The 72089-nt window shown below is 44.9% G+C and overlaps 3 protein-coding genes across 3 annotated transcripts; 1 reads left to right on the top strand and 2 right to left on the bottom strand.

Annotated features, from left to right (window-relative positions):
* Window positions 1-18934: 18934 nt before the first annotated feature.
* Window positions 18935-33917, top strand: LOC142765725 (uncharacterized). Its single transcript, XM_075867226.1, has 6 exons — window positions 18935-19340; window positions 20931-21034; window positions 23939-24032; window positions 28644-28808; window positions 30286-30414; window positions 33724-33917. The coding sequence occupies exons 1-6, from the start codon at window positions 19272-19274 to the stop codon at window positions 33850-33852; spliced, it is 690 nt and encodes a 229-aa protein (XP_075723341.1). The 5' UTR covers window positions 18935-19271; the 3' UTR covers window positions 33853-33917.
* A 5555-nt stretch (window positions 33918-39472) lies between these two features.
* Window positions 39473-49111, bottom strand: LOC119167026 (uncharacterized). Its single transcript, XM_075867223.1, has 5 exons — window positions 48899-49111; window positions 48659-48823; window positions 48443-48556; window positions 46983-47158; window positions 39473-39614 (listed from the first exon to the last, which is right to left on the bottom strand). The coding sequence occupies exons 1-4, from the start codon at window positions 48922-48924 to the stop codon at window positions 47023-47025; spliced, it is 441 nt and encodes a 146-aa protein (XP_075723338.1). The 5' UTR covers window positions 48925-49111; the 3' UTR covers window positions 39473-39614; window positions 46983-47022.
* Window positions 49112-57141: 8030 nt separating this feature from the next.
* LOC142765724 (uncharacterized) lies at window positions 57142-65348 on the bottom strand. Its single transcript, XM_075867222.1, has 5 exons — window positions 65167-65348; window positions 64927-65091; window positions 64711-64824; window positions 57663-57838; window positions 57142-57280 (listed from the first exon to the last, which is right to left on the bottom strand). The coding sequence occupies exons 1-4, from the start codon at window positions 65190-65192 to the stop codon at window positions 57703-57705; spliced, it is 441 nt and encodes a 146-aa protein (XP_075723337.1). The 5' UTR covers window positions 65193-65348; the 3' UTR covers window positions 57142-57280; window positions 57663-57702.
* Window positions 65349-72089: the final 6741 nt, after the last annotated feature.

The raw sequence follows: 72089 nt of genomic DNA, 5'->3' as shown, positions 1-72089 counted from the left end.
ACGCGTTGGCGCGACGCTCTGGCTAGCTCAAAACTTGGAAGACCAAGTGTGGCAGCTTGGGCTAGTTAGTATGGCATGACGATAGTTATAGCGCGAGACCAAAACGACGACACAGAGACAAGAAGGACACGAAAACTCGTGTCTTTCGTGTCCTTCTTGTCTCTGTGTCGTCGTTTTTGGTCTCGCGCTATAACTTGGAAGACCAAGTTTGGGCCGTCCAGCATGCCCGAGAATCGGCGGAAACGCTAAACCTTGCGGCGGCCACTAATCTGCAAGTTTTGTCTATCCGTCCATCCTTTCGGACCAGAGGCAGCAGGCACGGCGATGCAGGGTGAGGACTCTGAGGAGCCATGGCGTAAATCTTGGAAGGGGGCGGGTGGGGGGTCAGGGTAGGCTGGGGGGTACATCCCTTGAAATATACCTCAATGGCTTCAACTTCTTTAATGTCTGGTATTTTTTTTTGTACCGGTGTTCAATACCTTTGAGCCGTGTGAGACTACAGAAATTGCAACTACTTCCTGACCGGTTTCAGAGAAGACGCAATAGAACAATTCAGTCACGCGACTAGGGAATCCATGTCGCAAGAACAGTTTACTATCGAGAATCCATGCTCGGTTTCCAATTTAATTGCAAAGTATGATTTAACACCTACATTGAATTGATAAAAACTAAACGGCCGCAATGGCTATATGTATGTTTCCCCTGATTATTTCCCTGGATTTGCGGCACTGGTGGCGAGGGGAGAGGTGCTCCTCCCTCACCCGCCGGGTCGTATACGTTTAAGAATATAGTGGCGTTTTGAGGTTACAAAACGAAATGATGAAAGCATTACCTTTTAACATCAAATCGATCGTAATTTATTTCTTTTCTTGCGTGAATGTTCCCTTCCTTCTTTATCACTCTTCAGGACTCATGGAGGGGTTGCCCCTATTCACGAGTGGAACAGGTGAGCAGCTCAGTCCGACAGTGGCTTGCCCTTTGAACTTTGAACTTTGAACTTTGAACTTTATTTATTTCAACATTCGGGATGCTGAGGGCGTGGTCAAAAAGCCTCTAAAGGGCTTGACTGGGACCACGACCCCTTACAAATGGGCAGCATAGGCAACACTTTTATTGCAGTGACAATGAAGAATTTGAGCAAGCATAAAGCATAAAGTATAATAATCATAAGCATAATAAAGCATAAGCATAATAAAGCATGAAGATTGAAAAGTAATAAACTCAAAGAAATGACCGTAATTATTTCCTTACACATACGATATCAATAAGGGAGTGTAACGATGCAAGAAAATATGGGGCATGTGCCCATACGCTTACTACACTTACAATCAGAACAGTCACTCAAATGGAAGACGATATGGCATTCAAGTGAAACGGCAGGAGGAAGCGCAGCATTTTTTTGCCGTAGTTAGTGCGCGTGCGCGGGATAAGCCATGTGTGATTTAAACGCGTGTTATAAAGAACTTTGCGGTGGTTTAGGTTGGCAATGGTTCCTAAAAGGTTGTCGCCTTTTAATCCTGCCTGGTAGCGTTTCACAAGCATTGCGCGGTAGTATTCAGGTAGAGGTAGCAGCTTCATGTTGTGAAATATGGGAGTGGTGTGACTGCGATATGGAGCATTTGCAACGGCACGAACAGCCCTTTTCTGTATGACGTGCAGTTTGCGGATATTTGTTAGAGTTGTCGTACCCCAAACCAGATGACAGTAGTTGACGTGAGATAAAAACAGGGATTTATAGATGAGAAGTTTAACTGCCTTAGGTAGCGAGAAACGCACCCGGGATAATATGCCCGAAATCCTTGATATAGTGCCACATAGTTTTTCAGTGTGTGCGTTCCAAGACATGTGTTGATCGAAAATTATTCCCAGACACTTAATACGCTGTACTATCCCAAGTTCTGAACTGCCAAGTTTTAATGGGACATGACAAGGGGTTTGTTTATTTTTCGGCCTGAAATATACAGCTTTTGTTTTGATGTGTTAAGTTTTAAACAGTTAACGCATGTCCACGTGGCCAACTTCGCCAGTACCTCATTTGCGTCATGAATTAAGTTTGTATAATTTTCAGCAGTAAGAAGCAAGGTTGTATCATCAGCGTATATAATACATTTTACAGACGTGTCAATTTTTACAATATCATTTATGTATATACAAAAAAGCAGAGGCCCTAATATGCTACTTTGTGGTACACCCGCTGAAATTTTTAGTAAATTGGAGGTACAATTGCCGACGACAACTTCCTGCTGCCGATACATTAGGTATGATTCAATGAGTTGTAAGAAAACACCTCGAAATCCATAGTGTGCACATTTCTTTAGCAGCGTAATGTGATTTATTGTGTCGAACGCCTTTGAATAGTCTACGAAGATGCCTAAAGTGTGTAATCTTTGTAATCTTTGTCTGCCTGTTTAGAGTACGAAATGGTCCTGAACTGAAACAAGACTGCTAGCCGGCCTAGCTGAAACGAATTTAATCTTTAGCATGTCTTTCTGCCTTTTTTCTGTTTTTCTTCGCTTCGTTTCTCCTTTTTTAACTTTATCTTTCTTTCACTCTCTCCCTTTCTCTACTTATTCTATCCTCCTCTCTTCTCTCGTCCTAATCGTAACTTCCTTTCCAACCCCCTTCTACACGAGGGTCACAAGGCCATGCTGCACCTGGATAGCCGAGCGCTGGCCTATTGATCGTGGGGACGCGGGCTCGAACACAATCTCGCCCAGAATTTCTCTTTTCCGCTTTCTCTTTTATCTCTCCACACTCGTTCTCTGAGCCATCAAAGTTATTACATCCCACACCGGACAAATCGGTGCACTCATTTTGAGAGCGAAGCAGAAGAAGGCGAGAATGGAGTGCGCATCAGTTCACGACGACGACGACGACGACGACGACGACGACGACGACGACGACGACGACGACGATGATGATGATGATGATGATGATATTAATAATAATAATCTTATACCTGCGATACATGTACGGCAAATCTCGACTATATAACAGTTCTGCAGTAACACTTTGTCTGTACTTGTTATTAGACGAGGCTTCAGCACACGTGTGTGCATGGGGGAAAATAGAGGGGGGCGGGCACCCTTTCTTTCTACTCATCTAAGAGGGGGGCCGGCAATTAAGTGTCTTGATCGCTGCAATGATAATTACGCCTACTTTTGCCTTTGTATTGTCACTCACATTCGTTACGAGCCAACGTGATGTTTTCTATCTATATGGGCCGATCGGGCTGCCCGTTCTGCCCACACTGAAAGCGATCAAATATCGATTCCGCTCTCCAGAACTGACGCTGCACGGAAACTCCGCATGCTTGCTCGCGAGCGCACCACGTCGCAACGGAACGAGCCACATTTCACCTATGTACCATTATGTGCCGTAGACCTAACTCTCAGTCTTCGAATTCCTCCGGAACTTCGCCAACAAGATGATACTGTTCTGTGCAGATGCAGATGGTTGGGTGTCGCATTTACCAATGCGTATGCGCGTTCCGCATAGGAATGGCCGATACTAATGCATGCGACCATTGCGGCAGTGACGAAACAACTTGGCACACTCTGTGTGAATGCCCACAGTACTGCTCGCAGAGACAGTCACTCTGCAATGCACTAGACGAACTGGACAACCAGACTCTTTCGGAAGAAAGAATCCTGCGCTACCGACAGGACTTTATCTCGCAGAAGAAGGCTGTGAAGGCGCTCCTGCGCTTCTTGCGTTCAACCGGCCTGTCCAAACGACTGTGACTGAAACTCCCTGAATGTGTGCGCATGTGTTTTTTTTCTAATTTATTTTATATCTCTCTATCTCTATTCTCTTCCCGGCCCTTATTTCCCCACCCCTGTACAGGTTAGCAAACCAGTTCTAACCTCCTTGTCTCTTCCTCTTATGTTTTTCTTTCTCTCTCTTGTACCTGTAATCAATTAGCTAAAATGTATTAACTTTTGGCCCTCCCCTCTTCGATGTACGTTTGTACCCTGAGAGTATTTGAAATAAAAAGCAATAAATAAATAAGTAAGTAAGCAAATAAATAACTAAATAAAAAGTCAGCCCCACACATAGATATTATGCGGAGGGGGGTGCTGTAACTTGGGAGGGGGGTGTTAAGTCAGCCCCGTACATTGACATAATAAGAAGGTGGGGGTGGGGGGATGCAACAAACTGCAGCGAACCTTCGCCCTCCCTCCTGAAAGCGAATCCTGCGCGCGCGTATGAGCATCAGGGTATATTACGTCTTTATCGATAAGCGTCCCCTAACGCGGCATTTTTGAAACACGTGATTGATTCGTTGTGCTTGCTTGTTTGTTTATTTGTTTCACGACGACGTGTATTGCCCATATCTTTTTTTTTTTTTTCATATCTTACAACTCCCCGTACTATGTATGTGACGTGTTTGTTTTTTTTTTCTTCCACTTGCATTCTTAGTGTATTCTTAGTGTTCTCATGTGCTGGCGTATGCTATTATTGTTTTTTTTTTTGTCTAGCAGACTTGGTCTGTTGTTTTATTCTCTGATGTATAGTTTTATCGTCCTCTCGTAGTGAAAGTCTGCGATAGACACCATTCCGCTATCATATTAAGGAACCTTTTTCTCCTTTCTTTTTTCTTTTGCAGTTTAAATTCTTGACAATTGACTTACTAGTGAAAGCTTTCTGACCTGTTACGATCACCTCAGTAACATTTCCCTTTTTTACTTTCTTCGTACAGACGACTCATCTGTTGAAATAACCGGTGAGCTCCCATATTACTGTCTGTCAGAGGTATTGGAATAGTTAAGCATCCTTAATTATTCGAAACAGGTGTGAACATACGCGTGTGCACTTAAGGGGGAGGGCAGGGGGAACTGAGACAAAATTTCGCCCCCCCCCCCCACCTCTGCTGAAGCGGAACCCTGCGCAGTGCCTATGGGTGTGAATGCTCGAACAATTCGAAATTCGAATATTGAGTGAATACGGGACATTTCATGCCTTCCTCATATTATTTGTTTGTATAAAATATATAAAATAGTTGTAGTACGTGTAGAGTCGTTTATTCGAACAGCTTGTAAAATATCAACCCGGCACAGTTACGTTTTGACTAATCGCCCAATTGGCGGGAGTTTGAAGCTCACATTTCGCAGCATATATGCATCAATTCGGTTTTTCATGACGTACAAAGTCTAATCACAGTGACGACGTGTAGTATTACGGCTGTAACTCCTTCAACTTTATCTGCCTGCCTGCCTGTCCCAGGTTCAAGTAGGTCATCTACCGATCAGCACATTATACGTAAGTAACATGCCTTCGTTATATTAGTTCATCGGAGTACAATCTGACCGATTCACAGCCCCCCCCCCCCCCCACCCGCTCAAGCCGCGCATTTTAGAAGCTCAACATTCTGATATAGTGATGTCAATGGCGAGTGATGATAGTTCCTATAATGTTCTATGCGGCCCACTCGTAATCACAACACTGGCTCTCCCAAAGGCGCACGGGTGAGACCATGTCTGTAAGAAAAAACGTTCTTCTGATGAAAATCCAACCTCTTTGGACATTTCAGGCTGCCCGATGTTCGATACATGAAACATTCCAACTATCTTTGTCCGGTGTAGTCGGTAAATTTTCCCATGAATCGATCTTAAGGCATCGTCGTATTAGGAAACAGTTTGATATAAAGAATAGTTGAACTTATACGAGTTCGAAATAGTTGCGTGTGACTGTAATTCAACTCACATAAACACCTAAATTTCGATCGCAACTTTGGCGGGTTTCCTTTGTGTATGTTTCTCAACGCATATAGTCTGGCTTCCAAACTTTCCGTTGCTCTTTGGAGCCTGCGTGATTCTTTCGCAAAAAAAAAAGGTAGTACACGTGCGCATAGCTTTGCGCAGAGTTGATATTCGGAGGGGGGCGGAGAGGGGGGGGGACAAATGTTTTTTGAAGCGCCCCTTTCCCCTTTCTTAGGTGACTAGCCCCCACCCCCACCCCCGTGCCCACGCCCATGCACATGCGACTTCGTGGTAATCATGTCACCCTCAACATGTCTACGCTAGGAGATAAGTTGAGAAGCGTCAGTCCATTGCGAGATTCCGCAGCGAAGTTCGGCACACTTCGCTTCAAGCCGACACCGCAATGATGCCGCCACTTGAATTAATCGATCATCTATTTTATTACTTAATGCGCGTCTTCCGGTATTTCAGTTATCTACGCCGCAGTGCGTCTCCACGCTGTCGGAGAGCTAGATTATGCATTTGTGCTGTAAACCCCAGTTAAAGTAAACTTAATTTAAGCGTCTACTGGTGTCGCCGTAACTTCGCACCTATTTCTAAACTAATCAAAACGTGGCTTCAGTCTTTTGTATCCCGGCTGTGACGGCTACATTTCCGATGGAGGCGGAAACGTTGTAGGCCCGTGTGCTCAGATTTGGGTGCACGTTGAAGAACCCCAGGTGGTCGAAATTTCCTGAGCCCTCCACTACGGCGTCTCTCATAATCATATGGTGGTTTTGGGACGTTAGACCCCGTATATCAATCGATCAATCAATAAATCACAAGGTAACGACGGCATAGCGCATTTTGCTAGCGGGAATCGACTCTGGGCCCTCAATTTGTACACAATTTACATGATATGAAGAATGAACCCCGGAGGAGACTGAGACTTCGAATGAAGAAACAGCGCTGGAGAAGAACGGAGACGCGATGACACACACACACACAAAAAAACGGCGCTATCCTGTTCCAAGGCTGTCTCTTCGTTCAAAATCAGTGTGTGCCAACCAGCGCAATTCAGTATGATGTAGAGGATGAAATGCTCTTCGGCATTGGCTTTCCATGATGCGGGCGAAGATTCACTGCATTCAGTATGTGTTTACTATTTCTATGTGTTTGTGTATGTCCCATATGAGTGTGAGCTCTTCTATATATGCACTTCATTCTAACGCTGTAAGTTATGTAATTTTTATGAATATTGATACTTGTTGTACATATTTTCTAACATCTTCACCAAGTCTTGTAAATTCTGTACATATATCATCATGTACATTGTCCATATTGTGATTAGTGTATTTATGTAGTGTATGTATAGTTATTAGTACAATGGACTATGGACATCCTACGGACTTGACACTTTTGTTTAAATGTGTAATGTATGTTGTGCTTTGTCTTTTGTCTGTTATTGTGCCTGTTGTACAGACGCTTGTCCCTTAGGTTTGTTGCGTTCCATGAGAGAATAAACTTTTTCTAAACACACAACACGTTCGAAAATTCTTGATGATGATGATGGCGATCATGTCGTTTTTTATTGGCGCAATGACCGACCCTGACAAATCCTCCCCGTTCTCTCGAAATTTTGCGGCAATCAGTACATAGCCTGGGTAAGTACACATTAACGTTTTTACGCTTCTAAATATGTACAGCCAGTGGAATTGAGTAACTCGTGGCTGAGCGCGATAGAAACAGTGCTCTGTGTCGATTTTTCTCTTTATCTTTTACAGAAACGGCTAGCAGTGTTTCAGGTGAGGGCGTTCTCCATATGCACTGCACACGCTGTGACGCTTGAGCTATTCGATCATTCCAGCGACTATAGGCGGCGCAGCGGGAGGTCGAAATGGCGGACGATACGGTGATTTCGTGGGCGTTTACGTCAGCGTCGCAAAGCGTGAAGACGCGTTCATCGGTTTACAACTACCGAGAGACCAAAACTGCGTCGCAGTTTTATCACCGTGTGAAAAGCTTCGGAGCACGGCTACGTGGCGCCGCCTGCGTCGCTGGAATGACCGAACAGCCTCGACCAATCGTGTGCGGCAGAAACGCTACCACCCCAAATTGCGATACACGTCTAATACTCTCCTCCCTAATTTCTCTTATCATCGCCATCTGGTGCAGATGGGCTAACGTAAGTAACAGATTGGCTACAAGGTGGCTACTTAAGCTGGTTTGTGCAACATACTTGTCCAAAAAGATATTTTTTAGGGACAGAATGGTCGAAGAAAGCAGACGATAGGCGAGAACGTATGACAGGACAGAGTTCATATATGTATTGACGAGACAGCGCTATACAGACATACCTTCGCGGAAATTCCGGCATTGGTGTCGTAGGCTGTCGGCTTAACTAACTTCACATTAATGCGGTTAAATAATTGATAAAAATTAAGGCAGCTTCACACTAGAGGTGCCAGGCCTGAAATATTTGCGGAGCTGCGCAGGCTTTTTTTTTTCTCTACGACTCCATTTTTCCTTCCTCCGCTCTTTATTCGCTTTGCATTTTCCAGTTATTTCCTCCTTTTTGCTTTATATCCATTTTTTTCAGTTTCGCTTCCTTTATCGCTCTTTCTTTCAATTTTTCGCTCGCTGCCTCTTTTCTCCAACTTTCATGCGGGCCATAGTTATAGCACAAAATCAGAACGACGACAAAGAGACAAGAAGTACACGAAAGACACACGAAGTCCTTCTTGTCTCTTTGTCGTCGTTCTGTTCTCGCACTATTACTACCTTCATGTCATACCATCCAGCCCAAACTGCCACACTTTTATGCGGGGCTTTGTATAAAGTGTACCGCACTCAATATCATCGTGAATTTGTTCGAAGAGGAAGAAGACTTTCTCTTTGGCGCGAGCGCGCGCAACAGCACGCGACAGCTTGTCCTCCTCAAAGTTCTCCGCGCTTAAAATATTTTCGGTTCGAGTGGTAATCGCACCCTGCACTTCTGCGTGGCAGGCGGGTGTCACACAAGTGGCTGTTTATTAGACGAGAGGAACTGTCACGGATACATGCCCGGGCTTGAAACCATTTGTAGGCCGAGTGGCGTATACCTCTCTTCTTCCATTCATGAAATTCCGGGACCAAAGGGATCCCCAAACCGTCCCACTTGCCACGAGCTTTTCGGGGGTTCGAGGCCTTGTCGAAAGGGCCCAAAAGGATGCGCTAATCCCCTTGGCGGAGGAAGGTTGAAAGGGGTAGAGAAATTATTGACTTCCGTAGGTACGGCCGCACAAAGACGTTTGTCGGCGGGGCCCTCGGCAGGAGAAAAGACGGGGGGGGGGGGGGGGAACTGGACATCCGCTACGCCACAAAGACGCAGTGTGTCAGTTCCCTCCCATTATTGGTGCCAGCGAGGCAATAAGCCGTATACTAGGAAAGGCCTAAAGTCGACGTCTACCGCCGCAGGTAGAAGGATCGTGCACGTGCAGAAAGTACGAGCGGCCCTCTGCCCAACGGCATACGTCGGAAAGCCAAGAAATTTCTGGAAGGAATCCGGCAGCACAGCACCGATCTCCGCCAACAAAACAGTGGACGGAAAGCGGTGGTAGAGCGCCGAGACCAATTTCACTACAGCATTATAGTCTTTACGGCGCGGTGACTTCAGAGAGAGAAAGAAATAACCTTCGCCATTGGCTTTTCCTGGAACGTCGGCACGCGGAACGGACAACGGGAAACATAAACCTTACTACGGGGGACAATGCGCTCCCTCTAGTGGAAGGTTTACGAGTCTGGCCGCAAGCTCGGTGGGTAGCGGTTTCGGAGACACACACGCACGGCCCACACATAAACGCTGTGCCTATCGGGTCTTCTCAACCCAAGAAGAAGCTTTGGAACATCGGGTATTTTGAAACGTTATAATAGTCGGGAGTTTTATCCTTTTCTAACGCGGGTGATATTGCACGGCAGACCCGTAGAATCTCACAAGGCCTCAAAACGTGTGAATTGCGCAACCAGTTGTTCAAAGGCCCTTCAATTACAAGATGCACTGGCATAAGCAAACATCTTCGTCGGTAACGTAATCAATAAAAGTGTTCAGCCTCGCAACTATGCGTGTTGCCTTACATACGCGTTGTGGGTACTTCGCCATCTGGCGAAAGGGAGAATTCTCGCAATAGGCACTTTTAGGATAGTTTGAAACAGTCAATTTTACGCCCGCGGATACTCCTTTTCTGGCTGCACAATTTAGAGTTCTCGTCAAGAAGCTATTCAGAAAGAAAAAAATGCGAAAGGGCCCCGATTACGCCAATGTACAATAAATACGCCGTTCTATTTTTTTATGCTAAATCGTCCTCCATGTTTTTGCCGCCTTCAAGGCGGCAAAAACAATTTCAATTTGGTTGTAAGCGTTCGCTTTGTTCTGTCTTGACCTCTTTATTCTTCTGACATTCTGCGTAATAAAAAAGAGGCTTTTTTCTTGTTACGGACATAATGGCTTTCTTTTTGCTGATTCTTCATTCCCATATGTTCTTATGACATGGCAGGAACATTAAACAAATTTGCCGAATATTTTATTGACGACTGAATACTGTGATCACTTCAGCAGCTATGAACTCCCCCCCAACCCCCCTCTTTTTACCTTTATTTCATAATGTTGACCCTCTTGTCATTTTTCTATCCAATGGAAAAAAAATTGAGTTTTTCAATGAGGAAGTTTTAAGCAATAATCTAAAGTTTGCAGGCGCTGGGAATTCGACTATGTATTGATTGTGGCAAAATCTCGTAGTGTTGCGTTAACGCCAAACTCGTGGGACCGTTTTCTCTCTCTCTTTAACAACTTACAACAACGTTGCACAGAGGGACTGGCGTAAAGCTTCTACGTAAGAAGATGTAAACTTTAGGAGCGCATTCTTAACTTTTTATTAATTTGATTTAATTTCCTGATAAGGTCATTGGGGCCGAATTCGGGACGATTTTCGTTTGCAAGCGCTGAATAGTACTGGCTCCACCAGCAGGATCTACCAGCATCAGGGTTTGCAGAATTTCTTTCTTAAGAAGGATTCCAACCCAAGAGGATCTTTAACGCTGAAACTTTAAGGGTGTAAAGAATTCGCAAGATTTGCGTATCACCTGCATAATTCCTTCAAAGAACATAGTACAGTGGCACTTGGTAGCTACTTCACAAGAGAAGATCGAATATTCGAGCACTTCGAATAAATGAACGACTTTTGCAGTATTCTGATTCGCTTGGACAAGAATTTAAATTATTCGAAGTTTCGAAGTATCGGGGGGAAACGAATCGATGCACGTTTAACTATACTCGTAGCCCTTTGAAAAGCTGGTTTCATTGCATTACTAACTGCTATGCTGTGAAGCCACTTGTTCAAAAAAGTCTGCATTACCGTGAAGTGACACCACAAAGTTAGAATGTACATATTACCTGCAGCACCTCGATGGATTTTTTTTAAGTTTGAAAGGCTGCTGCATGGGCTCGTATGTACCAAGTATAAAAATTTTAAAACGATGTATGTTGCCGCTTATAACTGGCACTAGATTACTATTCGAATCGCGTCACTATTCGAATTCACTTCTCGAGATCTCGGACCTAAAAAGTGACGGATCACGCACGCCCAGTTCTACTTTTTAAATTATTCAAAAGATAGTTAGGTAACAATAAAAATACGGTCAAACCCGACTTTATCCGATGTCGGTAAATCACATTATGTTTTGATATATAACTATTTTCAGACACGACAACGCTCTAAAGTACACGCGCGATGAAATTTACGGCTACATCGAACAAAAATAGCCGCAACGCTTGATATATTGAACATCGTGCACAATAAAGATGCCCCGAAATGTTGGCTTGCTGCCGCAAATAACTGGCTTTTTCTCACAGAAGACTTGCGCACCGATAATGTAAAAATTTCATTGGAATTTGCATATCGAATCAACCCAAACTAATTCCCGTTTTTTTTTTTTTTCGCGACTGCGATATATTCGAGTTCGAGTGTACTCACTTTTCTTTATAACATTTCATGTTATGCCATTCGAACCATTCGTTTCGAAACTATTCGACGAAGTCACTGTCCGCCTGGAATTCACCTGGAACCTGCTCGAGTTTCCTATTTTCACCCATGTTCCTACTCAAGCACGTTTAGTTTGGTGACCGACAAGGACGTCAGTTCACTCTTTTAACAGGAAGGAACGACTAAAGCAAAAATAAGCCTATAATGTCTGCAACAGTCGAAGATTAGCAAACAGTGGTGGCTTCGTAAACATGGTTTATCCTTCAATTCAATAAACTGATACTTTTGATCGCTGTTTAGAACAAACGGGCCGACCTATCCTTAGCCACCTTTACATTAATTAAAGAGGCCCTGCAACAATAAAAAAAATTTTAAGTAGCCATGGAATGGATTCAGTAAAGGAACTTATGGTGAATTCCACTCATCGAGTGGGAGCAAGTTTTCTTGCTCCAAGGCTGGCAATCCGCGTTTCGCTGGTAGATTCGGAGCGAGTTCGCATTTTTCCACTCGTAGATTCGGCGCAATCCATATATCCATATCAACTATATGCTTTGAGCTCTCTACCTCTCTCTTTGTCTCGCTTTGTCTCTCTCTTTGGCACGCACGGACAGGTCGCGGCCTCCCTCGACTGACTCAGTAACTTCCGAGCGCGCCATGTTCAAATCAACCGAGGGCGTGATAAGGGCCTGTCACGCAAAGATTTTGTGTATGTAGCATGATTTGTCCAGAGAAGAGAAAGCAATCTTTAGCTGATTGAGAACTTATTGCGAATTCCAGGCCGCATGCTGCGGTATAATATTTGGCTAACGTGGTTGCTTGGGCGAGTTGGTACGACATGATTCACTTAAAAAACAGCGCCAATAACGAGGGACAAGAGAAAGAAGGAGACAGACAGCGGCACTGACTTACAACAAGATTTATTTGCCAGAACCGCAGAATATATACTTGGGCAGTATCTAACAAAAAAGAGAAAAATACAAAACAAACAAAACAGAATCCACCTAACAACCACGTAGTCATCTCAAATAAATCTTGTTGTAAGTCAGTGCCGCTGTCTGTCTCCTTCTTTCTCTTGTCCCTCGTTATTGGCGCTGTTTTTTAAGTGAATAATATTTGGCTCACGTGTTCTCGAGTGCCTCGACAACTGATCGGCACCGTTTCCTCACCACGCCCGAAAAGCTACCTGCGTAAATCAAACAAATTGAAAAAAAAAAGGAACAGAAGCGTCTCATGGGTCCATGCACCATGAACGACGCCTAGCATCCGCTAAAGAACTGCAAGGTGTAGTGAAAAGAAACTCGGAGTAATTAAAAGTAATCAAAAAGCAATGAAAAGCAAGTGAGTAGGTGAGAGTAATAAACAGGCAAGTGAAAGCAGTTCATAGTAATTCAACGTAATCCATTGCAACTCGTAGTTACTGAGGGCACTCCGTACTGATTGAGAGCAACTTAATACGACGTCAAAATAGTGCAGACGTAACGGCTCGGTTCGCCGTCAAGTAATCTCAGTATGCGAGAAAAGACGCCATGACTTTTGCGCCAGGGGCAGGCCGTGGATTACCCAGGGGCTTGATTCGTAATCATCGGCACCGAGCTATAGTCTTGAAACATTCGTTAATTGAGCAACGGAGTGTGGCAGTTTGGGCTAGTTGGTATGGCATGACGACAGTTATAGCGCGAGAACAAAACGACGACACAGAGACAAGAAGGGCGTGTCTTTCGTGTCCTTCTTGTCTCTGTGTCGTCGTTTTGTTCTCGCGCTATGACTATCGTCATGAGCAACGGAGCTGCGCAGGCATAGGCTCCGTTAGGTGATTCATTTGTATACTCTGACCATTTATGTACTGTGACCAATGGCGTAGTAAGGAAATTTTTGAATTCCGTGAGGGTTCAAGTATTTTTTTTATGTGCTCGTGCGCGCGTATGCAACGCATTTGCAAAAAAAAATGGTCAAGGGACGGGAGGGGGGGGGGGGGGGGTACGATCACTGCCTTACGTTGGCTTCTATGATTGTTACTGTAGCCTTCTCTTTTTTAAAAGCGTTTCCAGCTACATCCCGACGCTCGGCAACCTGGTGTTCGTCTGCCTGGTTCCTTTCCTCATACTGAGCGCCGCTGCGGCGCTGGTATTTTACAGCAAAGGTATGCGCACGCTCGTGCATCTCTCTATACGTGGCCATCTATCTATAAGTGCATGTGCGCGCGTCAATCCATTGCTCCACAAGTACGCCACGGTGTTCGGCTGCGAACCCAATCGTTGCTGGTTTGAACCCGGTCGCTTTTCGGTGGGGGCGACAGGGTGGAAGCCCGTCGGTGCACGTTACAAATCACCGGACGGTCGAAATTTCCGGAGCTTTCCACTGCAGCGTCCCTCGTAACCGTAGGGTGAATTTGGGGCGTAATAATAAATATCTGGAATTCTACGCCCTCAAAGCGCGATATGATTACAACAGACGCCGTAGTGGGTGGGCTCCGGAAATTTCGACGAGCTCGTGATTTTGAACGCGAATTGTCATCGCGCGCATCGCTGGCCTCTACCATATTTTGCCTCCATCGAAATGAGACTGCAACGGCTGGGAATCGAACCCGCGACTACCGTGCCAAGCTATACGTATGTATGTATACTTGCACACGAATTTATACGGTAGTACACAAAACAGAAAAAAAAAAGAAAGAATGTCTATACTTTCTAAATGTAAGGTCGTTTCACTCGCGTTTGTGTGTGCGACTTTTTCAACCACTTACCAACCTTTTTTTTTCCCTTTTCCCACCCTCTTTCTCTTTCTTCGATGTTCGCCTCAACGAAGCCAAACCTCAGCAGGGCCACCAAGGTGAGATTCGTGTGTATATACACACACGGCGAGTCATTGTACCGGAAATGAAGTTTCCGTAAACGTTCCAACAATCGAAGTACGACAACTAAACAACGCGTCTCACATAGAACGTTACAAAGAGGGCATCCATGAACTACAGAGGAAAACCTATCCAAAATGTGCTAGCCCCCAATCTCGCCCCTTTCATAGCTCTACCTGATCAGCCTTAATCAGCTGCTACATTTTGTTCTAAATATGTATTCTGGCACCGAAACAAACATAGCGTAAAAAAAAAACTTGTGTAATTTGACAGCAACCAGTTATTTGCGTGCCACACTCAATGCATTTGCTTGACTTCTCCTATTCCCAGTAAGGGCGAACGGGTAGCCTAAGTCGTGCACATGGGCGTTACAACGCAAGCGCAATCAACGCACATGCATTGCAAGAATAATCACGCACGCACACGTGCACACACACGCGCACACGAGCATGTTTTGACCGCTCACCGCTAATAAAAGCTGGTGCATATAAAATTCTATTTAATTTCTAACGTACAATATAGTCATAGTCACGCAGCTGACAGCTCAATAAAAAGTCAGTTTCTCCACATGGGCGAAGCGATAGACTGTGATAGCAATTATTCAAAACACCATAGGAAGTAAGGCATTGAACTTCATCAGGATCCCATCCGGCAGAACTCTAGAAAACACTGGCATACTAGAATACGGCTGCTCCATAGAGCGTAGCGGTTTTCGTGTTGCGAGGGCACACCAGATACAAAGGTATGAGCCATTCACTGATATCGATCGAGGCAGCACCACGTGTGATCGCGCCCTTTTGATCAAAGTTCACATTCGTCGTACGAATAGCGCAGTCTATCCCCCTCCCTCCATACTATCTCTTGCGTCTTAGCCCAACGTAGCCAGCAGGCGCCTTCTAAATGTGCTTCAACCACTCCCGTCGGCAGCTTTCGCTCGCGCATAGAACGTAAGACGTGCGGGCCGATGTTAGCGACTTGAATTTTAAACGGAACATGACGGCAACGGCGACGGCTGATGTGCGCCTTGAATGTCCATATGAATGCTATCGCAATAAATAGAATACGCTGACAAAATATGCTCCAGATCCTTGCTTTTTCCCACACAGACCTGCGCAAACGAGCATCGTTGCATTAATGGCAATAACGGTCTCGACTCTGACGTCGGCGAATTTCGCGCGATATCGCAATATAAAGTACTTTCTTCCGCTTACATATTTATTTCGTTACTTTCCCAGCCGCTCATGTCGTGTCTCCAGTTACTCAGAGAGGTAAGATATATTTCTAGATTATTTTATTATCCTCTTGTGTATGCACGTGTAACGTATAGCGTGAAGACGTATGCAATAAGTGCGCATATTCGTCACCGCCCCTGCAGCAACTACCCCACCTTCATCGCCAGAACGTAAGCGCCCTTTTTTTATTAGTTTTCGACAGTCGCTGCATGTTCTGTAGGAGGTCACTGTTTTCCATATATGGCAGTGCTGTAAATATTGAGAAACATACATGATCAAAAATGAATCTATAAATGGTATGACAATTTCTATTTATCTCGACTGAAACGAGCATACACATGGTCTTTCAGTAAACTGGCACTTAGTATAAAAGCTAACAAGCATACACTTTTCGCGTCACGAATTAGCGCGGTATCGTTTTGAACCATATAAAAGACGCCGTGATGTCTTTTTTGTAGTTTTTTTTAATTTGCCAAGGTCAATAAACAACAAAAATTCCTTAACCAACTTTTTACACAAAAACGCTAGTGAAAAAAATATCTCAAGACAGAGTTTGTAGCTCTTATTCAGAAGCATTAAATGTTTTCATCTAATAAGGAGACACTGTCAAGTTTACCTTGTTTATAGGTGGTTTGTAGCCTAGAATATTCCGCTTCTGTGTCTAGTAGCCAAATAGCGCATTTGTGAGACCCGATTCCTACTTTACTGTTACAACGAATACCATATATAACAAACTAAGCTATGATTCTGGTGCTGCTTTATTATAGCTGGGTTCCACTATATAAGAAGTGATCATACCAGCGAAACATTGAATCATATGTACAGGCCGTCGTTCATAATCGTGTATTAAAACCTATAATAATAAATAAGCTATGCCCGCAGTCCTCGCTGTCACTTCCAAATGTAATTTGCATAGACCTTACATCCAGCCACGCATGCTCATCTTCGTGACGTCAAGCCCATTTCGGGCAACCCAGACGATTGATGCCAAGTTCGCTCTCTTTTATCCTCGTTCTCTCTGCCGGCTACGGCGACGTTCAACGCGGGAACGGGGGCCTAAGAACTACGCTTGAAAGTATACTTATGGCTCCAGCAAACCAGCTTGTACGACTTCCTTGTAGCTAGGTGATCGACAAGCACATTTCGGGCGACACAGATGGTTGGTGCCGAGTTCGCTCTCTTTCTTTCGTCCTCGTTCGCTCTGCCAGTTACGCCGACGCCGACGACGCTCAACGCAGGAACGGGAACCCATAAGAATTGCGCTTGAAAGTAGACTTATGGCTCCAGTAAACCAGCTTGTACGACTCTCTTGTAGGTGATAGACAAGCGCATTTCGGGCGACCTAGATGGTTGGTGCCGAGTTCGCTCTCTTTCTTTCGTCCTCGTTCGCTCTGCCAGTTACGACGACGCCGACGACGCTCAACGCAAAACGGGGGCCTATAAGAACTGTGCTTGAAAGTACACTTATGGCTCCAGTAAACCAGCTTGTAAGACACTCTTGTAGGTGATCGACAAGCGCGCCTATAGGTTTCACGGGTGGTGCTCGTATTTATTTTTATGTTGTAACCGACTGTCAGGATAACCGCTGGTAATTAAGGGTAACTGACTGGATTCCAAGCGAAGGCAAACGCGTAAGAGGGAGACAGAAAATTAGGTGGGCAGATATGAGAATAAGAAGTTTGCAGGTATAGAGTGGAAGCAGAAAGCGCAGGAACGGGTCGATTGACGGAACATGGGAGATGCTTTTATCCTGCAGTGGACGTAGTTATGATGATGGGGATGATGATGATGGGGGTGATGATGATGATGATGATGGGGATAATGATGATGATGATGATGTAACCGGCTGTAGCTCATTAATTTCACCCGTTCAATGCAGAGTACGTGCCGGTGCCGGGTCGAGCGGTGTGGTGCGTGTACGAGCTCGAATCGCTGTCCACGCGAGACTACAGCCCGAACGACATGCCCAGCTATCTGTGCAGCGCCTTCGTGTATGCCTACGTGATGCTCGTGAGACGGGGACGGCTGGCGCCCAGGGACACCTACCAGAGTACGGCTTTCAAAATGTCATACAGTCCCCTATGTATGCATTCGATTAGATGACTCGATGGCGAAAACCACCTTCTTCTTCTGCTCCTTTAGGTCAACTGTATTGATCCATACCCTCTTTTTCGAATACTTTCTGCACCTATAGTGTGCTTTTGCAGCATGACCTCCGAGATCGCCCCACGACTGACCAAGCGAATATTCCGCGTGATGTCACGTTGTTTGAGGCCAAGGTGATGTCACAATGTTCAGTCATACTTTGTGTATGTTCGTGGGTATTTTTATGAGTGCGCATATATATGCACGTGCGAAATCGCCCCACTCCCCCCGGGCTATCTCAATGATACTGATTTCCAGGAGAGAGGACGGAAATCCGGACACCAACTCTCAAATATCAAGTTCTAGTTATACGGTTATGTTTCAACACACGGTGATTGCATCACCATTAGCAGCAGCAGCAGCAGCAGCAGCAGCCTCACTATATGCCCACTGCAGGGCAGTATGGCTAACACGTACCGTTGCATGGCTGACGAAAAAAAATGCTTGGGACCATTCCCGTGTGTGTTGCCACGCGTTTCATTTTGATGTATACGGGTTTCATCCGCAAAGACTGTTTTAAACGCTCGTCGAAGACCGCGCTGCAATGTTCCAGAAGCTTCACGGTTGTTTAATATCATTCCGTTAAGACTACGCGCAGGACGCGAACAGAGATAATTCGAGAGCTCATGCGGCCACCAGTGACAACTGTGTTATCTTCGATAGCACATGCATAAAAGCCGAAGTGCTTTACCACTAGTCAAATTTATTGACTGCCGACGCTCTGTTCGTCGACGATTACGATATTGCCTAAAGTGTGAATGCTGAGCGCATATGTTGAGCTTGAGCCGCTTGAGCTTCGGCGGCCCGTGCACTATGGTCTGTAATTTGAATTTCCCGGACACAGGTTAACCCAAGGGAAGATTTTCTCCTTGAACACGCCGGCTGGTATCTTCGTCAACGTGACGACCACATGACGACAAATGGAACGTGGGCCCGCCACTCGAGACGAGATTGATGCTAACGTCAACCAGTCAGCGTTCAGCGGCCGCGTCATTAAAATAGGGCGTTTTTTTTTCTCGCCCCGGCGTCTACTTTGTGCACTCTTAGCAGTCTTGTGCTGCAGCACCTGTTCTATATCTGGCTCACATAGTCGCGCTAGACAGCCGCCTTCAGGGAGGAAAAATGGCCTTCAGTTTGCAAATAAAAGCTCCTTATCTCTCTGGTAGACTCAGTCAAGAAATTGCAGTCGGTAGCTCAAGACCCACGTCGCGACGTATACCTGGCCCTGGCGGGTCCCGGCACACCGTCCGGCGTGGCGTCAGAGACAGCATCGTCCACCCGCTACCGGACGCAGCTGTGCGAGGGCTTAGAGGACGTCTTGGAAGACTTGGACCTCCAGGGCGCCATGTTCCACTGGCCGTCGCCATACTCCGACACGATAGGGGACGCTAAAGTCGCGCGGCAATTCTTCAGTGTAAGTCCGCGCCTCTTTACGACGTGTACATAAGCATGGCCAATATTGGCAAGATAGCTAGCGCAAACAAAGCGAGGATTCTAGAAGAGTGGACACACCATGCACGAGAGCGGGTGCATCGCGAACCCTCTCAGAAAATGATTCCTTTGCGCCACCGAGAGAAATTGACGCATAAAATTTGGGCAGCACACAGAATGCAGGTCGACACTAGGCAGCCATCAAGAGACCTTCAGGATAAAAAAAAAATCTTTTTTTATAATCAACTCGTTGAAAGCCGAGCGTTCATATCGATTGCCTTGTCGATGAACATCGAACCAAGAGTGATAGTGCGGCGTTTTCAGTCTCGTGTACGAGCATGCGCAGATAATCGTATTTCGATACAGCGCTCGTGTCCACTCTTCCTTACCATCTGTTTCGTTTGCTCTTCACCTGCTGACCAACAGGTCATGGGATCGAATCCTGGCCGTGGCGGACGCATTTTTGGTGGATGCAGAAATGGTCGGGGTCCGTTTACTTAGATTTAGGTGCACGTTAAAGAACCCCACGAGGTCGTAGTTTCCGGAGCCCTCCACGGTGTCTCTCACAATTATGTGGTGATCTCGGGTCGTTAAACCCCATAAAATAAATTATTTAAAATGCTGTGTGTAGACAAGGCATATCACCGTATTGTTCAAAGCGGATGTGAAGACTTTAAAACATTTAAAATATTTAGCATTAGAAAGAAATGTGACACAGGCCTCGTGAAGCCATCATGTGTTTTTTTTTTTTGCCCATGTTTCTGTTAGAAAGAGAGAAAGAGAAAGGTTATGTGAGATGCAGGGAGGTTAACCAGAAAACAAGAACTTTCCGGATTCCTACCCTGCACTGGGAAGGATGTTACCAGTACCATGCATAGATGCGAAAATAATGTTCAAGTTCGAAAAGAAATGTTTAGAGCCGTTTCATTTGTGCCAACCGGGCTGCGTCTGCACTGTCTGGGGCAGCAGCCTCGCGACGTTTTTGCGCGGCCATTCACACTACCATGAGCCTTGGTTCTTTCACCTGCCGCTGTTCTTCCTCGCAAGCAACCCATCGCCCGTCGAGTCCATTAGACAACTGCTGACAACAGCCCTGGCACGATCTCTAAGTCAAGAGAACAAAGAGGCACCACGATTGGTGGGAAGTGCCACCGCCGAATATCGCGACACCAGCGAAAGAGGCTTGACACTCTGCTATCTTTGAACACACACAGGCTATTATAGATAGACTATTCTACCTAAGACTGGCAAACAACCCCATCTTGGGCTGTTAAGCCGATGATTTCTTGTTTTGTATACCGCAACTAACGCAAATTAATAAGGCCACGAAACACCGAATGCACCAACCCAGCCGTTTTCACGCGTTTGCGTCCACCATAACACTGTTAATTAGTTGTTAAAGATGGGAAACGCTTACAGTTTAACAGCCTAATATGGCGGAACTGAAGCGTGCACCCGTAAAAAGTGACAACACCGAGTATCACCGTATACTTGTGATAAAGGCTTTACGTTTCGTTTTGCGCGAATGCAGAATAAATACACGATGACTTGTACGCGCTTTCTGCCCGCGCAGGCCATGGAGACGTGTCTCGACGCCTTTTCGAAGAAGATGGCGCTGGTAGTCCCCAGTGATGAAGGCGACAGGAAACGCTTCTTTCCGTTTATCGACGGTGTAAGGTGAGCGTTCACACGTGTGACTCATGCATCTGTTTGCATCATCGCTGAACGTGTCTGCGCAAACACGCCATTCATGCACCATGGCTGTTGCGTGTGTGTGAGTGACTATTAAAATAAACGTACAGGAAATGAAACGAGAAGTGCACCTCGCAACTGTCTCACTCAGGGGAGGACACCTAAATACAGAAGGGAATTAAGAGATAAGGCAGGATTAACAGAAATAGATACGAAACTAAGGATACGGTTAGATGACATCACGGACGGAACTCCAATCGGCATCCAAAGAACGCCATTTTCAAGCTGAATCGGCATGGTGTCTTTTTTTTTTCTCTTAATTGCCTTCTTGACTACATGTCAACATTGTCAAACAATCACACATCACACCCGTTTCATGTGCGTTAATGAATCAAACAAAGCTATCACATCTTCAGCGGATTCGGTGTGTATTGTCTTACACACATCACGGACTTTGACAGCTTCACGAAACACTCATGAACAGGTGGAACTGTCGCCTTCTTTCCCGCGTTCGTCAGCCTCTATAACTGTATACAATGGCCCCAACGAAATTACCATTACGTGATCCTGAAAAAAAAAAAACCCTGTTTAGGAGCTCAAGTATTCTTGAAGTCGATATTTTCCTGAAACTTTGCAATTGCTGATGTCGACCTCATGTGAGGTCCAGCAGATCGTATTTAGTCCACCGACACATTATATTGCAGTGGCACTCATGATACATGTATGATGCTCTTGAAGGAAAGAAAAAAAAAAGGCGCTCATTTCTGTCTGCCGAATGTGACGACACGACTAAGCTGCTCATTGGAAAGGGAAAGGGAACAAAAATGACAGTAGAGCGAGGGAACAGAGTTGGCCCGAGACACGAGCATGCGCATGAGGGGGTCTCGACAGCACCACCAACGCCAGATTCGAGACTAGGCGTTTAAAATAAAATGTTCCACATTTAAAAGTCATTCAGACACGGTTGGGTTCTTACATTGAGACACACCGACTTTTTCCAATTCAATGTTTGACTTTAGACCAAACGTAGCAGCACAGGATTTACTCCTGCTACTCACGGAAGAAGCGTTAAATCCGCCTAACGGGAGCACGGACAGGTTCACCGTAGCCTTGGACGTCGAGAAAAGCCTTCGATTCTACATTTTGAGGACAGCAACACTTGAGAAGCTACGCAACATCGTATGTGGAGAAAAAAGCTACTACTACATAAAGTCTTTCCTGACTAACCGAACGCCTATACATTTGGCACCAGTTCAACGATATACTCAACCGTGGAACCACGCAGGCCTCGATTTTATCCCCTCTACTTTTCAATGTTGTCTATTGTTAAAAGAGGAATCCGAGCTAGGCAAAGCAATATACGCGGACGACGTAACGTTATGGACTTCCAAAGGCTCCATTGACGACGAACAAGATACCCTTCAAAGAGCAATCGACAAAGTCCAAAGGTTTTGCATGAATGCGGGCATGTGATGCGCACAAGAATCAAATAAGAATTTATCAGGTTAAAACCACAATGTTTTAAAATATTCTAAATATTCTAGACACCCTCAAACACATCTCAGTATGTCCATGTATCTATCAGCTAGAGAGGTGCAAAAGCTAAATGTCTTGGGCTTGTGGGCACAAAACAGCAATAGGGTAGATCACACTACCGACACACTCAGAAAAACGAAGTACAAGAATGATAATATGCAGTTTGTACACCCTTCCAAAAATCAAGCAATACGGAAACAGCAAAAGTTGACGCAATCATATATAAGAACGGTGTACATAGTTGCGATTGGACTGCCCAGCAATGCTGGCACTGAAAAAGATGTCGTGCTATGTAGGGACTATATATACGTACACGAAGAACTCGCGTCCACTTTGCTGATATCCCAAAATTAAGGAAAGATTAAGTTCTGAAGTGGTTCTTGAGAGAAAGGAAGAGAAAAGTGAGCCCCGTTATTGTCTGCTTCAGTGAGCGACACCGCCACAGAGCTCACAAAGGGATGGGGGTAAGGAGGGATAAAAGGGTAGAAGTAAAGGTATAGGAAAGAGGAAGAAGAAGCAACAACAAACTGAGGGGATAGGAGAGACAGGAAAGATGGAAGAACGGTCACTGGAGTCCGAGGACGGGGTACACTTGCGAGAGATGGTGTCGGCGTCTGTAGATGGCGTAGAGCAGGACCAGTAAATCAGAGCTGCGCTGTCGTCGAAGGTCGTCGGCGACAGGAGATGACGTAGGACGAGCCCAGTCGGCCAGCGCTACGATGACGCCGAAGGTCGCGAGCGCGCGGGCGCACAACCGGTCGGCACGAAATCCAGGGAGCGTCTCTCAAAGATTAAGTTCTACGGACCAAGGCACAGCTCTGCTCAAGCAGGTTGACTACCCCTTAAGCATGGGTGGCGCTAGGCGTGAGCACGGGAGGAGGGAGGCCTGGAGCCCCCCCCCCCCCCCCGACCAAATATTTTTGCCTGCCCCCGTTGCCTCTCCCCAAGAGGAAACATAGTCTCTGCCCCCACCCCCCTAAAGAAAAGAACTCACTTATCTTGGGTGCCCCCCCCCCCCCCGGTAAAATAACCCTGGCACCACCTGTGCCCTTAAGAATTCTGCACTCCGTAGAGGAGACATACTTACTACCACACCACAATAGGCCACAAATAATGGCGTCCCCCATCCCCAAGAATATGAGGCAGGCGGCAAGCCAGAGCAAGAACACTACAAAAGCATTACGGTAACAACCCAATCATCTTTCGCACAGACGCCTGCAGACTGCAGTGATCACCGATGGTATAACTGATTACAATACCAAGTATAAAGCAGCATTTCACCTTCACGAGTTGAAAGTCGAGAATGATAACGTTCTGCAATACATTTTCACCACACGGTGCCGTTTCGTGCAGGCATTCGTACAACGTAGTTTACTGGACGCACAACCTTCACGAGATTCATGGCCACGACACAACGGCACGCTGCACTGTCAACCTGCCAGACATCGTAAGCCCCGCTACTTGACCATTTTTGCTAGCGATGTATACTTCCACTGATTCATATTGATGCTAAGTACCACACACTCAAAAAAAAAAAAGCTGGCTGACTTTGGGAAGGGGGGGGGGGATTGGCATAACACTTTTTTTATGAGATTCTAAAAGAGAAAAGAAGAGAAAAGTGAGCCCCGTAACTGTCTGCATCAGAGTGCGACACCTCAACAGTAGCTCACGAGGGAGGGGGGTAAGGAGGGATTAAAAGGATAGGATTAAAAGATAAATAGATAGAGGAAAGAGAGAGCGAGGCGCAAAGACAGCGAACGACAGAAAACGATGAAAGTAAAGGGGAGATAGGAAAGATGGACAGGGTAGCAGGAGTCCGAGGACGGGGCACCACTCAGCTAGAGTTACTGTATATGCTACCTTTAGGTAGGTAGCACATGTACAGTAACTCTACACTCAGCGAGAGCTCATGTCGGCGGCGGGAGATGGCGTAGGGCGAGCCAGTCGGCCAGAGCTGCGCTGTCATCGGAGATCGCGGGGGCACAACCAGTCGGCACGAAATCCAGAGAGCTAGACGCACAATACGAAAGTGAAACGCGTCTTCATAGAAGTTGAGCGTTTATTGTGCATCGTTTCGCCCCAAGGGCGAATGAATGAATGCGACAGCAACAAATTGTGAAGTCATGCGAAGAACGGCAAGCAGCTCAAAACTTGAAGCGCGCGCCTCAGACAGAAAGCACGCACGAAATGAGCACATGCAGGACGAACGCGGACTAACAAATATCACAGCTCGACACTGAAGCGCGCTTTTCAAACAGAAAGACGCACGAAATTAACATACAAGTGTAAGACAAGCACCTCGGGAACTCAAGCGCGAACAACTGTCACAATTCTTACTTCTTCGTGTGTGAGCGTACCCTGGTGAAGCCTTGACATCCTACCATGACATCACACAATATTACCGTCTTTCGAGGCAGACAAAACCACCCCCGCACCATAAGCTAACTAAGCGCCAGGAGGTTATCTGGCGCCGCTTGCAAACACATTCATTTCCGTGCCCATACATTTATGCACGTATATACCCCGACTCGATTGATCCGCATTGCTCGCATTGTGGCTCAATAGCCACACTTAATCACATTCTCTGGGCCTGCAGGGAAGATCCCCCCTCTCTCGATCTCCTAGCCGCTCCCTCGCCAGAGGGGTGGGAGGCAGTTCTGACCTCCACCAGCCTGGCCGTTCAGCTCCAGGCCGTACAAAGGGCAGAGGAGGTGGCCATCAGGTTCAGCCTGGCGGGTCACCTACCTCCTTAAGTCTGACGACAATAAAGTTGTGTTCTCTCTCTCTCTCGTGTGTGAGCAGTGTGCTCTTTTTGTAAACGCGGCCACGGCCGCAAGCGAAGTGACTTCTGTGCTCGCCCGAACCACAAGTCTGATAAGCGCGCGCGCAGGAGAGACCACGCTATGTGGAAGCGGCGCTCATCGAAAGCGCGCCCAACGCAAGCTGGTCGTATGATCCCTCTAGTGATGACAAAAACGCGTTGAAGTTGCAGAGCTCTGAGGACTGCCTGTATATGGCTTGCCATTAACACAAGGAAGGAAAAGAACGGCAGGGAGGTTAACCAGTCTATAGGCAGCCGGTTTGCTACCCTGCGCATGGGATGGGGGAGATGAAAGAGAGAAGAGAGAGAGGGAAGAGAGATGACACAGCACATTAAGCCGCACACGCACGCACTCTCATAGTACAGTCTTGTACGTCTTTCGTGGTGTGTGACATTGCTGTTACAGCCGCTTGTTCAGGTCCGTGCCACCTAGGAATTTCAGCAGTGCTTTTGTCACCTTCTGTTGCAATGTCTTCTCTCCCGTTAACACAACATTCTCTTCGTGGCTTAACGGTTAGCGCCACGTTGCGGAACAAAAGGTCGCTAGTTCGATGCCACACGACAGAATCTTTCTCGTTTTTTTTAATGCGAAGCATTTCTTAGTGAACTTTAGCGACTTGGAGCATGTCTATCTATCATCTATCTATCTATCTAGCCAGTCGGTTACGTTCAGGTGCTCTCGTGGTCGCCCCCTTAACTTCACGTGAACCAAAATTAGCATGGGAGGATAAGATGGTTTGACGAATATGACGCGCTGGTCAAAACATGGATAATGGCACAATCCCGTCGCGTACGTCGTCAAACGATTCCCGCCAGACAGTGGCACATACCCATGGGCGGGTATGTACCGCTGGTATGCGGGTATGTGCCACAGGTGATTAATACTTAATAGCTACCCAGGAACGACGAGAACACACATGGGCAATTTTAACGCGTGAGCGTTAAGCAATACACGACAGCACCAGCCTCGACCCAACTAAGGCACAGAATAAATAACAGTGTTCAGAAAAGCCTGACCTAGGCAGCGTTGACCCTCCCACGAAAACAAATAATGAAGTTCAGGGTCCCAGCAGGAATTGAACTCAAGCATTTTGCGTGGCAGTCAAGCTTTCTACCACAGAGCTACGCCAGGCCTCGGAACTACTTTCAAATAGACGCTAATCTTCGTGAAACGTCAACAGTGGTTGCAGTGCTGCCTACCCAGTTTTGTAAACATGACACATGTACTCCTTTGATACAGCCATCACATCGGGTTAACATCAATTGTGGTTAGGTGCCATGCGCTGAAGTTGATTTATGTAGCAGTGTCTACGACCAGCATTTTCGCGAGTATCAGCCCTTCATATCAGCTTCTGTTGCCAATACGCATGTTCTAGTTGACATTGTTGCGCGACCGGAAACAACTGGTTATAGAAACATCTGCAATTCTTCGACGTATGTCTGGGCGTGGAAGTTGTACACATATTTAGCGTCAGTTCATGACGTATATATATTGCTAAAAAAATTGCAACACAGCCACCTTCCCTCTAGATGATTCGCATAACGCCGTTTCCCAGGTACGGAGGATCTGCCATTTTTTTTTTTGCAGTCAGTGTGTATTTTACAACGCCATATCCGTGACGGAAATACGTCAGCGGAGCCGTGGTTGACCACAGCATAAAACACTTGGAGTGGGCACGTACGAGCGCGATCTGGAGCGAGTGTCAAACAGTGTGCTCAGACACCAGCACAAAATATGTCACTTCGCATATTGTAGATTCATCAAAGTTTCACGGCATATCGGACGGGAAATCGACATACGTACATGATCAGTCCTGATTGAACCCGAGGCTCTACTATACTATGGGAGAATAAACACCTGCCGATCTTAAATGCACACAAGGTTACGCTAAAGTGAAACAATAAAACAGTTTGAATCAACTAATAAATTGTACTTCATGAAAGCTCTAGAGATGTTGATTTCGCCGTCATGGAGATGAATAGACAAACGTCAAATGTGTCACTTTTAAGTTTCCCGCCGCAAGCTTCAATGGAACCATCACATATGTGAGGTGTGTGTGTGTGTGTGCTTTGGCCAGATTGGCTCAGCAAAATTTCATGGAGTTTAGGTGTCAATACTAATAAGGAAGATAATATACTGCATTTTCACCAATTGGGAACTATGCACTAGCTGCCATTTGTTCTTGTTTTTCTTCAGGGGGCAGAGTCCAAGCATGAGATCTGTATTCTTTAACCTTTATAAGTTAACCCAATGAGCTTAAGAAAATTATTTGAATTCAACCGTACATCACATTTGTGCGCACTTAAATATACATGCCCAAATTTGGAAATTTTCGGGGGGAGGGGGCGATGGTTCTCGCCCTTCCGAAAATGATATATATATATTCTTCGGGAGACCCCTTGAATCTCAATATGTAGGTCTGAAGTTTAAAATAAAGCTACACTCGGTGGGTGTATATTCCATTGAAGGTGTATTTCGCAAACAGTCACGAGGCTGCAATGCTTGACTCTACCGAAAAAGATACGCCCAGCCTTTGTGCAGCCGATGGCGTCATCCAGCATAACTACTGTCAACTAGAGCAGAAAGAAATGAAACGGCTATGTTCCACCTATGCTCGGGCCCAGCACAGGTGTTCCCAATAACAGTAGTATGACGCATTGCATTTCCCTCTCAAGAGAACTATATGAGACGACCGAAAATTGCTTTTGTGGCACAGTAAAGCATCACAAGATGGACATATACTAGTGCTGTCACCTAGCTGTATTTTTTATAATGGACGAAATTCAAGCGAGCAGTGCATTTAACATGGTTGCAAGAGGGAATTAAGGAGCCCACACTGCATCCACGTGTTGCCAGTCACGGGAATGGCTGAATGTTTCTGTCAAGAGGAAGTCCCAAAAACCAACTGCGCATATCAGATTTCAGACTTGCCATGTATTCTCTAATATAACCCGCCACCCCTAGCTTTTTATTAAATTGTATGCAAAACAAATACAGTATCTGAAGTAGGTAATGGGTATATTTGCAAATGGGTAGTTGGAAATCGCAACCAACTGGCGCAACTCTCATCTTTACTATTGTGACTTCCCATACAGCTGTACCTTCAGACACATCTTCCCATTTTTTGGTGCCCGTCGAATGCAAGGAAATGTAGTATCTCAAATATGTAATAGGCACTTGGTAATTCTCAACAGCTCACCCAACTACCATTTCTAATATTACAACTGCCCACACAGCTGAACCTCCAGACGGACCTCAAGAAGGCTACGCCAGCGCTGCACGATCGAGCCATGGTGACGGTGTCGCTGAGAGCACTCGAATACCACCTGCTGGTCACGACGGGCCCCAACAAGCTCAACAGTGCCGATCCGAACAAGACGGAGGTGCTCCCATACACCGCAGTTAGTATTCGCCTTTTCGGTCAGTTTCAAGACTGCTATAGTAGCAGCACCCAAGAAACTTCCATTCACCTCAATGGTCACTAAGATACAAGCAGAAAGCGTGTCTTTTAAGTGTGCAAAAGTAAGGAAAGACTTTGTTTTCCATTTTCAGGCAAAATGATGGCGCATGATATAAAAGACCAACTCCTATAACGTTGTGTGTAGCTTAAAACATTTATTTGAAATATTCGGCCGGACACGGGAAGATAAGTGTCGAACATATGTAAGCTACTCACCAAGGCATTTGTTCCCCGTCAATGCTGCTACCACTGCAGCTACGCCTGCACACAAAGCCAGAATGAAGTACAGCACCCGTGGTCATAAACAGCGAGAGGGTCTATATTGTGTCCACTTGACTGCACCAGTGATAATTGCCTATTAGCAATGGTAATACGAGTTATATGTAACAGCATTAGAAGTTTTTGTGGGAAAGCAACAGCTAGTGTTTCGAAGTCTGATAAATTTCACAAAAGTACAGGTGCCTCTGAACATCTCACTAGACTAACATGATTGGGACACATCCCATCAGACGAGTAAACTCACTTATAGTAAGTAGTGTAAGCAGGAATACATTTTTTAGTCTAGATTATGCCATTGGTAACTATACTGCAACACATACTACCATCTTTCCAGCTTGAACAACCACTGTAAGCATGTGCTTCTTTGTAAATGCTTCATCATGGAGACGTGTCTTCGCCTTGGTGAAGACAAGTTGCCACTTCAATGTGGTTTAAAGTTCAAAAGCTTGTTATACTGGCCTATATGCTCAAAGTATAGTAAATCTCAAAGCATAACATATTTCACAGGTTATCACATGCATTCTAAAAAAAGTGAAATCTTGTTACCATATAAAGTTGCTTCCACTTCCAAAAAAAGAAAGGCATATGCACTACTCGGCTAATGACCCGCAGGTCGCGGGTTCGAATGCCGGCTGCGGCGGCTGCACTTCCGGTGGAGGTGGAAATGTTGTAGGCCCGTGGGCTCAGATTTGGGTGCACGTTAAAGAACCCCAGGTGGTCCAAATTTCCGGAGCCTTCCATTACGGCGTCTCTCATAATCATATGAGTGTTTTGGAACGTTAAACCACACATATTAATCAAGCCATATGCACAAACTTTCCCTCAATTTTTAAAATTATTGTGAAGGTTACTTAGGTCATAACAGATATGCCTATATTTAAAATAACATTTGTGATAGGTGATACATACTATTCCAATTCTATTTGATATTATTCAGCCAAAATCATTAATTCACTTCAAATTAAAAATTCACTATTTGCACAAGCCTACAATTGAGGCGATTCCATTGACTGAGCCAATCGTACTTTCTTTTGTGATATCAGTAACATGATACGAGTGATTCGATATCCACCGCAAACCCACTTTCGTCAGCATACAGTAAGGAGACGTTAATTCGCGACCATCTCATTCGACAACAGGTCTGCCGAGAGAGTGTCCCGAACCAGAGTCAGTGGCAGTGGTCCATGAGTAAAGAGGACGGCTGCGTACACGGCACGTACCAAGATCGGTGGATTGCTTCGCTGCACGAAGCAAGCGATACTTACTTTGTAAGCGGCTTCTTCTTCTATTTTTTTTCCTTGTCAAATAAGAATACTAGAGTTCCTCGCGGTGAATTAGCGGCTACGGTGCTCTGCTGCTCACCTGAAGGTCGCCGGTTCGATACCGACTGCGGTGGTCGCATTTCGGTGAAGTCGACATGTCAGAGGCCCGTGTTTTGGGCGACGTCAGCGCGCGAACACCAAACTGTCGAAATTTTCAAAGCCTACCACTACGGCATCTCTCATAATCATATCACAGTTTTGGGATGTAAAAGCCCAGATATTATTAAGAGTACTACAGTCCACTTTCTGAAACTAAAGCACAAAAGACAAGTATGACATGCAGGTTTTTAAGAAAATGAAATAAATTGCGCAGTTAAACTGGCTTCTTGCTTCACTACGCCGGTAAAAGTGCCTCCCAATTTCAACATTTTTTTTTTACTGCATGTTAAAATGCAGAACGATAGTTATAGCACGAGAACAAAACGACACAGGGACAAGAAGGACACGAGCGCTAGCTTCCACCTGAGTTTATTGCGCAGAGCGCGAAAATATATAGAGGAGACAGTAACCATGGGACAAAAACCATATGGCACAAAGAGCAAAACATGAGTAAGGGAAAACACAAAAACAAAAAACAAAGGCACAGAAAAAGGCAAAGAAAAGTCTATAAGGAAACGAAACAGAAAAGTAAAGATAATATAACTACCTGCACGCACCAAAACCTTCGAGGAACCTTAGTTCCTTCTCGGACAGACACACGGAGGGCTTGCTAATGCAAGACATCTGTTCGCATGCAATCTGCGCGGCCTCGACAATGACTCGGGTGCGCTCATCTTTGTGCTTGTACAGCGTCGCTGTGTCCTTGAAAAGGGGCACACAGTTGCACTCAGTGCAGTACTGGGCAAGAAAACCATCATTCCCGTTTCTAACATTGTTAGCGTGTTCTCTCAGTCGATCGTTCAGACACATTCCGGTCGTTCCGACATAACAAGCACTGCATGAACGGGGAATCCTGTAGACAACTTCCCGGGAGCATACCGCATGCCTGTTTCTAAGCTGAACTTTGCATTCCGTTGATGACTGCATTTTCAGGTTTTTTTTTTTTTTCAGGGGGACCTATTTAAAGCATTCTCAAGACAAATTCGTGCTATGCCTCGCTTAAGTAACATGCTGTGTGCGGAAGAAAAAGGAAGTAGAGGTTTCTGCGCACGTGGTTCATAACACAAACAGATGTGCTGTGAGCTAAAAACAGTCTTAAATCCAAAAAGCGTAACTTGTCATTCTCGGGCATTTCATGTGTCAACACAAGATGCTTTAAACAATCATCAAACACACCTATCGTTTCAGTCGCAATCGAGTGGAACATAGAAGGGTTACAATTTAGAAGAACCAAGAAATAATCCACGTACCTGAATACTTTGACAACATGCGAGCCTTCTAACTTTTTGTGCAGTTTTTCGCAAATTTTTGCCAATAGAAGATCACCGAGTAGAGGTGCTATGCATGAACCGATTGAAACAGCCTTTTTCTGCAGATAAATACAATCATTCCATTGAACGAAAGTAGAGGCAACATACTTTTGTGTTTCCTTTCCTCATAGACTTTTCTTTGCCTGTTTTTGTTTTTTCCCTTACTCATGCTTTGCTCTTTGTGCCATATGGTTTTTGTCACATGGTTACTGTCTCCTCTACATATTTTCGCGCTCTGCACAATAAACTCGGTTGGAAGTTAGCGCTCGAGTCCTTTTTGCCTCTGTGTCGTTGTTTTGTTCTCACGCTATAACTATCGTCATGTCATACCAACTAGCCCAAGCTGCCACACTTCTAAGTTAAAATGCAGGTTCTACGAACATAACACAGGGAATGTCCTTTTGCTTCTGAAGTGAAGTGATGTTTCTTTTCCTTTCACACAAAGGGGAAAGCCAGGGCTAAAGCCTGCAGTGCCTGACTAAGGCCACCATAATTGCATAGGTAGCTGTATTTGCCAGTGTAACGCAATGCTGCTGCTAAGCATGCAGCTGAAACAAGATACAAAGCATTATAAAAGACACAAACTTATATTTTTACAATATAAGTTTACAAACTTATACAAAATACAAACTTTTTTTGGTGTTTGTTTAAAGTGCAAAAAAGGCAGTCTTTAGCTTAGTCTTTACAAGGCAGCTAGCAGACTATTATTAGCCGAAGTGCTAGAACAAATCCAGAATCGCGCAAGCCACTTCACTTCGAACAATTACAGCTATTATTCCGTTCTTGCACTCGCTGCAATATCGCCTTGCCTACTGTTTCACAAATGCATTCCTTCATCTTGAACAGTAGCATGCTTGAAATGGCCCTATGCTTTACGTTACACAAACTTTTTAATTTAGCTATACACAAATTTATCGATGCACACGTGAATTCCACAACTTCTGTGCTTCCACTAGTTGTACAATTTCGGAATTGCTTCCCAGATACCATAGCACGCCAGAGATTATTCTGATGCATTCCCGAGACATCTGCCAGAAAAAAAATGCGACATCTATTTTCTCGGCGTTTTGCTCGTTACTTGGAATTCTTTTTTTCTGTCACTATGCTATCATCGTGCACAGTAATGTTGAGATTTTTTCCTAACATACTATGCTTGTGCGAATAATGCATTATTTTGAAATCACTGAAAATTTTCAATTATTCGGTACAAATAAATGCATATTAATCTGCGTGTGACACCTTGTAAAGGTAGTTTCAATGCAGTTGAGCAGTGCTGAGCCGTGAAAGCACCTATTTAAATGCATATTAGTTTTTATGTATCCCCTTGTAAAAGTGGTTTCACTGCAGTAAACCGGTGCTGAACTTTGAAAACACGAACTCGGGAGAAATCCGCACTTTTGCAAAGCCTCACTCCAAGGTTAAATGAAAATAGTAATTTTCATACCAATTCATTTTTCGAGTTTGAAGGCTTATTATACCGACTTATATACTCTAAATTCGTCAAACTTTAATAAGTAGCATGTTTTCCTTGCTATCACTTTCATTCTACCGAAAATAAAATTCTTTGACCATTCAAAGTTGCTTCCGTTTTGATGCAAAAAAAAAAGGCATTTGCACAGGCTGTGTTTCAATTTTTAATACGATATTGTAACATGGAGCAGCATTCCTCGTTTGGAGCAGTTGGGAGCAATCAGAGCAGTCCTTCCATCACTTCACTGTCCTTGTCAGTACAACACCAATTCTACATAGCCCAGCAGTGCAAATTTTTCTGAGCACTGTGCGAGAAAAATTTGCATGCCCAACCACACTAGAGTCTCACTGTTACAATTTTTTTTTCATTTTACAGGCAAACTTTACAATGGGCGTGGCCATTTTCGACATTGCGTACGACGACTATGAGGGCCTTTGCAAGGAAAAGTACCCCCTGACGACTGCGGTTGTGAGAGGCCTGAACATTTCACATATAATGCATTAAGCTCTTTTAAATTGTAGCATGAATATCATTGAGAATGTCTATTGTGAAACGAAAATAAAGTATTGTAACACGAAAATCAATCATTGACATGCCACATTTTTTTCGCATAACGTTTGTTTGTGGCTTCAATACTAAGGCTTGCAAAATTAAAGGCCCTTGATTTTAGAGAATTATGCGTGCTTTCCCAGATAAAGCATGAAGTCTTCAAAAATTATGCCATGCAATATATCACCTTCTGTAGCAGTAGCTGCAACTCGAACCTCGTTATAAAAACTGGTTTAACATGAAATAAGTTTGTTATATCCGAAAATTTGTTATGAAGGTACATTCCTAACACTATATCTATTGCAAGATTTCTTCATTTCATTCATTATACCCGATCACTTGTTGCATCCGGGTTTGTTATATCGAGGTTTAGAGTATTTTCGTACGCAACTTCTTTATTGTAGTTATGGAAACTAGCGTTAAAAAGCGAGCTAAATATTACTCATTCGATGAATTGAACTTTCCACAAGGTCAGTATGTCATGACTAAACCTCAGCGTACTGCATACGTCTGCAGCCGACCACTTTGGTGAAGGAGATACTACAATGCTCGACATGCCATTTTTGATAACTTTAAAAGCATTATTTTCTTTCTTCAAGATGAACTAAGCGAAAACTAAATTTGCACACATTTGGAGCTGACAATTTTCATCTCCTTATGTTATAATGGAGCATTACTGATGGCAGAATAATAAGTAATTCAGTTACACACCAATTACAATTATTGAATGAGCCCAACATGAAATGACACGTTACTTTATTTTCTGCAAATGTAATACTGGGTGGCTTGGAATTATGCGAGGTGAATTTGACACATTCGTGGACAGTGAGGCCCAACTCTCACTAGAACGAGATATAAAGATGTCCCTTCGCAATAAAAATGAAAAGATGTTTGAAGAAGCTATTTTACATCAAGTGCTCAGAATGTAGCCGGCATATTAAAAATGTCTTTCAGAATCAAAGAATAATTAAGCACAAAGAACCGTTGCACACTAAACTATCACTGAACCATAACTTCTGTTTCACTATCTTGTAACATTATTGTTTAATGCGATGGCATTCTGGTGTTGGCATCATTAGTTTCGAGTGAAAAATCATCTTGCTGTCACTGAACCATAACTTCTGTTTCAATATCTTGTAACATTATTGTTTAATGCGATGGCATTCTAGTGTTGGCATCATTAGTTTCGAGTGAAAAATCATCTTGTCTGTGACCCAAAAATCGAGAAAAATGCAAATAAAGTAATTCAGAGGTATGAGTGGGTAGAGCCAAGGCTGTCTGGCATGGCAATTGAGACTGCTTTGAAAAAAAAAACACTATATTTGAAAAAAGAAAACACTATATTAACGCCACGAAGAACAGGGAGTCTTTTTAACTCGTGCAATATATTGCGTGGCAGAAACATAGAATCGGGCCAGACATCACAAGATGTGAACTGAGCAACGACGATGTTTTTAAGACCCAACCACTACAAAGTGCTCAGACATGCTACACCAGCAACAGCAGCAGCAGCAAAACCATCTACAAAGTGAACAACTGCGTAGGTTCGCATGTGGCCCTCTGGCTGCGTAGCAGGCCATCCGCACCAGAAAAAAATTAAGGAGTAGTGGGCATCTAGCTGTGCTTGCAATAGGCATTCAATGGCACTTCGAAACAGTCAATTTTACGTGCTCAGTCGTTTGTATCCTCACGAAATGGTCAAGACATGCACCGAGAAACCAAAAAAAACTAAATGTTCAGAAGGCTAAGGCGATGCACACTAGGTTCGAGTGCGCTACCGCGAACTGCAAGCGTCCTCCAATACTCCTTTTAGGCACAGCTTTGCTTCAGTACCACTTTCTTTTCTTTCACAATTTATGCGAAAATATTGGGCTAGCGATAAGGCACAATGATTTTCAGGGCACGTAAAAATCTTCATTGGAGATTATCTCGACAAATAAAAAGCATCCGTCATGACAAGAAAGCCAACAAGTACTACAAGAAAATTACAATGAATGAAAAATTGACAATATACAATGAGACGTTCGTTCAGAGTGCTGAGCCACTAACTATCCGTTTTATTCAGAGTCCGCATTTATCAACAGCTCCTGCATTTCTTTGTACAATGGCGCGCACGTCGCATGCCGACGTGATCGTCATAAAAGCGATGCCGAAGTGCTGGTGACGAGACGAGAGCGAACGCCGTGGAAGCATGCGCTGTTAGAATAACGCCAACTCTCAAAAATGCCATTTTTATATTTATTTGGTTAGAAGACGAAATGTCAACGTAAGAGTGCAGGGATGCCGGCCAGTCCCAGTCACATCACAAGTGCGTCCTAGCAATGCAATCCTACACTTGTTCTGCACTCTTACGGGCAACAATCTCAAAACATAGCGTGAGTTGCTCGCATTCTCACTGGAAGAGTGAGAATGCGAGCAACTAATGTTCATATTTTATTATGTTCCCTCCTAAAACAGCGAGCCATGCCAGCATTTTCTTTTTTTTTTTTACAAAACACATTCGAGTGGCAGGAAACGATTTAGAGAGGCAAAATGGGAAAACTCTGGATTGGCAGGGCTAGTGCATGTGTAATTGCCCGAGTTATGTTGGGAGCGGCAGTCACGGGCTGAACATTAAAGGGCCCTAAACAACATCAGATATTTTAACAGCAGAAGCTGCTAAGAGATCACAACTCTGGTCACGCGCAGAGCCATAGTTGTCCGCGGCCACATCTGCTGCCGTTGTCCGTAAGCACATTGCGCGAAATCGGAAAAAAAAAGGTTCCAAATCTGCATGTTACACTGCAAATGTCGTCGAAAGAAGATAGTCTTGCGTCTAGAGAGAGTGAACAAAACGTTTATTTGATGTTCTGCGCAGGAAAATCTGTGAATGGTATTCTGCAGGCGCTGCGTTAGAGCGCCTCGAGTGTGTAGCTGAGGCGAACGAGCGCATCGAGGCACGTTAGACACAAGTGCCATCTGGCCGTTATCTTCGAAAACGAAGGCGTGCAGCCCGCGAAGAAAGATGCGCGCCAGTCTCCAAGGTGATAAGGTGTAGAACGCAAAGCAATGGGCAGGTGCCACCATCGCGACGTCATACCAAAGCGTTGGAAACTCCTTTTTGAGCATCAAGCTGCACTGTCAGCGTAGCGCGATTAAACACTACATTCCTTAGTTACGTGTCTGTGCCTTACTAGTATAAAGGCAGACATACAAAACATTGAAGCGTTGTTGTGGCACCTGATATGTGCAATAATTGCTTTTTAATTGACAATTGCACAACTATGAACGCTTAACATTGAGCAATATTGGTGGGCGCTGCGGATGGGGTTGGCCGTTGAATGCCGTTTGAGATATCATTAGGACGGACAAACAGACAAATGTACAGACGTACAGACAGACAGACAGACAGACCAGAATTTTTCCGTTGAAGGTCCCCAAGAAAGACTATAATCTTTAAAAGCATAGTAACAATGACACTGCGGGGCTCGAACTCAATTCCTCTGGGTGCCAGTCCAGTATTGTACCACTAAGCAACCCCAATGCTGGGGACTTGTTCACAAATTTGCCTTAGGCAGACTTGATGTCTGGACAACAATCGCGTTAATACGACTGGCATATAAAGTGTTTTAAGGCAGCGAAGGAACAAGCAGTCATTGCATAATGTGAACAGCGTAACGAGTGGATCGTCCAATGCTCCAACTTATTACAAAAGCTTGTTTTTGTTCAGCTATTAACTATGACGCACTGCCAACTCAGGCATAATTCCTCATCGTAATAAGCCACTGTGTGAACAATTGACAAAAATTCCTCGCAATAGTTTAGCTGATACCACGCTATTCAGACGAATGACGAGAAATAGCATAGCGAATGCCGGCTTACAACCCTACCTTTTTTATTATTAATGCCGTAGTGGACATCTAGCAAGTGTGCTTGCAGCAGTTACCCAATGAGTGTTTAGAAGAGCCCTGAAAGGCCGTGCTAGCTTTCGCTGCGCCTTCCGAGCAGGCCTGGTGTTTTCTTTCTCAAACATTTCAGGTAAACACATGCATTGTGTGCAGCATGCCCTCACGATCGATTGCACACGTGGCAGCGCTACGAGCAGCCAGCACGCCACAAATTCCAAGAAACAATCCCTCCTCCACTCCTGGCCTTTCGGGCCTCCGCACGATGCTGATAATTTGAATCTCTGACGCGCCGCCTATTGATGCTGTGATTGGTCGAGCAAGAGCCTACGAATTCCGGTTGGTCTCCAATGTCCTTTGTCATATTACCTGTGTGTGCGCACATGCTTACAAATGTGCTACTTCTGCCTATAACACATGGTCAACACTGGCACGATTCATATTAGCACGGGCCGGCGCAGCACTAGAAATGCTCATTTCAGAATTCAAATATTCAGAAAACTGCCTGCTAACACTGTCACTGACACACGACTTATCTTTTACATTAAACATTGTCGCTGTTTAAATCTTGAGGCATAAAATACAGTTAAAAAGCAGGAGACAATCATTTTTCATTAAGCATTCAGAAAATTAAAAATGTATAATATATAAAAGTGTCTTTTAGGATCAACATACATGAACTGTGATTCAATAAGATAAACACCACATTTGTTTTTTAACATAAGTTGTTTGTGCCTTTAACAATGACAACTAAATGCACATGAATTGATTTGTGGGGTTTAACGTCCCAAAACCACCATATGATTATGAGAGACGCCGTAGTGGAGGGCTCCGGAAATTTTGACCACCTGGGGTTCTTTAACGTGCACCCAAATCTGAGCACACGGGCCTCGACATTTCCGCCTCCATCGGAAATGCAGCCGCCGCAGCCGGGATTTGAACCCGCGACCTGCGGGTCAGCAGCCGAGTACCTTAGCCACTAGACCACTGCGGCGGGGCTAAATGCACCTGAATAACTATCACCATAAATACTTTCGTTAAGGCTTTAATAGTATGCATTGCAAAATTTTAAAAAGAGAAATGCGCACAAAAGGATGCAACACAAAAAACATTCATTGTTATATGATTTCAGTCTGTACATCATCGTTCATAGAACAGGACATTGCGTGCCGTGCATTTAACGAGAAACAATTTTCTTTTATCAGTTAAAACTGTTTTTCAATAAAATAAAGTACACAAATTCTGGTCGTTTATCAATGACCAATCGCAACCTGAATATATTGTTGGGTGCATTAAGTGCCCAAAAGTGTAGCACAAATAAAGCATACAAAGATTAAAGATGCCCTTTTTAGGATGAAATTAGGAGAAACACGAACTACCATTGGTAAAAAAAAAAACATGTTCATGGTACATCACGAGCCTTCAAAAACCCGAAGGTTTGGCATATTGTTCATTTTGGCCCAAAAATTGTTGCGAGTACACTATTACACAAAAAGTCTTGTTTTGAAATGAAATTAAATTGACGCAAGGTCAACCACAATGCATAAAACGCATACTACAGCACTTTTTTTTTTTATACATCACAATCATTCAGGATGCAAACAATATTTCACATTGTGCATCAAATTGGTAGCGCGCTTCACTAACGCAAAAGACCCTAGCCTCGAAATAAAATTAAATGTAGGAGACAGTTTAGCAGAAAACATTTATTGCCACACAAAAAATTGCACTTGCAGATAACATGAAAATACTGGCTCATTACTTCTTTAGGAAAGGCCAAAAAGACCTTTCTCCTTTCTTGCTCCCTCACCAGGTATGTTTCTGCAGAGGAACCTGAAATTGAGTAACTGTGACAGTCTCAGGTGACAAAGCTTTCGTGCATTAATATAAACTAAAAAGTCGGCTTAAACTAATATATTCATTTTCGAGAGCTCTATCAACAATTATTTGACAATAGAGTTAACTCAATATACCACAACTTTTGTTTATATGGGCTTAGATGATGATATATGTTGTTTAATGGCGCAAGGGCCATTGATGGCCAAAGAGCACCAGGAAATGATATCGGATGAGAGCAATGGTTATGGTAAATGGCTGTAAAAGGGCCTAAAATTCTGCGCTCTAAAGATGCGTAAGACATATATTTATTAAAATCATGAAAGTGAAGTGAAGCATGCCTGGTGAGAATGAGTCTTTAGTTATCATGACATCATAAAATAGGAGCGTTATATTAGCACCGATTTCTTTCCAGCGCCCTTGGTCCCAAGGGCCGGGAGACAAGTGCTCCTTTGGATGTAGCATCCGCAGCAGCAGCCTCCTTTCAGAGGCCGTGCTACCGATCACTTGAGTAGATAACATGGAAAGTATTTACTTCCTTTAAGAATGCATTCAATGCATTATATTTAAAAAGAGGTTCGCGACCAATAAACATAGCTGAGTGAAGGGGTATGTGTTCCTTGTACGCTAGTGGAAAATGTTTTTTCCGGTAAGCCTCTAGCTCAGAGCATTCAACGAGTATGTGGAGTACGTTAAGTGGAAGGCCACATCTGTGACAGCTGGGTGGGTCACCACCGGACAAAAGGTTTGTGTGCGTGCTGTGTGTGTGTCCTATTCTAAGCCGACAGACACTGACCTCTGTACGGCGCGTTTTCGACATTGGTGGCCAGTTACCGAGGTATGGTTTAATCAAGTGTAACTTGTTATGAGTTTGTAGATCCTATAACCTCTGCCAGTAAGCCCTGAGCTTTTTCCGTATGTTTGGTTTTAGGTCCATTATAGGGACAGCAACTGAAGAGATGGCAGTGCTTCCGGTAATTGACGTGGCGAGCTGGTCGGCCAACACATTTCCTTCGATCTCGCGGTGTCCTGGCACCCAGCACACGACGATATGTTGCTTGGAAGCATAAGCCGCGCAGAGTATTGAATAAAGGGATATAATTATAGGGTTTCTGTGTTTTTTTAGATTTTTCAACGCTTTTACGACACTCAGGGAGTCTGTGTATATAACTACTCTTGGCGTATTCAATTCTTTGATGTGTTTAACGGCTACGAATAACGCGTAAGCCTCGGCTGTAAAAATGCTTGTGCTGGTGGACAGAACGCCGGCATCTGAGAAGGATGGGCCGACCGCCTCATAGGACACGCCAGTATGGGACTTGGATGCATCAGTATAATATTCTGGACAGTCATATTTATGTTGCAGCTCTAAGAAATACATCCGAATGTGTATGGGGGAGGCATGCTTTGTGACAGCTACGAAAGATGTGTCACAGTCCATAACCTGCCACTGCCATGGCGGGAGCCGCAGAGCGGGGGGGCTGAGGTGGTATTCAAGCAGCGGGACATCTGTTTCTTCAGCTATACTCGGCGACAGCTTTTCTTGACATTGGAGCGAAGGCTACGGAGGCGGGGCCTCCGCACATTTGTGTTACTACGCAAGTAGTTCGGCAGCTTGCAGCCGATTTCGGTTCCAGTTTCGGTTTTCGTTTGCTCGCTGCGCTAGTATGTTTATTATAGCAAAATGTATGCATGCAAAATGGGAACGTCAGAGTTAAACTTTGATGAGAGTGCATACATGCAGCTAGTTACTGTGCTGTTTATATACTGGTACATATAAAATTTTCCGTTGTTTACAATGTTTTCCCAGCATTATTCAGCCTTTATAACAGTGAAGTTTAGGTTCCGTGTTCAGCCCAGTATATACGGGTACGCGCCACACGTGATCGAATGTTAACGTTTACGGTATTGAGCCCTGGTATAGGTGAAATGGAAGGCCGGTTGCGGCACGATCCGGCCACGGGCCTGTCTTGTTTCAGTTTTGCTGTATTCGGTTTACGCCCTCAAAGGCTGTCAGCAATGATCGGCGCAGACTGCGCCTCAGTGTTCGAGAAGCCTCACAATTGTTGTAGATCGTTGTTAAGATTGCGCTCAAGACGCGAACAGTGAAGCTTATTTCAGAGCTTGCGCGGCCACCAGTGATAAGGCTGGAAAGTTCGATGTGTGATGTATAAAAGACGGCGCGTCCCAACGATGAGCAGCTTTTCCACGGCCGATGCTGTGCTCGCCGCTGCAAGAGCAAGCAGCAGACGCAGCCGGCGTGCGGAAAACGTGGTGCCGTCCAAGAAATAAAAAAGAAAAAAAACTAGGGCGCACGATAACTTCTTTTCCATGAACAGCGTCCCAAACTTGTTCTATCCTTATAATGAAGAAAGTTTTATTTATTCGGGCCAAGTAGCTATTAGAATCAGAAAATAAAACAGGTACTATTTCCTGGCGCGCGCGCATGCAGGCAGTTCGGCTCTATAGCTTCCACAGTGCTGTCAAGAAAAGCTGTCGCCGAGTATAGGTCTCTAACACGCAGCGAGAAAGGGCGTGCTATTGCAGGCCGATTGCAAAAAAGTTGAAAGCTGGACAGGTCGTTGATGGTAGAATATGCGGGTTGCTCACTGTTCGCATTTACACTAAGGAAATATATGAAGGAAGAATATGTTCTCTGCAGATGGAGTGACCACTCGCCCGATTCCACATAAAGGCTTTCAACTGGGCTTGTTCTAAAGGCGCCTGTGGACAGGCGGATGCCTTGATGATGAACAGGGTCCAACATTTTCAGAGCGCTTGGCGTGGCAGAGTGATAGACTATTGCCCCATACTCAAGGCGTGAGCGTATAAGGCTTCTATACAGATTCATGAGGCACTTTCTGTCACTGCCCCACGTTGTTCGTGACAGCACCTTTAGGATATTCATTGTTTTCAAGCATTTATTTTCAAGATGTTTTATGTGCAGTACAAAGGTTAACTTCGCATCTAAAATTATACCTAGGAACTTATGTTCTGTGTTTACGGGTAGACGCTCACCCTTAACGACCACTTCAGGGTCAGGGTGCAAGCCTCTTCTAGAACAAAGGACACAGGTGCTTTTCTGTGGGTTCAGTTTGAACCCGTTTTCATCAGCCCATTTGGATACCTTGTTAAGGGCAAGCTGAACCTGTCGCTCACAGATCCCAAGAGAACACGACTTAAAACCTATCTGCACATCGTCGACATATATTGAATAAAAGATATTACGTGGAATGTACAGACGGAGAGGATTCATTTTTATAATAAAGAGCGTACAGCTGAGCACCCCACCCTGTGGCACTCCGGTTTCCTGTACAAATGTTCGGGACAGAACATTGCTCACTCTAACGCGGAATGTACGATGAGACATAGCTTTCAATGACACTGAACATATTACCGTGTATACCTATGTGTGAGAGGTCTCTCAATATTCCAAATCTCCACGTAGTATAGTAGGCCTTCTCCATGTCGAGGAACACAGATAAGAAAAACTGATTATGAACAAAAGCCTCACGTATGTGTGCCTCGATACGTATAAGATGGCCGGTGGTAGATCGGCCCTCTCTAAACCCACGTTGGTATGGGTCGAGCAATTTGTTTCCAAGTAGTGAAGTAAGCGGCAACTGATCATCTTTTTAAATAGTTTGCAGAGGCAGCTTGTTAACGCTATAGGTCTGTAACTTGATACAGTAGAGGGATCCTTTCCCTGCTTCAAAATTGGAATTATAACAGCCTCCTTCCAGGAGGAGGAGATCACACCTGAAAATTATATGCGATTATAAAGAGAGAGGAGGGTTTCTTTAGTTTCGGAGGGTAGTTCCTTCAGCATCGCGTACATTACATTGTCAGAACCTGGGGTAGATGTATTACAGCAGCTGAGAGCTGTTTGCAGTTCTGCTAAGCAGAATGGTTCATTATATGCCTCATTTCTTGTGGATTTTCTTTCTAACTTTTGTTTTTTTATTCGTGCTTTGTAATTCTGAAAGGATTCGGAGTAGTGTGAGGAGCTCGATATGTGTTCGAAATGTGTGCCAAGAAAGTTGGCTTGATCCTCCAAGCTTTCCCCGAGGCTATTTACTAGTGGAAGGCAATACGTTTGTTGGCCCTTAATTTTCTTTACCTTATTCCACACTTTTCCCTTATCTGTGTATGAGTTGATACTCGATATAAACTTTGTCCAGCTCTCTTGTCTAGCTTGTCGAGGCGTTCTCCTTGCCTGCGATTTGACCCGCTTGAAATTTTCCAGGTTTTCAGCTGTAGGGGAATCGCGAAGCAACGCCCATGCTTTGTTCTGAGTGGTCCGTGCTTTCCTGCATGCATCGTTCCACCATGGGACTCGCCGTTTAGAAGACATGCCGCTTGTTTTGGCAATACATTTAGATGCGGCATGAAGTATAAAAGCTGTAAAATAAGTGACAGTGTCATCAATGGTCAGTGCAGACAGCTCAGTCTATGTCATGTGTGTAAGAGTTCTATACCCTTCCCAATCAGCTGAGTCAATCTTCCATCGAGGAACCTGCGGGGGTAGTTGATCTTTGTTCGGCGCACTCAGGATGATTGGTAAGTGGTCACTCCCATAAGGGTTTTTAAGAACGTTCCACTTAAAAACAGGTAAAAGGGACGGTGATGAAATGCTAAGATCTATGGAGGAGTATGTGTTGTTCGCAAGGCTAAAATATGTAGGCTCCTTTATATTTAAAACACATAAACTAGAAGAGAAAAGGAGCTGCTCAATGAGACGTCCTCGCGCATCACAGTGAGCATCGTCCCACAGTACATTTTGTGCATTGAAATCACCTAGAACCAGAAAGGGCTCTGGGAGTTCATCTATTAATGATTCTAGATCACGTCTGTGTAGCTGTTGATGCGGTGGTATGTACACAGAACATATGGTAATGAGTTTATTAAAAAGTACAGCTCGAATGGCCACTGCCTCAAGGGCCGTTTGGAGCTTCAAATGCTGGCATGCTATACTTCGATCAGCTATAATGGCCACACCGCCAGATGGTACGACAGCATCCTCCCGGTCTTTTCGGAAAATAATATATTGCTGTAGGAAGTTCTTGTGCTTAGGAGTTAAGTGCGTTTCTTGCACACATAGCACTTTCGCATTGAACTTACTCAGAAGTTCTTGGACATCTAAATTTCTAAGTATTCCCCTCATGTTCCACTGTATGATGTTGTCCATAGTGGAAGGAAAAAAAAAGGAAGAAGTGCCGTGTGCAGAAAAGACTGAGATTAGCTCATTTTACAGGGCCTTTGTCAGGCCCTGTAATCGGCGTTCTGTCTTTTTTGGGGCGGTCGAGAGAAGCTCGCCGCTCCTTCGGCGCTTCCTGCGCCGTTTGGCTTGAACTGGTGTCCATGGCCTCTTGCGAGGCACTGGACACCCGCTCTGCAGAGCGATCTGCGCGTCGCTTAGACTTCGCCTCGATCGACGAAGTCTTTGTCCACACCGAGCCGGGGGTCAATAAAGCCCCCTTGGCCTCGTGATTGCCCTGGCTGCTGCCAGAGCTTGTAGAGGTCACTGGTGTGGACAGGCTGAATGTGGGCAGGGCAGCGCTGGCTGCTCCCGCCGTAGGGGCTTGTGGCGTAGGCCTCGGCACACTAGGCGCGGTCCGGGCAACTGCCAAGGGCCTTTGTGGTGCCGCCCCTCGTTGCACCACTTCGGCGAAAGGTGTTTTTAGTGCCAATGTTAACGACATCCGTTGTCTTGCTTCCCTGAATGTGATATTTTCCTTTACTTTTATAGTTATTATTTCTTTTTCTTTTTTCCAGGCTGGGCACGCTCTGGAGTATGCGGGGTGACTACCTTCGCAGTTAGCACAGAGGACCTCATCATGACTACGGCCGGTTGTGCCACACTTAGCACAGATCAGCTGCCCTCGGCAGCTCTGGGATGCATGACCAAATCGCTGGCATTTGAAACAACGCCTCAAGTTTGGGATGAAGGGTCGGACATAGAGTTTTATACAGCCAGTTTCGAGAGTCTCAGGTAAAGTGGTTGAGTTGAAGGCGAGTATTAAGTGCTTTGTTGCTATTTCGTTGTTGTTATGTCTGATTTTGATGCGCTGGACATGTATTACACCTTGGTCCTTCCATCCATCAAGAAGCTCTTCTTCACTCAGTGTCATCAAATCTTCGTCCGATTCCACGCCCTTCACTGTATTCATGGTACGATGTACGCTCACAGAGACGGGGATGTCACCAAAGGCTACAAGGTGCGAAAGTTAATTGTACTGTTCCTTGTCTTTTAATTCGAGAAGCAGATCTCCACTTGCCATCTTCGTGGCGTTATAACCGGTTCCAATGGTCTCTCTCAAGCACCTGGCCACAAGGAAGGGCGAGATTGCTCTAGCTTTTGTAGATGATTGTTCGCAGTGGAGGACATGGTATTTTGGGAAAGTTTCTCTGTTTTTGGGCCAAAGTAGTGAAGTTGCGTCGGTGCGTACCCTTTTCGAGGCACGATCAGTTAGAGAGGAAGTCGAGGATACCATGGGAAAATGTGGATTTTCCGGTAACGGCGCCTACCACCCACCACGGAGTCCAACAAGGGGACGTGGCAGAGCATGTGGGCATGTCTGCACAACGCCAGCAGTACGCAGTTACTATAACCCAATATGGTTTACCCTAGTTCGGATAGCAACACAAGGTTAACGCTTGCCGCCAGGAAAAACAGAAGCAAATTGAAGAGAGGAGAGGACAGGAAAGATTGAAAGTGAGAGGGAAACACGAAGATGAAGGGAGGGAGAGACAGGAAAAGGCGACTGCCGGTTTCCCCTGGGTGGGTCAGCTCAGGGGTGCCATCTACGTGAAGCCGGGGCCAAAGGGGTGTGTTGACGCCACTGGGGGGCCTTAAAGGTCCGATCACCCAGCATTGGCTCAACCCCCAGGATCCCCTTTTCCCCTTACACGGCAAAGCCACGCACGGCTAGGCGTGGGAGGGAGTCAAAACTCCCCCGTTAGCTCGGGTCCGTGGTGTCGCTACACAATAAACGCCTACTCGCGCAGGCGCCCCTGCGGGGGTAAGGGCTTAGATTACCAACTCTTGGTTCCTTGCATTTGTATTCATTCCAGGTCAATCTGATGAACTTAATTCTGTTCTAATTCTCTCAGTTAAGGCAAACTGCCGCCGAAAATCCCGCCTGAAATTTAAAAACTATGTATTGTACCAAGAAAATGAAACAAACATAAAGTCAGCACACGAATATACATAATTTCACTAAATTCATTCAAATTGATAAAGAAATTTTAAAAACATTTTCAGATGCAGTGTGCCCCTTATGAAGTCATGTCCACAAAAGTAGACGCTGGTAGTGAAGAGGTTAAAGACTTCAAACTTGCAAACTTTCCTCAGACGCTGCTTACCTGTAAAGAATTTTGAAGCAAGGCAGGTGCAGTGCCACGTTCATTTCTTGAGTTCAACAGGGCTCTTGCTCCTCTTCCGCTTGCTCTGGCGGGTGGTGGCTCTCTGGCCACTGCGACCACTTGCTGTGGAGCGAGAGCAACGCACTGACGACCGTCTTCCGATGCCCAGGCAAGACCTGCATGGACCATAGCAACCAGCGCCCTTTTGGTTTGGCCACACTATAATCAATCAACTTAATTAAGCCTAGCCAGAAGAGCCAGAGCTAGTCGGTTGTGCATAATTGACACTTGCGACTCTTTGTTTGAACGCAACGAAGAACACAAAAAGCGTCTCGTGTTCTACCTTTGCTTTATGTGGCTTCCTCACCGTTAAAACAGCGTGTCGCAAGTGTAAACCCATTTGTTTAGTCAGTTGGTATGGATTTATTTTAAAAGAGGGCAAGTGTGCAGACACAGTTGAAGATAATAGATGTTGTGGCTTCATGTCCCAAGTTCATACCACAATTATGAGGAACATCGCTGTGACGGGCTGCGAGAATTTACATTTATATACATTTCTTTGAAACGCGGTTGTCGTTTCAGAGATGCGGAAAGGCCTGGCTATAACAAACACACGTAAAGGACACTGTTCTTTAGACAGGACATACCGCTAATGTAAAGTACCTTGCCCCGAACGAGCTGAACGCACAATGCCCCGACAAAAAAGTTATAATCTGGGGTTTCACACACCGGAACCGCAATATCATTACGAGGCATGCCAGAGTGGGCAATTGCGCATTCTTCAACGTCCAACTACGGCCAGGAGAAATATGAAAGGGAACACAGAACTCATGCTTCAGGAACAATTACTTGCACTGTACATACAAATGTGCAGTATTGGTTCGCAAAAGGTATCTTTCCCTGCATGGACTCCATCACGCAATTTCAGAGAACCCCTTCAATATGCTCACGACAAAACACGACTGTTCTTGCATTGACACGGTTCTGTTTGCTGTTACACATCTCAGTTGCCATACTTTGGGGTGGTTGTCCCCAGGCTTCTGCAGGGCGCGTTTTAAGTTCATTCCGTTAATTAAAACAGCCAACGTCGCTCACGCACTCGCGAAATGCACCGCGGACGACAAAAAACCCTCACGAAGAAGTCACAACTACAGGGGCAAATGTCTCTGCCAAATATGGCGGCAGTCCGGCAACAGTTTATGCAACGCCAAGAAGAACCACTCCATACTACGATTTCCCCGCGTTTCGCACTATGCCTGCTTTGCGCATCGAAATTTTCTCTTCCCCGATGCTTACCACGCGGTGGCAAGAGTCGCATCTAAAAAGTCTGCAGCCACGGGAAGCCCGGTGAATGAAAAGAGAGACTAAACACGTCCACATTTGAGCAAATGGCAAGGTAACTGTAGCGTGCATAAGCAACACGCTAACTAGCAAACTGTCGCATCTAAAGTACGACGTACCCTTGGTGTTCTTCCACGTCCCAAGCCCAAATTTCTTCACCGCACCGTTTTCGACGGCACTTCACGACGCCAACAATGTTCATCAGCAGCTTGGTGGACTGCGGAATTTCGGGGCTGCATGAAAACAACACTCAGGTTAACGCAATTGAGACGTCGGACTATTTCAGCTATTAGTGGGCGGAAACTAGCGTATCAAAAGTCACCGCAATCAATTACCAGTAATCTGGGAACACGTCCTTGGCTTTGCAGAGGGGACAACAATAGAACGCAGGCTTCAAACTTTCGCTGTCCGGCTCGTACAGACAGGAAGCACACACGAAGTGCTGGCACATGCCGAATACCATGTTCTGACTCGGCCCCAGACAGACCGGGCAGTTGAACCTGAAAGTACACGACACATCAGGCATAGCGTGCAAAACCAAACACGACGCCTAAAGCGGGGCTTATTATACTCACGTCGAGTCGAAATCGGTGCGATTCATGGCAAAAGCTTGCAAAAAAAGTGACCGTAGACTTCGGAAAACACGCACTGGCAGGGTTAACGGAAAAACGAACTGCGTTCTATTAACGAAACGCCTCTCAATCGGATTAAATCAAACGCGCGAAAAAGGAACACACGAGCCAATGCACGAGTACGCGGGCGTCGACAGGAGAACAATCCGATGTATGGATGGATGTCGCTGTACCCTTTAGATGATGATGATTGATGATTAAAGGCCTCCCCTTTGAACTGGGGTAACAGCTTGCGTCATCTTGCCTACCTTAATAGTTCGTGTTTAAATTTTGTCCCTCAACTCGGATGTCTTTTTAATTTTGCCCAGCCGCTACTCTTGGCTGGGATGTTATTTTATCGACTTCTCTGCTTTTCCTCCACCAATACTCCAGCCGCTGCTTAGTAATACCTACTGCTTCCCGTTAATGCTTCCGTCCACCGCAAAGCCCAGCGCCTCAGGGAGTGTGACTTTCCCCCCATTTCTATCCGGCTGAATCTTTTGGCATTCCATGACTATGTGGTCAATTGTTTCTTAATTTATGCCACATCCAACGCATGTCTCATACTGTGAGGAATATTTGCTCCTGTAAGTTAGAGTTCTCAAGCAGCCAGCCCGCGCCTCAAAGAGCAACGCACTACCTTTATTGTTGTCATAAAAGTTCTCTTTCCGGATCTCTTGTTTGCTTGCCTTGTAGATTCCCAGCGATCCCTTCTTTTCCATCCTCTCTTTCCACATGAGCGTCTCTGTTTCCCTCACTTGCTTTTTAACTGGCCCCCTTTGTTTATTTGCCGCGGTCAAGTTATATTTAGTCGCCAGCTTTCGCGTCCTCTTCCGCCATTGGGTGTCCACACTTTTCAGGTACAGGTACCTGTGCACTCTGGCTGCCCAGCTCTTCTCATCTAAATGTCTAAGTCGCTCCTCAAACCGTATTTTACTTTGTGCTTCCCTCGCCTCAAATGAAGCCCAACTCATATCGCCTTGTACAGCCTCGTTTGTAGTCTTACTGTGAGCTCCCAGAGCTAGCCTGCCGACTGCCTTTTGGTTAACCTCCAGCCCCGACAGGATATCTGACTTTAAGCATAATACGGCATTAGCGAACGTGAGCGCCGGCACCATTACCCCTTTCCAGATGCCTCGTACTACCTCGTACTTATTGTATCCCCAAAGCGCTCTGTGTTTCATTACTGCTGCATTTCGTCTCCCTTTCAGTTTGAGGTGTTCTTCATGAGCATTCAGGTAGCCTTTTCCTTCATTAAGCCAGATCCCCAAGTATTTGTACTTATTTACTAATGGTATGGCTTCCTGTTGTATCCTTATTGGTGCTACATGAGCTTCCTCGTTGAACACCATGACTCCAGATTTCTGTGGGTTAAAATGTAGGCCTAGGTACGTTGCCTCATCACCACAAATGTCAGCCAGTTTTGGAAGTTCTTCCGCATTTTCCGCCAGCAGCACTATATCGTCTGCGTACATCAATCCCGGAATCCGTTGCTCCACTAACACTCCATTGCTTCGGTGTGACAAATCAAAGCCCAATCCACTCTCCTTTAGTCGTCTTTCCATTCCTCTAATGTACAGTGTGAACAGCAATGGCGAAAGAGGGCACCCCTGTCTTAAACCTCTTCGAATGAACACGGGCTCTGTGTATGTACGCCCTTCCCATGTAATGTGTGCCCTGTTATCCTCATATATTGCCCTTAGCAGCCCTACAAATTCCGACCCAATCCCCTCCTCTTCCAGTATATGCCACAGCAATCCCCTGTCCACGTTGTCATAGGCACCCTTTATGTCCAGAAACAGTAGCCATGTTGGTCTGCCCTGTGCTGCCGAAATTTCGATGGTCTGGGATATGACGAAAAGATTGTCTTCCAAGCGTCGACCCGGCCTAAATCCATTTTGCAGTTCCCCTAAAATACCGTTACTTTCAACCCACTTCAAAAACTTGGCCTTGATGGCTTGTATAGCTACTCTATAGAGCACTGACGTGACTGTAATCGGCCTGTAAGAGCTCGCCTTGTCCCTTTCTCCCTTGCCTTTGTAGATCAAACTCATTCTACTTTTGCGCCAGTGCAAAGGAATCCTCTTGGATTTTATAGCGCGCTCGATGGCTCCATACAAGTGCGCCTGTCCCGCTGGCCCCAAATGATTGATAATCTCTATCAGGATTCCATCCGGTCCTGTTGCCGTACTTTTGGGAACACTGTGTTCTGCCTTAGATTGGACGGTGGCTAACGCCACCTAGCCGTGATACCTAGTGAACTAACCATTAGATTTATCTTTTTTTTTTTTCCTTTAAATAGTGAGCTTGAGGATTCGTACTTTGCAGTGAAGATTTTAATTTTCACTCGTGCCTTGACTTTAGCCACTAATCAGATAGCCTCCTTCTAGTTAATTCTACGCGCTTAAAGTCTATTTTGCCCTCCCTGTCCCTAAACCCAGGTGCTTTGAAAAACTCTGCGCCATCATCCTGAACTATAGGGTGAAGCCCTTTACAGAACATTATCAAGTGTTCGGCAGTTACCTCCGCCTCTTTACATGCACTGCATACCGTGTCTACCCCTTAGTATTTGGTCCGATATGTCTTAGTTCGGAATACTCCCGTCCTAGTCTCAAACAGTAGAGAACTACTCCGAGTGTTATCATAGATCCTTACCTTAGCAATTTCCTGCTTAAAAGTTTCAAAGATCTCTAGTGCGGACTTCTTAATCATGCCAATTCTCCACATGTCAGTCTCCGTTTCCTTCACTTTCTTCTTAACCGATAGTTCTTTTTGGTTTGGCCACCTGCTGTTTTCTAAGTATTCACCAGTCAATTTCCTGGTTCACTTCCTCCATTCTGTGTCGACATTCTTCATGTACAAGTAGCTGAAAACCTTCCTAGCCCAACGCTCCTCCCTCATTTCTCTCAATCGCTTCTCAAATTTTATCTTGCTGGTAGCTTCCCTGCCCTCGAATGATGTCCATCCCATATCACCTTGTACACCCTGATTTGGGGCATTCCCGTGAGCTCCTAAAGCAAGCCTACCTATTCCACGTTTCTTAATTTCTAATCTTGCTTGAACTTTTGATCTCATGCACAAAACCACATTGCCGAACGTTAGCCGAGGAACCATGACCCCTTTCCATATTCCTCTCACAACATCACACCTATTGTAATTCCACAGTGCCCTATTTTTCATCACTGCTGCATTCCTGTTACCTTTAGTCGTCACATATATTTCGTGTTTCCTTAGGTACTCGGTCTCATTGCTTATCCATATGCCCAGATATTTGTATTTACCTGTAATCTCAAGCGTGATCTCCTTTATTCTAAGCTCACTACCTTCGTTATCATTAAAAATCATGACTGCTGATTTTTTCTTACTGAATCTAAAATCTAACCTATCTCCCTCATTACTGCATATGTCCATCAATCTCTGCAAATCTTCCTTCTTGTCAGCCATTAGCACAATATCATGTGCGTACATGAATGCTGGTAGTGCCTGATCAATGAGTTTTTCTTGTTTGACTAAAGAGAGGTTGAAGCCAAGTCCGATTCCCTCTAATGTGGCCTTTATTCCTTGTACGTACATCATGAATAACAAAGGTGACAGTGGACACCCCTGCTTAAGTTGCCGTATCACCTCTGTGGGCTTGGATACCTGTTTTTCCCACTTTATAACTACGTTGTTACTTTTATAGATATTCTTTAAAAGATTAGTGACTCCATCTTCCACACCCAGGGTGTCTAGTATTCCCCACCAGTCCTCTTGAACCACGCTATCGCACGCTCCCTTGATATCCAAAAATGCTAGCCACAGGGGCCTGAGTTCCTTTTCTAATATTTCAATGCACTCCGTCAGTGAGAACACATTGTCTTCCAACCTCCTGTGTTTTCGAAACCCATTCTGCAGTTCCCCCAGAACCCCCTCATCCTCTATCCATGCCTTCAGTCTTTCTTTTATAATCTGCATCGCCAGCTTGTAGACCACTGATGTCACTGTTATAGGACGGTAGTTATGTCAGCTTTGTCTCCCTTTCCTTTATAGATCATGCTCATCCTGCTAAGTTTCCATCCATCAGGGACCTCACCATAGATTATTGTTCTGCTCACCGCCTCTCTCAAAGTCTGTTTAGACTTCAGACCCAATGTCTTTATCAGCATAATTGGAATGCCATCTGGGCCTGTTGATGTACTACGTACTTAAAACCCTCTTCTCAGCCCTTTCCCACTCTCGTTGTGAAAATGGAGTCATTGTGCCACTTGATCCATCCTTGTCTATTGTGGTGCATAAGGCACTTCTTTGTTGAAATTTTTCTGTCACCCTTGTTCTTATATATTCAATAGCTTCGTCCCCTTCTAGCCTAGCACCTTGAGCTGTAGTTATAAACCTCTGCTCTAGGCTCGTCTCATTTTTTAGGGAGTTTAGATGTTTTCGAAATTTCGCAGCTGCCTTCCTATCTTTTTTATGTACTTCTGCCAGCCACTGAGCTCCCTTTCTTCTAATCTTTTCATTGATCAGAAGGGATGCATCCCTTCTACAGCTTAGAAAGGTTTCCCATTTTCTTTCAACATCATCTGTCGGTTCACCCCGCAGCTTAGCATGTCTGTGTTCCCTAGAGGCTTCCTGACAATTTGCTATGGCTCTCTTAACTTCCTCATCCCACCAACTTTTGGGTTTGTGTCTTCTTTTCCGGGGTGACCTGTCACGTGCCTTAGCAAGCTCTAGCCCAAACAGTCTAATTAGATTTGTGTATGTCCACACAGTTTTATTATCCAGCTCAATCTTTATTATCCAGCTCAATCTTCTACATTTGAGCGAAAGTACTGAAGTGATTGTTCTGGCTCAGTAGTCATCTGCTTGCCGCGGAACGCAGACAATAATGTCGGCGAATATTGTTGCTCCCGCCTGTAATCTGAAGTGCACATTATGAATACATTTTTGCATGCAAAATAATCGCTAGCTTTCCTCAATTCGTGGAGTTGTGCCTAGTTCATGGACCAACTGTGAGGAGTGAAAGAATTGTCAGAACACGGGGTTGAGACTTCCAAAATGGCTGCACAACTGTGTACGACAAGGAGTGGAGCATCACGCCAAGAATCCAGACCAACCGAACTGTTCAAGTTGATAGGATATTGCAATAGATTGAGGACTAACAGTAACAGTTAGTAGTCTGTAAAACAAAGTTCCCCTGGCTGGCGTTTTCCGACTGCTACCAATAGAACAGGGATGATTTGTTTTCGCACACAGTTGCATAGGTGACGACACTTCATAGTGTATGCAATTACAGAAACACCACAGTGGTGCCACCACTCCTTTTCACAAACACCAAAAAAAATTCAAGCAATTAACTTACTCCAGATACGAAATAATGGCTACCATTTTACAAGTAAAAAATGCCATTTTCAGTGGTTATAATTTCATAAAATGTAGGCCACACTTGCCGTTAACATATACTGTGAAACACTCACCCCAGTAATAAGTACGATAAACATTGATAACATCACATTCTCATCCAGAATTAGCCTTCTACATGACGATGTGCATCCTTGTACCACAATCAGAACCAATGGGAAAATCAAATATTTTGGTAGGGAACACAAATTGCTCGCCCTACTGCCCTGAGCCAGCACCCATGTGAATATTTCCTCTTTTTTTCACATGAAACAGTGGATCGGGGTAAGATTTGAAGACGGAAATTATAGACCACCGTTCACAACAGGTTCAATTACCAAGTGGTGATCTTTTATGAAGATTGACTAAGGGAACTAGTGTAATGGTACAAAAAATGCTAACACTTTAGCTGTGATTCTGTAGAAAAGTGAAGTAGGTTTTCGCTAAACCAAGCCTATCAATACAAACTTTTGCTAATGAATAGTACTTGCTTGGAACCAAATGGTCCTTACTTTTTGATAGACCCTCATAAAATTGTTATGCTTTGGATGACAGATGAATAAATAAGCTTTTTTTTTTTTTGTCAATGATGAATAGTCACCAAAGACACTGCTCAAACTATGGACAACAGCAGAAGCTGAAATCACAGTTTTATTCTTCACTACTTCCTGTCTGCCTCACCAGTGACACAGGTATTATACAAAAGTAGTCCTTTTGGCTACATATTTCACATCAAGGAAATAGCTGTTAATAGACATTCGAATCATCAACATGTACGAACACTGACCAACTCTGGTTATACCTGCTGAGTGCACTGATTGTTCTGTTCAACATTAAGATACCAACGCCTTGTCATGTGTTAGGTCTTCTACATAGAAAAAACATTATTACAGTAAAGGTTATTTGAACTCTTAAGTAAAAGCAGGACACCCTGTATATTTCTATGGGGGGAAATCTCTCGACAATTTGAGCACATTAGTATACACAACAGCCAATTCGAACTGGGAGCTCTTTGTTTTTGTTGCTTCTCGCACACTTATCGAGAGTGATCACAACATTTTGCAAAATCAAACCAAACCGTTAATATGACTCGTTTTATAAAGCATTTTAAAGCCACGAAAGAACAAGCAGTCATCGCACAATGCGAACAGCGTAACATTGGGTCCTGCAACGCTCCAACTTATTACAAAAGCTTATTTTTGTTCAGCTATTAACTATGGAGCACAGCCACTTGGGGCATAATTCACCGTAATAAGCCACTGCATGAACAATTGGAACCAAATTCCTCACAATAGTTTAGCAGATACCACGCTTTTCAGATGAATGACGAAAAATAGCCTAGAGAATGCCGGATCACAACTGTACATTTTTTTATTATTATTGCCTTAGTGGGCATCAAGCAAGTGTGCTTGGAGCATTTACCGAATGAGCGTTTCGAAAATGCTCCGAAAGGCTGCCCTTCTAGCTTTCGCTGCGACTGTGCTGCGCCTTCGCGCAGGCCTGGCACTTTTTTCTCAAACGTTTCAAGTAAACACATGCATCCTGTGCAGCTTGCCCTAACAATCAACGATTGCACACGTGGCGAAGCTACGAGCCGCCAGCACGCCACAAATTCCAAGAAACAATCCCTTCTCCACTCCCGACTTTTCGGGCTTTTGCCCGACACCGAAAATTTGAATCTCTGCTCCGCTACACATTAATGCCGTGATTGGTCGAGCAAGAGCCTAGACTTCTGGTTGGTCTCTAAGCAGCTGTCCGCACTGTTTGTTGTTGCCCGTCGTGTTACCTGTGTGCGCGCACGTGCTTACAAATGAGCTACTGCTGCCTGTAACACATGGTCAATGCTGGCACAATTCGTATTTGCACGGGCCAGCACAGCACTAGAACTGCTCATTCCAGAATTCAAGTATTCGGGAAAACTGCCTCGTAACACTATCACCGACACACGGCTTATCTTTTACTTTTAACATTGTTGCTGTTTAAATCTTAAAGGATAAAATACGGTGAAAAACAGAAGACAATCATTTTTCATTACGTGATCAGAAAATAAAATATGCCTAATATTTAAATGTCTTAGTACAAAAATACACAAACTGCGATTCAATAAGATAGACACCACGTTTGTTTTAACATAAGTCGTATGTGGCTTCAACAATAGTAACTAAATGCACACGAATAACTATCACCATAAATGCTTTTGTTGTGGTTTTAATAGTATGCATTGCAAGATTTTAAAAAGAGAAATGCGCACAAAAGAATGAGACACAAAAAACATCCATTGTCATTTTTCGGTCTGTACAACATCGTTCGTAAAACAGGATATTGCGTGCCATGCAATTATTGAGAAACAATTTATCTTATGAATTAAAACAGTTTTACAATAAAATAAATTCTGGTCGTTCATCAATGACCAATCGCAACCGTGAATATGTTGGGTGCTTAAAGTGCCCAGAATTGTAGCACAAATAAATCATACAAAGATGAATGATGCTCATTTTAGGATCAAATTAGGAGAAACACGAACTACCATTGGTAAAAAAAAAAAAAATGTTCATGGTACATCACGACTCTTCAATAGCCCGAAGGTTTAGCATATTGTTCATTTTGGCCCAAAAATTGTTGCGAGTACATTAGTATGCAAAAAGTTGTTTTGAAATGAAACTAAATTGACGTAAGATGAACTTCAATGCATAAAACACATACTACGGCACTTTAATACATCACAATCTTTCAGGATGCAAACATTATTTCACATTGTGCATTAAATTGGTAGCGCACTTTACTAACGCAACAGACAGTAGCATTGAAATGAAATTAAAGGTAGGAGACAGTTTAGCAGAAAACATTTATTGCCATAAAAATTGTACATACACATAAAATAAAAATACTGGCTCATTATTTCTTTAGGAAAGGTTGAAAAGATCTTGCTCCTTTCTTGCTCCCTCACCAGGTATGTTTCTGCAGAGGAACCTGAAATTGAGTAATTGTGACAGTCTCAGGTGACAAAGCTTCCGTGTATTAACATGAACTAAAAAGTCAGCTTAAACTGGTATATTCGTTTTCGAGAACTCTATCAACGATTATTTGACAATAGAGTTAATTCTCTCATTTAAGGCAAACTGCGGCCAGAAAGCCCACCTGAAATTTAAAAACTATTGTACCAAGAAAATGAAACAAACATAAAGTCAGCACACGAATATACATATTTCACTAAATTTATTTAAAATAAAGAAATTTTAAGAAAGCTTTCAGATGCAGTGTGCCCCTTATGAAGTCATGTCCACAAAAGTAGACGCTAGTAGAGAAGAGGTTAAAGACTTAAACTTGCAAACTTTTCTCGGACGCTGCTTACCTGTGAAAAATTTTGAAGTAGGGAAGGCGCTGTGCCACGTTCACTTCTTGAGTTCAACAGGGCTCTTGCTCCTCTTCCGCTTGCTCTGGCGGGTGGTGGATCTCTGGCCAGTGCGGCCAGTTGCTAGGGGGCGAGAGCAACGCACCGACGACCGTCTTCTGATGCCCAGGCAAGACCTGCACGGACCACGGCAACCAGCGCCCATTTGGTTCGGCCACACTATAATCAATCAACTCAATTAAGCCTAGCCAGAAGAGCCAGAGTAGAAGCTAGTTGGTTGTGCATAATTGACACTTGCGACTCTGAATGCAACAAAGAACGCAAAAAGCGTCTCGTTTTACCGGTGCTTTTCGTGGCTTTGCCCTGTTAAAACAACGCAATGCAAGTGTCAACTGATTTGTTTAGTCAGTATATAGGGATTTATTTTGAAACAGGACAAGTATGCAGACACAGCAGAAGATCACAGATGCCGTGGTTTCATGTCCCAAATCCATACTACGATTTTGAGGAACATCGCAGAGACGGGCTGCGAGAATTTACTTTTATATACATTTCATTGAAACGCGGCTGTCGTTTCAGTGATGCGGAAAGGCCTGGCTATAACACACGTAAAGGACACTGTTCTTTAGACAGGATATACCGCTAATGTAAAATACCTTGCCCACAACGAGCTGAACGCACAATGCCCCGACAAAAAAGTTATAATCTGGGGTTTCACACACAGGAACCGCAATATCTTTACGAGACATGCCAGAGTGGGCAATCGCGCATTCTTCAACGTCCAACTACAGCCAGGAAAACTATGAAAGGGAACACAGAACTCTAGCTTCAGGAACGATTACTTGCAGTGTACATACAAATGTGCAGTATTGGTTCGTATAAGGTATCTTTCCTTCTGCAGTTTCATGCTTTCCACCTACATGTAGCCACTGCATAGACTCCAGCACGCAATTTCAGAGTTCCCCTTCAATATGCTCACGACAGAACACTACTGTTTTCGTATTGCCAAGGGTTTGTTTGGCATTGCATATCACAGTTGCCAGACACAAAGCCATCACGGGGAAGTCACAACTACAGGGACAAATTTCTCCACCAATTTTGGCGGCAGTCTAGCAACACTGACTCCCAAGACTGGCAAGTGTTTTTGCAACACCAAACAATCTTGCCGCACTACGATTTGGGAGAGTCTACAGTGTACTAGAATGGGACAGTGTGCTGACTGAAGGGCGAAGAGTGACGCGCTTCATGTCATGGCCGACAGGCGGCGTGGCTCGCAGTGTCACCTGAAGCTTTTCGGCGGTTTGAAAAGCGCGGCTATTGAGCATGGCTGCTCTGCGTGTAAGAAAGGTTATGCCACGTGTGGAACTGTTTGTTGTGAAATAAATTACTGCCATCGTGACTGGTTCACGAAGGGTGGATGTTGTTTCAAGTGACTACTGAATGGATGAATGCTCCTCCAAAGAGCTGCTCCAAAAACAGGGTGGGAAGCCTTCAAGTTTTTTTTTTTTAATCTGCTAATCAATAGGATGTTCAATGCTATTTCGCCACTTTAGCGACAACAGAAACTTGACTGCCGGCTTTCGTGCCCCACTGTGCAAATGGGAACGCCTCATTTTTCTATTCTTTTTTTTTTCTGCATATATGAGCGGGGGTAATTAGAACTAACTGAATGTTTTTTTCGGGAAACACTCATGAGTGGAATCACTTGGCTTTGTGGTAAATGTATCCACATCGTAATATTAAGCATTTTATTTACACATGTAGACTATACAACGTTACCAAGACAGGCTGGATTCGTAGGCAAATGAGTTGCTAAAAAACCTAATGAAAATATATCTATGCACATAGTTATAATGAGTACATAACAAGTAAAATATACATCACATGCATCTACATATTTTTACTACACCATAAAAATAGTTTCCACCGGTTCTTCAGGAGCGTGAATAGAACAGGGCACCAAAAAACACGCGACAGCATCTCGTGCTGACAAATTGATTTTATTTACACAATACTGTGTCTTTGTATGCGCAAATGCTTGCTACACAACAATATAAATTAAGAATGCAGGAAAATTGTCACTTGTGGTCAAAGCATAAACGGATGTCACTAACGTGAACAAGCATCTGCTACTCGACCACAAGAATGAAAAAAAAAAAGGCAAGGAAACCTATCAGTACAGCCAAAGGCAGAAATGTCGTTACTGTGACCCCGATAAAAAGCAATCAATGCACACGCAGTAAAGAATCTACTACGTATATATGGTTCAAACCTACCGTCAAATAGAAAAAATATAGAAAAGAAAAAAAAATGAAGAGAGACAGTGAGACAACCCACACAAAACGCCCTAGAAAAGCAAATTTTGAGTCATCTAATATGAATGGTTGGCGTAGTTATCAGCCAAAAGTTTAAATACAAAAAGGCTCATCTGGAAATGCTCTGCAGATCAATTTCTCTAGCCAAAAAAAACAAAAAAAACATTATGGCTTTGCTGTCACTGCCGTCGTGCTTTTTCTTTTTTGTTTTTTTATCGTACTTGACACTGCGGTAAAGACCACATGGGTCCAGCTGTTTTTGTCGTGAAACACTGCCACGAACATTTCTCTGCACGTACGCGGCATGCTTTGTGTGCGCGACCATCGGAGGGCGTAGAAGGTTTATTCTTTCCATGAAGATGCAGCGGCATACAGTTTTTGAGACAGCTGCAATTTGCGGATAGAAAGAGATGCACTTTCTTCAGAGAAACATACACAAGAGCAGCAAAGCGGCACGTGTGGTACCGACGGAGGCCCTTCAAACAAAAGAATGGCATAAACATGCACTGCAGCTGGGCACACTCGAGTAAAAACAGCTGCTTAAACTACTTGGGCCAGTTTAAAGATAAACATGGCAGCCCCTACAACGTCTGCGAATCTTCCTCCTGCCCAGACGACTCTTCCTTCTCAGGTAACTTTTGAGCCTCCTCGTGTTCCCGAAGTCTTCCGTGGAGAAGCGTACGAAGATGTCGAGGACTGGCTAACTAGTTCGAGCGGACCGCTGTGGTAAATCGCAGAAGCGCACAAGAGAAACTTGGCCATGCCTACTTCACGATGGAAAATAGTGCTCACGCGTGGTACGAGAATAGGGAGCCTACTTTCCAAACCTGGGACAATTTCCGCCAAAAGCTTCTCGAGACGTTCCCGAGTGTGGACCGACGGGATCTTGCACAACAGATGATTGAAGCCCACGTGCGAGAGCCGAACGAAAGCGTCTCCATGTTCGCTGAGTATATGGCCCGTCTATTTCGCCACGCTGACCCTGACATGCCCGAGGCAAGGAAAGTTCGTCACCTGATGCGGGGAGTTAAGGAACCGCTTTTCGCCCGCCTTGTACGAGATCTGCCGACAACAGTGGATGAATTTATCAAAGAGGCGACTGCCATCGAGCGGGCGCTCCGGCAACGATGCCGCCACTTTGACCGCCTGCCCGATCAAACGCCTGTAGGTGCCACTGCTCAACACGCTGTAGTTTCCGAAAGCTCTATACATCAAATGATTAGGCAAATCCTGTGGGAAGAGCTGCGGGCTCTCGGCCTTCCATCTATCGAGCCTCCAGTTGCTTCTGTTGCCGAAATTGTGTGCCACGAACTGCAGCAAGCCTTTCCATCACCGGTGCCACTGCCTGAACCACATCTGTTGACCTATGCTGATGCCGTCCACCGTAATCTGCCTGCCCCACAAGAAGCACCCTTTCAGCCACGGCCCATTACCGTGCCTTGGTGGAAGCAGGAACCTGTGCGGTGACCACCAGTACGACGAGCCGACTTGTGGCGCACTGCCGACCTGTGGCGCACTGCCAACCGTCGAACCCTTTTTTTTCCACTGCAGCGAACCAAACCACATCTCGTGCTACTGCAGTCATCGAGAAGTCTGATTTGGAAACTTTTTTTTCTCGTCCCCCTTCACTTTATTTTGAAGACCCTTGGGACTATGCTGCTGATCACCTGCCGACCAACCAAGCTTCGCCACCTCGTGGCTGGCGGTCTCTCTCACCTGCACAAGATCACTCTTCCCCCGAATCGCCAAAGTTACGCTTACGCCGTCAGAAACCGCTTCCCAAGCCCATGCCAGGGAAACTAACTGCCGCGACCTCTGGAGCAAGGTTGCCAATCGCCGAGACGCCAAAAAGACCCCCTTGCCTCAACAGAAAGACGACGACAACCACGAGTACTAATGCCGACGAATTCATCCGTGCCGGCCTTAGCGTTATTATAGACGGACGCATCGTAACAGCACTGGTTGATACTGGTGCTGACTTCTCTATGATGCGACAAGAGCTCGCCGACCACCTTAAGAAGGTCAAGACGCCGTGGAATGGGCTGAGCATAAGGAGTGCTGGTGTACAGCTAATGATGCCAACCGGGAAATGCACCGCTCGGCTCGTACTCGGTGATTCGAGCTTCGTCGCCACTTTTGTTATTTTACTGGACTTGTAAAAAGCCAATTCTGGGTATAGATTTTCTGCAGAGTATAGTGCTGTCATTAACATTCCAAAACGTATTGTCACCTTTTCCGCCCATCCTTACGTCGGCCCCACCACTGAAGAACTGCAATGTTTACGTGTAGATGATGATGTGATGCTCCTACCAAGATCTTGCTGCCTTGTGTCACTGTTACGTGAACGGCCGTGCCGTAATTAGGTGATGGCAGAACGAATAGACACGCTACTGCTTACGCAAGGTGTTTCAACAGCGAGTGGCGTTCTGGCACTAACTGATCGGCGGGTAGAAATGCTCCTCACCAACTTCAGCAACGAGCGCCGTCACATCCACAAGGGCACAGCAATTGCCTACTACAACCATGTGGACCAAGCGAGAGATTGCTTCGCTTTGCAAACGGAGAACGCGACCGTCCCAGCCTCGACACCTTTGTCTGTCGACATTTGCTCTACCCTGTCACCCTCGGATAAACATCGAAGGTCAAGCAAACACCACTTACAAGGTACCGAATCATTGTTTAAGAAAATACAAGACCGATCCGGCAAAATCGACACAGTGTGGCTCCAAAAGAATGCGACGAGATCCAAAAGCAAGTTCAGAAGATGCTCCAACATGACATAATACAGCCTTCAAAATGTCCCTGGGCATCCCCCGTGGGCATCTGCACATCGCGATGATATATGTATACGTATAATTTTTATATCTGGCGTCATTGTGGAGCCCCTCTCCCCGCCTCGAACCCCGCGTTTAATACCACCCAAACTGCGGCATAACCAGCGACAACCCGGGGACGCCCAAACGCATTTCACACAACGCCACAGAAGTTTTCAGGAGAAAATGGCGGCAGCGCCCTTAGCGGGCACCCGATCTGTTGCTGCGGGGAGGACCATGGCGGCGCAGCAATAGGGCAGTGAGCCCACTGCCTCCTCCTAGTACACTGTAGAGAGTATTTGCTCCTCAATAGGTCGGGGTCACATGACCCAAAATCAAGTCTCATATGACGTATTTGGAAAAGCGGAGAAAAAAAGGAAAAGGAACGAGATGGGAACTCTGGAGACTTCTACATGGGAGAGACGAAAGCAGGCGGCGAAGGCAGGAAAAGCGTGTTTCGTTGCCATCATTACGCTTTCACGCTGCGTACCCTGTCGGCATAAGGAGCCCGTGTAATCCCTGAAATCACTCCTCTGTGGCGCTCCTGGACGTGTCATGTGTGGTTGTGTACAGGTATCAGAGTAATGAGTGTTGTCGAGGGGATTGCCAAGTTTGTTGTGTAAGGGGAGCCTACATGAACGGCCGGTCATGTAGTCGCCCTGTTGTGTGGCGGCAAACATACTTAAGAACTTGTTTGCCGGAATTTGCTGATACGACTGTTAGCACCATACACTCTGCATCAAAAGAATCTACCGAAATCTACTTGTGTACAACACAAAGTCTTCCCTATGGCCTTCCGGTTGCCACGCAGCGTTGCACAGTAGACGCTTCTAATTTTTGAAGTAACCAGTGGACAGTCGACCACTACACGGGTAGGGGGGCTTCTAGCCACCCCAACAGGGGTCAAGAAACTTGTCTAGAATGACATAACGGCAAGCTACAGCAAGCACTCTCGGGGGCCATGCATACGGATGTCTAGTTGTTGACACCCTACAATTATATGCGAGAATTTTGGCTCTATCAAAACAGTGGCAATCAGAAAATGCCATCAGTGCAGTACGGAGTGCGCTTTTTGGTGCTTTAGACCAATGCGCTGTCCTGTACTGTACTACGTTACGCACAGCAACACATGACTCACCAGTGGGACGAGCATTCACTCTGGTCATTTGCCTAAGTGATCTAAAGGTCGCAGGGTGGAATCTGTGGCGGTAACATTTTCGATTGAGGCAAATATGAGACCCATGTGCTCAAAGTCAGGTGCAAAGTAAAGAACCTGAGGTGGTCAAAATTACCGCAGTCCTGCACTACAGCGCCCCTAATAATCCAATCTGCATTTAGAATTTTAAACTGTGACAAATATTATTACTCTTCAGCTGAGTTGCGACGCGGGGTGAATTGGTGACGCAGAAGAAAACGGGGTACCGCGGCGCAACGGAGCTTCCAAGTTAACGGACAACGCAGCGTGAATGACGACCATAAAGAATGTAACATAACTTGAAATAGTGCAAGCGAACCATAATAAGAAGAAAATGCGTCAATCTTTTCTTCTTTGTGACGTGACCTCGAACTTCCTTGACAAGACGCAGCCAGTTGCAGTGTCGCTTGAAATCTATCGCTTTACCAATGACGTCATGTGACGTTTACCTTGGGTAACGTGACCCCGAGCTGCTGAGGTGCAAATAGACTTTCCCCTACGATTTCTACACGTATCGCGTTATGCCTGCATTGCGATTCGGAATGTTCTCTTCCCCGATGCTTACCACGCAGTGGCAAGTGTCGCCTCTAAAACGTCTGCAGGCACGGGACGCCCGGTGAATGAAAAGCGAAGGACAAAACACGTCCACATTTGAACAAATGGCAAGGTAGCGTGCATAAGCAACACGCTAACTAGCAAACTGTCGCATCTAAAGTACGACGTACCCTTGGTGTTCTTCCTCGTCCCAAGTCCACATTTCTTCGCCGCACCGTTTCCGACGGCACTTCACGACGCCAACAATGTTCATCAGCAGCTTAGTGGTCTGCGGAATCTCGGGGCTGCATGAAAACAACACTCAGGTTAACGCAAGTGAGACGTCGGACTATTTCAGCTATTAGTGGGCGGAAACTAGCGTATCAAAAGTCACCGCAATCAATTACCAGTAATCTGGGAACACGTCCTTGGCTTTGCAGAGGGGACAACAATAGAACGCAGGCTTCAAACTTTCGCTGTCCGGCTCGTACAGACAGGAAGCACACACGAAGTGCTGGCACATGCCGAATACCATGTTCTGACTCGGCCCCAGACAGACCGGGCAGTTGAACCTGAAAGTACACGACACATCAGGCATAGCGTGCAAAACCAAACAGGACGCCTAAAGCGGGGCTTATTATACTCACGTCGAGTCGAAATCGGTGCGATTCATGGCAGAAGCTTGCAAAAAAAGTGACTGTAGGCTTCGGAAAACACGCACTGACAGGGTTAACGGAAAAACGAACAGCGTTCTATTAACGAAACGCCTCTCAATCGGATTAAATCAAACGCGCGAAAAAGGAACACACGAACCAATGCACGAGTACGCGGGCGTCGACAGGAGAACAATCCGGTGGATGGATGGATGTCGCTGTACCCTTTAGATGATGATGACTAAAGGCCTCCCCTTTGAATTGGGGTAACAGCTTGCGCCGTCTAGCCTACCTTAATAGTTCGTGTTTAATGTTTGTCCCTCAACTCGGATGTCTTTTTAATTTTGCCCAGCCGCTACTCTTGGCTATGAAGTTATTTTATCGACTTCTCTGCTTTTCCTCCACCAATACTCCAGCCGCTGCTTAGTAATACCTACTGCTGACCAGTTAATGCTTCCGTCCACCGCGAAGCCCAGCGCCTCAGGGAGTGTTACTTTCCCCCCATTTCTATCCGGCTGAATCTTTTGGCATTCCATGACTACGTGGTCGATTGTTTCTTTATTTATGCCACATCCAACGCATGTCTCATCCTGTGACGAATATTTGCTCTTGTAAGTTAGAGTTCTCAAGCAGCCAGCCCGCGCCTCAAAGAGCAACGCACTACCATTATTGTTGTCGTAAAAGTTCTCTTTCCGGATCTCTTGTTTGCTTGCCTTGTAGATTCCCAGCGATCCCTTCTTTTCCATCCTCTCTTTCCACATGAGCGTCTCTGTTTCCCTCACTTGCTTTTTAACTGGCCCCCTTTGTTTATTTGCCGCGGTCAAGTTATATTTAGTCGCCAGCTTTCGCGTCCTCTTCCGCCATTGGGTGGCCATACTTTTCAGGTACAGGTACCTGTGCACTCTGGCTGCCCAGCTCTTCTCATCTAAATGTCTAAGTCGCTCTTCAAACCGTATTTTACTTTGTGCTTCTTTCGCCTCAAATGAAGCCCAACCCATATCGCCTTGTACAGCCTCGTTTGCAGGGGCGGCGCCAGGATGTTTTTACTGGGGGGGCAACCACGAAAAGTGAGTTCCTCCGGGGGGGCAAGCTAGCTCTGCTCCTACTAGGTTTTCAATATATGCTTCCGGGCACTTGGGTGGGCATAGGGGGGGCAGGCGAGAATTTTGGGGGGGCTCCAGCCCACCCTTGCCCCCCTCTGGCGCCGCCCTTGCTCGTTTGTAGTCTTACTGTGAGCTCCCAGAGCTAGCCTGCTGACTGCCTTTTGGTTAACCTCCAGCCTCGACAGGATATCTGACTTTAAGCATAATACGGCATTAGCGAACGTGAGCGCCGGCACCATTACTCTTTTCCAGATGCCTCGTACTACCTCGTACTTATTGTATCCCCAAAGTGCTCTGTGTTTCATTACTGCTGCATTTCGTCTCCCTTTCAGTTTGAGGTGTTCTTCATGAGCATTCAGGTAGCCTTTTCCTTCATTAAGCCAGATCCCCAAGTATTTGTACTTATTTACTACTGGTATGGCGCTTCCTGTTGTATCCTTATTGGAGCTACATGAGCTTCCTCGTTGAACACCATGACTCCAGATTTCTGTGGGTTAAAATGTAGGCCTAGGTACGTTGCCTCATCACCACAAATGTCAGCCAGTTTTTGAAGTTCTTCAGCATTATCCGCCAGAAGCACTATATCGTCTGCGTACATCAATCCCGGAATCCGTTGCTCCACTAACAGTCCATTGCTTTGGTGTGACAAATCAAAGCCCAATCCACTCTCCTCTAGTCGTCTTTCCATTCCTCTAATGTACAGTGTGAACAGCAATGGCGAAAAAGGGCACCCCTGTCTTAAACCTCTTCGAATGAACACGGGCTCTGTGTATGTACGCCCTTCCCATGTAATGTGTGCCCTATTATCCTCATATATTGCCCTTAGCAGCCCTACAAATTCCGACCCAATCCCCTCCTCTTCCAGTATATGCCACAGCAATCCCCTGTCCACGTTGTCATAGGCACCCTTTATGTCCAGAAACAGTAGCCATGTTGGTCTGCCCTGTGCTGCCGAAATTTCGATGGTCTGGGATATGACGAAAAGATTGTCTTCCAAGCGTCGACCCGGCCTAAATCCATTTTGCAGTTCCCCTAAAATACCGTTACTTTCAACCCACTTCAACAACTTGGCCTTGATGGCTTGTATAGCTACTCTATAGAGCACTGACGTGACTGTAATCGGCCTGTAAGAGCTCGCCTTGTCCCTTTCTCCCTTGCCTTTGTAGATCAAACTCATTCTACTTTTGCGCCAGTGCGAAGGAATCCTCTTGGATTTTATAGCGCGCTCGATGGCTCCATACAAGTGCGCCTGTCCCGCTGGTCCCAAATGGTTGATAATCTCTATCGGGATTCCATCCGGTTCTGTTGCCGTACTTTTGGGAACACTGTGTTCTGCCTTAGATTGGACGGTGGCTAACACCACTTAGCCGTGATACCTAGTGAACTAACCATTAGATTTATCTTTTTTTTTTCCTTTAAATAGCGAGCTTGAGGATTCGTACTTTGCAGTGAAGAGTTTAATTTTCACTCGTGCCTTGACTTTAGCCACCAATCAGATAACCTCTTTCTAGTTAATTCTACGCGCTTAAAGTCTATTTTGCCCTCCTTGTCCCTAAACCCAGGTGCTTTGAAAAACTCTGCGCCATCATCCTGAACTATAGGGTGAAGCCCTTTACAGAACATCATCAAGTGTTCGGCAGTTACCTCCGCTTCTTCACATGCACTGCATACCGTGTCTACCCCTTCGTATTTGGCCCGATATGTCTTAGTTCGGAATACTCCCGTCCTGGTCTCAAACAGTAGAGAACTACCCCGAGTGTTATCATAGATCCTTTCCTTGGCAATTTCCTGCTCAAAAGTTTCAAAGATCTCTAGTGCGGACTTCTTAATCATGCCAATTCTCCACATGTCAGTCTCCGTTTCCTTCACTTTCTTCTTAACCGATAGTTCTTTTTGGTTTGGCCACCTGCTGTTTTCTAAGTATTCACCAGTCAATTTCCTGGTTCACTTCCTCCATTCTGTGTCGACATTCTTCATGTACAAGAAGCTGAAAACCTTCCTAGCCCAACGCTCCTCCCTCATTTCTCTCAATCGCTTCTCAAATTTTATCTTGCTGGTAGCTTCCCTGCCCTCAAATGATGTCCATCCCGTATCACCTTGTACACCCTTATTTGGGGCATTCCCGTGAGCTCCTAAAGCAAGCCTACCTATTCCACGTTTCTCAATTTCTAATCTTGCTTGAACTTTTGATCTCATGCACAAGACCGCATTGCCGAACGTTAGCCGAGGAACCATGACCCCTTTCCATATTCCTCTCACAACATCACACCTATTGTAATTCCACAGTGCCCTATTTTTCATCACTGCTGCATTCCTGTTACCTTTAGTCGTCACATATATTTCGTGTTTCCTTAGGTACTCGGTCTCATTGCTTATCCATATGCCCAGATATTTGTATTTATCTGTAATCTCAAGCGTGATCTCCTTTATTCTAAGCTCACTACCTTCGTTATCATTAAAAATCATGACTGCTGATTTTTTCTTACTGAATCTAAAATCTAACCTATCTCCCTCATTACCGCATATGTCCATCAATCTCTGCAAATCTTCCTTCTTGTCGGCCATTAGCACAATATCATGTGCGTACATGAATGCTGGTAGTGCCTGATCAATGAGTTTTCCTTGTTTGACTAAAGAGAGGTTGAAGCCAAGTCCGATTCCCTCTAATTTGGCCTCTAATCCTTGTACGTACATCATGAATAACAAGGGTGACAGTGGACACCCCTGCTTAAGTCGCCGTATCACCTCTGTGGGCTTGGATACCCGTTTTTCCCACTTTATAACTACCTTGTTACTTTTATAGATATTCTTTAAAAGATTAGTGACTTCATCTTCCACACCCAGGGTGTCTAGTATTCCCCACCAGTCCTCTTGAACCACGCTATCGCACGCTCCCTTGATATCCAAAAATGCTAGCCACAGGGGCCTGAGTTCCTTTTCTAATATTTCAATGCACTCCGTCAGTGAAAACACATTGTCTTCCAACCTCCTGTGTTTCCGAAACCCATTCTGCAGTTCCCCCAGCACCCCCTCATCCCCTATCCATGCCTTCAGTCTTTCTTTTATAATCTGCATCGCCAGCTTGTAGACCACTGATGTCACTGTTATAGGACAGTAGTTATGTCAGCTTTGCCTCCCTTTCCTTTATAGATCATGCTCATCCTGCTAAGTTTCCATCCATCAGGGACCTCATTATAGATTATTGTTCTGCTCACTGCCTCTCTCAAAGTCTGTTTAGACTTCAGACCCAATGTCTTTATCAGCATAATTGGAATGCCATCTGGGCCTGTTGATGTACTACGTACTTAAAACCCTCTTCTCAGCCCTTTCCCACTCTCGTTGTGGAAATGGAGTCATTGTGCCACTTGATCCATCCTTGTCTATTGTGGTGCATAAGGCACTTCTTTGTTGAAATTTTTCTGTCACCCTTGTTCTTATATATTCAATAGCTTCGTCCCCTTCTAGCCTAGCACCTTGAGCTGTAGTTATAAACCTCTGCTCTAGGCTCGTCTCATTTTTTAGGGAGTTTAGATGGTTTCGAAATTTCGCAGCTGCCTTCCTATCTTTTTTATGTACTTCTGCCAGCCACTGAGCTCCCTTTCTTCTAATCTTTTCATTGATCAGAAGGGATGCATCCCTTCTACAGCTTAGAAAGGTTTCCCATTTTCTTTCAACATCATCTGTCGGTTCACCCCGCAGCTTAGCATGTCTGTGTTCCCTAGAGGATTCCTGACGTTTTGCTATGGCTCTCTTAACTTCCTCATCCCACCAACTTTTGGGTTTGTGTCTTCTTTTCCGGGGTGACCTGTCACGTGCCTTAGCAAGCTCTAGCCCAAACAGTCTAATTAGATTTGTGTATGTCCACACAGTTTTATTATCCAGCTCAATCTTTATTATCCAGCTCAATCTTCTACATTTGAGCGAAAGTACTGAAATGATTGTTCTGGCTCAGTAGTCATCTGCTTGCCACGGAACGCAGACAATAATGTTGGCGAATATTGTTGCTCCCGCCTGTAATCTGAAGTGCACATTATGATTACATTTTTGCATGCAAAATAATCGCTAGCTTTCCTCAATTCGTGGAGTTGTGCCTAGTTCATGGACCAACTGTGAGGAGTGAAAGAATTGTCAGAACACGGGGTTGAGACTTCCAAAATGGCTGCACAACTGTGTACGACAAGGAGTGGAGCACCACGCCAAGAATCCAGACCAACCGAACTGTTCAAGTTAATAGGATATTGCAATAGATTGAGGACTAACAGTAACAGTTAGTAGTCTGTAAAACAAAGTTCCCCTGGCTGGCGTTTTCTGACTGCTACCAATAAAACAGGGATGATTTGTTTTCGCACACAGTTGCATAGGTGACGACACTTCATAGTGTATGCAATTACAGAAACACCACAGTGGTGCCACCACTCCTTTTCACAAACACCAAAAAAAATTCAAGCAATTAACTTACTCCAGATACGAAATAATGGCTACCATTTTACAAGTAAAAAATGCCATTTTCAGTGGTTACAATTTCATAAAATGTAGGCCACACTTGCCGTTAACATATACTGTGAAACACTCACCCCAGTAATAAGTACGATAAACATTGATAACATCACATTCTCATCCAGAATTAGCCTTCTACATGACAATGTGCATCCTTGTACCACAATCAGAACCAATGGGAAAATCAAATATTTTGGTAGGGGACACAAATTGCTCACCCTACTGTCCTGAGCCAGCACCCATGTGAATATTTCCTCTTTTTTTTTCACATGAAACAGTGGATCGGGGTACGATTTGAAGACTGAAATTATAGACCACCGTTCACAACAGGTTCAATTACCAAGTGGTGATCTTTTATGAAGATTGACTAAGGGAACTAGTGTAATGGTACAAAAAATGCTAACACTTTAGCTGTGATTCTGTAGAAAAGTGAAGTAGGTTTTCGCTAAACCAAGCCTATCAATACAAACTTTTGCTAATGAATAGTACTTGCTTGGAACCAAATGGTCCTTACTTTTTGATAGACTCTCATAAAATTGTTATGCTTTGGATGACAGATGAATGTTTTTTTTTTTTTTGTGTGCCAATAATGAATAGTCACCAAAGACACTGCTCAAACTATGGACAACAGCAGAAGCTGAAATCACAGTTTTATTCTTCACTACTTCCTGTCTGCCTCACCAGTGACACAGGTATTATACAAAAGTAGTCCTTTTGGCTACATATTTCACATCAAGGAAATAGCTGTTAAAAGACATTCGAATCATCAACATGTACGAACACTGACCAACTCTGGTTATACCCGCTGAATGCACTCATTGTTCTGTTCAACATTAAGATACCAACGCCTTGTCATGTGTTAGGTCTTCTACATAGAAAAAACATTATTACAGTAAAGGTTATTTGAACTCTGTTAAGTAAAAGCAGGACACCCTGTATATTTCTATGGGGGGAAATCTCTCGACAATTTGAGCACATTAGTATACACAACAGCCAATTCAAACTGGGAGCTCTTTGTTTTTGTTGCTTCTCGCACACTTATCGAGAGTGATCACAACATTTTGCAAAATCAAGCCAAACCGTTAATATGACTCGTTTTATAAAGCATTTTAAAGCCACGAAAGAACAAGCAGTCATCGCACAATGCGAACAGCGTAACGAGTGGGTCCTGCAACGCTCCGACTTATTACAAAAGCTTATTTTTGTTCAGCTATTAACTATGGAGCACAGCCACTTGGGGCATAATTCATCGTAATCAGCCACTGCATGAACAATTGGAACCAAATTCCTCACAATAGTTTAGCAGATACCACGCTT

Source organism: Rhipicephalus microplus, chromosome 6, assembly GCF_043290135.1.
Source record: "Rhipicephalus microplus isolate Deutch F79 chromosome 6, USDA_Rmic, whole genome shotgun sequence".
NCBI lineage: Eukaryota > Metazoa > Arthropoda > Arachnida > Ixodida > Ixodidae > Rhipicephalus > Rhipicephalus microplus.
Note: the sequence above shows the minus strand (reverse complement) of the source record. Positions and strands in the feature narration are given on the sequence as shown.

What these genes read in the sequence shown, in the direction of transcription:
- LOC142765725 (XM_075867226.1), top strand. Translation starts at nt 19,272, where the DNA reads ATGTTCCACTGGCCGTCGCCATACTCCGACACGATAGGGGACGCTAAA. An exon ending in CCGTTTATCGACGGTGTAAG is followed by an intron (nt 21,035 to 23,938) that starts GTGAGCGTTCAC and finishes CGTTTCGTGCAG; the next exon opens with GCATTCGTACAACGTAGTTT. An exon ending in AGGTGCTCCCATACACCGCA is followed by an intron (nt 28,809 to 30,285) that starts GTTAGTATTCGC and finishes ATTCGACAACAG; the next exon opens with GTCTGCCGAGAGAGTGTCCC.
- LOC119167026 (XM_075867223.1), bottom strand. Translation starts at nt 48,924, where the DNA reads ATGAATCGCACCGATTTCGACTCGAC. An exon ending in CGCACCGATTTCGACTCGAC is followed by an intron (nt 48,824 to 48,898) that starts GTGAGTATAATA and finishes GTGTACTTTCAG; the next exon opens with GTTCAACTGCCCGGTCTGTC. An exon ending in GACGTGTTCCCAGATTACTG is followed by an intron (nt 48,557 to 48,658) that starts GTAATTGATTGC and finishes GTTTTCATGCAG; the next exon opens with CCCCGAAATTCCGCAGTCCA.
- LOC142765724 (XM_075867222.1), bottom strand. Translation starts at nt 65,192, where the DNA reads ATGAATCGCACCGATTTCGACTCGAC. An exon ending in GACGTGTTCCCAGATTACTG is followed by an intron (nt 64,825 to 64,926) that starts GTAATTGATTGC and finishes GTTTTCATGCAG; the next exon opens with CCCCGAGATTCCGCAGACCA. An exon ending in GACGAGGAAGAACACCAAGG is followed by an intron (nt 57,839 to 64,710) that starts GTACGTCGTACT and finishes TGGTCCGTGCAG; the next exon opens with GTCTTGCCTGGGCATCAGAA.